General features: G+C 45.7%; 2 protein-coding genes across 2 annotated transcripts; both read right to left on the bottom strand.

Annotated features, from left to right (window-relative positions):
• Positions 1 to 2,036: 2,036 nt before the first annotated feature.
• ATAD3A (ATPase family AAA domain containing 3A) lies at positions 2,037 to 28,456 on the bottom strand. Its single transcript, XM_083876697.1, has 16 exons — positions 28,273 to 28,456; positions 27,435 to 27,511; positions 26,704 to 26,805; positions 25,205 to 25,264; positions 24,783 to 24,852; positions 23,818 to 23,983; positions 21,350 to 21,419; positions 19,211 to 19,366; positions 18,579 to 18,635; positions 17,541 to 17,666; positions 16,590 to 16,714; positions 14,297 to 14,348; positions 12,950 to 13,020; positions 10,554 to 10,721; positions 10,195 to 10,303; positions 2,037 to 2,434 (listed from the first exon to the last, which is right to left on the bottom strand). The coding sequence occupies exons 2-16, from the start codon at positions 27,477 to 27,479 to the stop codon at positions 2,255 to 2,257; spliced, it is 1,557 nt and encodes a 518-aa protein (XP_083732823.1). The 5' UTR covers positions 27,480 to 27,511; positions 28,273 to 28,456; the 3' UTR covers positions 2,037 to 2,254.
• A 2,005-nt stretch (positions 28,457 to 30,461) lies between these two features.
• On the bottom strand, positions 30,462 to 54,965 carry VWA1 (von Willebrand factor A domain containing 1). The gene is made up of 6 exons (XM_083876698.1): positions 53,783 to 54,965; positions 46,380 to 46,943; positions 37,915 to 38,193; positions 37,231 to 37,503; positions 33,709 to 33,978; positions 30,462 to 31,816 (listed from the first exon to the last, which is right to left on the bottom strand). Exons 1-6 carry the CDS (start codon positions 53,853 to 53,855, stop codon positions 31,776 to 31,778), a joined length of 1,500 nt encoding a protein of 499 aa, XP_083732824.1. The 5' UTR covers positions 53,856 to 54,965; the 3' UTR covers positions 30,462 to 31,775.
• Positions 54,966 to 71,247: the final 16,282 nt, after the last annotated feature.

Consider the following 71,247-nt stretch of genomic DNA (forward strand, 5'->3'; position numbering starts at 1 on the left):
CAGGAATTCCAGCAGGAGCTGGGTCAGTGCTGGATCCTCATTCCTGCTCTGGATCCTCCACACCCTGCACAAAAAGGGATTTCTCCAAAAGGGGATGGGGAGAACCTGCTCTGCCCAGAGCTGGGAAGGAGGATGAATTCCCTGAGGATTTCAGCCCCAAAGATGCTGCACAACTTTCCAGGAGCTGTGCAGGGACTTTGCTGCACCAGGCCTGCAGCACAAAGCTCATCCTGTCAGGATTTTTTTTTTTCTCCAGGACCAGTTCAGCATCCTGGAAATCCAACAATGCCCAAAAAGTTGGGCAGAGCAAGGTGCTCCCCCTGCTTCCATCAGGGGCCTGAATTCCATCTGCAGCACAAAGCTCATTCTGTCAGGATTTTTTTTTTTTCTCCAGGACCAGTTCAGCATCCTGGAAATCCAACAATGCCCAAAAAGTTGGGCAGAACATGGTGCTCCCCCTGCTTCCATCAGGGGCCTGAATTCCATCTGCAGCAGGAAAGCTCATCCTGTCAGGATTTTTTTTTTTTTTCTCCAGGACCAGTTCAGCCTCCTGGAAATCCAACAATGCCCCCAAAGCTGGGCAGAGCAAGGTGCTCCCCCTGCTTCCATCAGGGGCCTGAATTCCATCTGCAGCAGGAATCTCAGCAAAGAGCTGAGGCAGCAGCTCAGGGCCTCTCTCACAGCCCCTGGGAGCAGCAGGAACACAGAGCACAAGGACAAGGCAGAGCACCTTTCCCTCCCCCTGCGCTCCAGGGACAGGCCTGGGGAAGGGATTGAAGGGTTGTGGCACAGTTAGGGAGTGGAATCACAGCAGCAGAGCTCCCTCACATCATCCCTCAGCAGGGAGGTTGAGCAGTGCTCAGCTCTCATCTCCTGGGGCTTGACAGAAATAATTCCAGTAAAAACTGGGAAAACCTGGAATAGCTAATCCTGAGCTAATCCTGTCCTTCAGTCCAATTACACCTAGGATGAAAGGGAAAGGGATAAAAGTGGGGTTTGAGCTGATTTTAATCATCCTGAACATCAAATGTGTGGTTTGGTTGTGCAGAGATTCCCCCCCAGCCCACAGCAATGGCACCAGGTGAGTGGCAAAAGGCCAAACAAATGGGAATCTCACCAAAAGAGCAGCTCCTAAAGCTCCTCTTCACATTTTGCCAGGGGAAAATTCCAGGGAATTGTTGTGGGGGATTGCTGGCAGCCTGGGCAGGGAAGGTTTGCAGCCTCAGGAATTATTTCCTGGCCTCTCACAAGGACAGGGCTCTGCTCCTGAGCTCAGCAGCTCCTGTCAGGGAACAGCTCTGAGCTGAGCCAGCCCTGGGATGGCCAAAGTGGGGCTGGTGTCAGCTCCTGTGTGAGGAAAACAGCTCAGCAAGGTACTCAAGGGCACAGATGTAGGTCAGGCCAACGTGTAGCTACAGAAGAGGCCTCAGAGCAGAGCACAGAGTTCAAATCCAGTTCAAACGCAGAAAATAAACAATCAGGAGATTTTCTAACCTGTCTCTCACATGCACAGAAGAAGAACAAATGTCATCTCGTCAAGACAGGCTCGTGTTCAGGGCTTGACAATGGCACATTTTTTTCTCAGCTGTTCCAGAAATGCAGCAAGAAAAGTCGTGGTGCAAGAGCAGCTGGATGGCAGCAAACAAACCCCACTCATGCAGGATCTGTGTGCCCCAAAATTGGTTTACTTGGGGGGACAAAAATATGTGGGGCTGCTCTCAGTCCACCTGTGCTGACTCCAACTCCGTGAATCTCCCCCCAAATCCACTTTTGTAAGAAAAAAATTTCCTCTGAGACTCTGAGGGGCAACTCAAGTGATGCCATCCAGAGATATGAGCTGTGTCAGGGGCAGGATCTGGGCAAAATGGTGGCAAATGCTTCTGCTGGAGCACAAACCCTACAAATTTAAATGTATGGGAGTGTCAGGTTGGACAATCCCTGGGTCCCCACAGGCTCCTGGTGCTGGGAAACAACTCACAAGGATTTGGGGTTTGTGCCTCTCCAGCAGGACAGGCCATAGACACCAACACAGCCAGTGGTATTGCAGCAAGAGGTCCTTTAATTCAGTTCCTTCTGCCTTATTGAAACCACTTTGTTTTTCTGGTGCAGTTTGAAACCACGAGGCCCGAGGCAGCAGCACCAGCAGCAGCTCCTCCCTTCCCCAGGGCTGCTCTCCGCACCCGATCCCACCAAACCTTTGCCCAGGAGCCCCTCCCAAGCTTTTCCCTCCTCACTGGAGCCTCTCAGGCTTCTCTCACACGGCTGTCCCTTTGGGGAAAGGCAGCAGGGGGTTCCTGTCAGTCCCTTTGGTGGCTTCAGCCCCTTCTGTCTTCAGCCACTCCATCTTCTGCCGGTGCTGCTGCACCGCGTCGGCCACGCGGGCGTCGATCATGGCCTCGGTGAGCACCCCGTCCTCGGAGGCGTAGGCTGCTGCCTGTGGGGACAAGGACACCTCAGAGATGGCATTTCTGGCCTCAGGGGACAGCTCAGACTGCTCCCTGTCCCTGTTGTTGTCTTCTCCATGCAGGATTTCCCCCCATGGCACACTCTCTCAATGAGCGGCTCTGCTCATCTGGATTGCCTGGGAATTAAAGCCCTCTGTTTCTCACACTTGACTCATTTAAATTTCCTCTCCTGGCACCAGATGGACACGAAAGAACCACACTCACACTGTCTAGTTGTGAGAGCAGAAAAAAAAGAAAACTTATTTTTGGGATTAGGGTTTAAATAGTGTTTGGAACCTGATCAGCAATTGGGTCGTGAGGTTGACACTTCTCTGACTCTACTGGTCAAGTTACAAGTCCAGCAATTTGTCCTTCCCCCAGTTAGAAGTCCATCAGTTTGTCCTTCCCCCAGGAAAAAATGAACAGTTTTTCAAAACATCACTCTTTGTTTATGTTACATGAGTGAGAACCTGAGTCCAGAAATGCAAACCATCAGAAGGCTGAAAAAAAATCAGGGTGAGACTCTCCTGCTCTAAAAGAGCTGCACATATAAAGTGAAGAGAGGTGGGTGCAGGGGGGTGATGAAACAACTCCATCTGAAGCAACAGAAAATTGTTTGAACACTTGTTTGAATGTCAGTGCTGGGGGGAACACGGGCAATGTGGTGCCTCTAAAATGCTGTTTAATGTGCCCTGATCCTGCTTTCCTCCTGCATCACTCCTGTGCTGTCTCAGCTCCCCAAATGCCCACAGGACCTTCCCTTTCCTCCCCTCCCCAGCCCTGCTGGCAAACACTGGGAGCTGGGAGAGGCACAAACGTGCCCAGAGCTCCTTGGGGACAGGGCTGGCAGCTCCTGCCACCCTCATCCAACAGCCCACAGGGGGGACAGGCCTGTGAGGCAGCAGCAGAGGGATGTCCCCTGTGCTGCAGGGGACACACAGGACAGCTGGGGCTCAGCCTGGCCCTCCTGCAGATGCCAGCACAGCCTGGGAGCCAGGGAAGGATGCTTGTGCTGTCAGCTGCACCCATCTCCAAGGTAACAGAGCAGCCCCCGAGCTGCAGATTTCTAAATCTGGTTCCTCCCTCTGCAAGTGCTCCTGTGAGAGGCTCTGTGCTGTGCTCAGGGGGTGAGGGAGCTTGGGATGAGGGGTGGGAGCCCCCCATGGCTATTCTGGCCCTAAAAGCCACAAACTTTTACCCTGCAGCTCCCCAAAGTCATCCTGCAGCTCCCCACAGCCATCCTGGCTTTAGGATCTCCAAACTTGTATCCTGCAGCTCCCCATGGCCATCCTGGCCCTAAGAGCCCCAAACTTGTACCCTGCAGCTCCTCATGACCATCCTACAGCTACCCACAACTACCCTGGCCCTAAGAGCCCCAAACTTGTACCCTGCAGCTCCCCACAACCATCCTGCAGCTCTCCACAGTCATCCTGCAGCTCCCCATGGCCACCCTGCAGCTCCCCACAGCCACTCTGGCCCTAAGAGCCCCAAACTTGTACCCTGCAGCTCCCCACATTTATCCTGGCCCTAAGAGCCACAACTTGTACCCTGCAGCTCCCCACAACTATCCTGGTCCAAAGAGCCCCAAAACGTACCCTGCAGCTCCCCAGAGTCACCCTGCAGCTCTCCACAACTATCCTGGCTCTAAGAGCCCCAAACTTTTACCCTGCAGCTACCCACAGTCATCCTGCAGCTCCCCGTGGCCATTCTGCCCCTAAAAGCCTCATACTTGGACCCTACAGCTCCCCACAACCATCCTGCAGCTTCCCATGGCCATCCTGAAGTTCCCCACAACTATCCTGGCCCTAAGATCCCCAAATTTGTACCCTGCAGCTCCTCACAGCCATCCTGCAGCTCCCCACGGCCATCCTGCCCCTAGGATTCCCAAACTTGTACCCTACAGCTCCCCACAGCCACCCTGCAGCTTCTCATGGCCATCCTGAAGTTCCCCACAACTATCCTGGCCCTAAGAGCCCAAACTTGTACCCTGCAGCTCCTCACAGCCACCCCACAGCCACCCACGGCCATCCTGGCTCTAAGATCCCCAAACTTGTACCCTGCAGCTCCCCACAACCACCCTGGCCCTAAGAGCCCCCAAACTCATCCCCACATCCTGGACTGTCCCGTGCCAACCCTCCTGTCCCCTATAACAAGGAACACTAACTCTGATCTCACTGCAGTGTGACTCTGAGGCGTCACACACGGGCTCCCATCAATTACTGATGGTGCAAAAACATCGATCCCGGCAAGAAAACGAGGCTGGCAGTGAAAGCAGCACAGAAACAAACTCCAGAGTGACCCTTTTACACCTCCACACTGCCCAGAAATGCCCATGGGGGAGAGGACAAAGCCCAGGATGAGCTGTTGCTCTGCTGTCACCACACTGCTGCCTATTACCTCATTGCAGGAAGAATAATTATTTCCAGAAATGACCAAAAAGGTTGGTTTTTAGGCTCCCTAACCTATTTTCCAGCCTTTTTTTTTTTTTTTTTTTTTTTTTTTTGTGGGGGAACTGGTTAAACCACCTAAGGTGTCCTTGCACAAACCACCAGAGCTGGTTTTTTCTTGCAAGCAACATCAAATCCTTTCCCCCTGTGCAAATCCTTCCTCCAGGCAGCGCTGCCAAGTCAGGCTGGTGCTCCTGCTTCAAACCAGGAGTAAACACTGGCCTGGGGGAGGGAGAGCAGAGAAGGAGAAAGTCCTGGAAATAGAGAAATAGAGAATAAATAGAGAATTTTCTCTGCAATAAAGGCTCTTGTGCTGCTCTCACTGCCTGAGCAGGATCCTCAGCACTTGAGGCTGCCACTTCTGCTTCCAGAACCTGCCAAATATTCCCTCAGCACCTCTCCCAACCCCTCCAGTCCTCTCTGCAAAAAAGGACAACACTGGAAAGGTTTTATTCATACCTCCTTTTCAAATTTTTGATTTTTTATTGCAGGACTCTCAATGCAGCTCTGGTGGGGTGTTTTAAAATAATTAAAAAAGGGCTCTGCTTGGATTTTTGTGCTTGCAGAGCTCAGAGAGGGAAGGATGCCTTGCCTGCCCTCCTCCTCCCTGCCACTGCACAGCCCATCCAGCCCAGTGTGGAACCTCCTGCAAAGCTGTGCAGTTCATGCTCTGTTGATTTTCTCAATGACTTTCTATTTTTAGAAAGCCTTAGGCCCTCGCTGTCAAGAAAGCAAATGGGAGAAGCAGCTGCCCCTTCTGGGAGTAGCTTGCACACACACACACACACACACACACACACACAAAAATGGGACCAAGCTTCATTTATATTCATACCTCTGCCTCCTGCATGGACAGATTTTAACCCATTTTCTCCAGTGCAGCAATTCCTGTTTTATCCCCTCAAACCTAATTATGAAATAAATTTGTTTTGGTGGAGGATGGAACAGATGACAAGTCCAGCCTAAATGACCTCATGCTTCATTTCAGCCAAGACTCGTGGTTTGTTTATTTTAACCTGGCCAGACTCCTCTGTATCATTTCTATCCCATTTATAATGAATTTAGCCTGATTAAAAAAAAAAAAAAAAAAGCTTCACAAAAATACAACAGCTATTTTTAAAATATAAACAAGGTTCAGGGAGAAAAGGAAAAAAAAATAAAAAAAAGGCATTTATGTCAGTGGCATAAAAGGCAAGGAAATGACAGGAAGCTCACACTGGGACATAAAACTCCTGGGAATTCTCCTGAAATGCTGCCAAAACAATTTTCCAAGATTACAGCTCGGAATAGTGAAAGGTTGCTTTTTGGTTTTGACATTTTATCTTAAAGCACATCAGCCAGGTTTGAGTACAGCGCTGGGGAAGGGAGCACACGACTACAAACAGAGAGCTGAGGGGAATTTTTAAGGTGAAAATGCATCTCAGTCCACGCTGGAGCCATAAAGGGCAATGGAAAAGCACAAGGACAAAAGGGAATGGCTCAGTCTTCTGCAGAAGAGATTAAAATGGATTTCTAGCACGCACACTGTTAGCTGTGCCAGACAGCAATATTTTTCCCAGTGCTAGAGGTTACACTCTTGGCTTTTCTGCATCTTTTTTTTTTTTTTTTTTTCTTCTCCCTGTTGGTAAATTCAGGACAGACAGAGCCAGACTGAAACAGCAGCGGGCTAAAACTTCATGTAAATGACAGCCCAATCCATCTCCAATCCAGTTTATGGTGGAGTTAAGCCTCTGAAAGCTGCAGCTATAACTGAGATGGCTTTTTAAAGGCAATATTGGCAGGAAAATCCTCGTGGGAACTGCCTGCAAGGACACAGGACAGAGTGGCCACTGCTGCTGTCCCAGGGAAAAGCTGATCCTTGTGATGTTTTCACCTCCTAAAAAGCTTCAGGATTTCCCCAAACCATCTGTGGGATGCAGTTCTGGGAAGGGGAAGATGATCCCAGAGCTGCTGAGGATTCCAGAGGCTCCCCCAGCTCCCATCAGGGTCACACAAACACCTTTCTGTGCACAGGACCAAAGCTCAGGTGTGTATTCAGGGTGGGGTTTGAGCCCTGCAGGGCCCACAGATGGACCTGGAGGATCTTTGTGGGTTTTTCCCAGCCCAGGATATTCTGTAATCAGATTATTTCCCACCTTTGGCAGGCAGCACTTTGAATTAAAAGGGAATTAACTGACAAAAAAATTGATATATTGATATGAGATGTAAGAAATAGAGAATATCTCTGCTACATAAGCACCCTGCAGCTGCTCCATCCTGGTAAGGATTTGGGAAGCCTGAAATGGATTTTTTGGAGTCAGATCCTGGTTCCTGCAGCCCCTACCTTACCCCAAACACTGTAGCTATGCAGTTAACTGGTCTTGCCAAGCTATTTTTATCTCTGCTCAGCTCCCTGACCCAGTTCAGAGCTCAGCCATCCACAGGGGTGCACCAGCACCACGGGAAGGAGAGCAGGAATTTGAGGCAGGAAAACTGCCAGAAAGGCTTGAAAACTGCAGCCTTAAACCTTCCCTGAGAGTGCAGAGCAGTGGAGCAGCCACAAAGGAGTCACCAGTGCTAAAACAGAGCTTAAAATACCAACAGCACTCAGGATTTCAGTTGGGGGTGAGTAAAACACACCTGGCATGGAGAGAGGCTTTTCTCCAAAGCTGTTGAGGGGCTTCAAACAGGGAAAAAAAACCCCAAAGGCAGAGGGGACACGTCTTGCCAAGGGCAGTGGCCAGAGCTGGCAGAAACAGCAGCTCCACTGGGTCACAGCTCCAAATTCCTCATCCAAAAAATGGACCACAGGTCATGGGTTTTCACACTTTTATCAGTTTGGTCCATTTGGGGGTTAATTCTCCAATTAGAGCTTCAGGTAATGAAGGAATTTACCCCAAGTTTGCTGCCCCTAAATCACTTTTATTTCAATTTCTCAGGGCCGGTGTCCTTGATCCCCAGGCCTGGAGAGGAATTGTTGTGTCTGACCAAAATGTGAATCCAGCAGCTCACACTCAATATGGACTTTAGAGTTCTGCACTAAAGAACTGCAGGATTACAAATATATGAAAAATAGAAAAGCTGAAATCCTAAAACATCACAAGTGACTGAAAAATAACCCCCAGAGCATCACCAGCTCTGGCAGGCAGCTCCCAAGGCAATTCTTACCCTGGATTACCTTCATGTCCAGTCCCCGGGCTGCTCAGTGACCCCTGGGCACATCCCACTCCCCTTCCTGAGCAACGAGAAATGAGATAACTCTCATTTTTAACTCTCATTTTTAACCCTCATTTTTAACCCTCATTTTTAACCCTCATTTTTAACCCTCATTTTTAACCCTGATTAAGCTTCTCGCTGTATCCAACCAACTCAAATATTTCTCCCCACCCTCTCCTGTGTGTTTTTTTTAAAGCCTTTGAGTGTTTCACGAGAGCAGAGAGGAGCACAACTTCCTGCTGCAATCCCACATCAAACCTTGTTAAATAGTGCTGGCAGCACGAGGTACATTTTTAAGAAGCTGTCAAGGGAAAATTAGTCACCCCCACCTTTTTTATTCCCCTCCCTTCACCAGCACTTAAAGGATAAATGATAAAAGCTGAGGTCATTCCTGGGGAGTAATGACAAACTTGGTGATATGGGGTGATAAAAAGCAAAAGGATCATTTATCACAAGTCCTTATTACAGGAAATAGTTGGCAGCAAAGCCTTTCACATACATGGGGCAGATGACAGCACATATTTTGAAATATGATTCAATATCACAGAAATTATACAGGAAAATTAACCAGCAGTGTGCTACCAAGGAATAAAATAAGAATTAACAGCACTCCAGCTGGACCTCAGCTCATGACTACTGCAAATAAAATTAATTTATACTAGAAATTACATCCTTTATCAAAAGATAAATATTTCTGTCCTTTAAAAGAGGGAAAACCTTTAGTAGAAGGAATGAGATGTTTCCTAAGATGTTTGTGAGCTGCTAAACTAAATTAAAAATTTAAGAACTAAACAAAAAGCCACTTTGTTTTTACAATCCCTGAAAGGAAGGTGACATGAGTAGGTTACATGACACACAAACTGGAGCACATTCCTTCAGTTGATATTTCTAGGTTAGTTTATGGAAATACAAAAATCCAAGTAAGAAACTGGCAGCTGTGACAAAATAAGATGAAAACCTGATTCAAAAAAACCCAAAAAAACCAAAAAGAAACAACTAAAGCTTGCTGAGCATGTGGATAATTGTACTCCAAGTGACTGCAATTCTTGTTTTTATCTACGGGAGAAATATTTATTTTTTTTCAGTTCCAATTCCTGTTAGTTTTGTTCCTTTAATAGCTCAAGTTGTACTTTAAGGGTTTAGAAGAAAGAAGAGAAGGAGGATGGTTTAGTGCCCTAATGAGGGCAACAACACCAGGCACCTCCTTCTGCTGGGCTTCCTGAGCTGGACCTGAGTGTGGCCAGCATGGACTGCCCAAAGTCACTCCAAACTCACCTGATTTATTTAAATTTCATAAAGGATTCCCCATTAGGGATTATCCAAACTGCTCCTCTTTATGGGATGAGGAATTATAGGAATTATGGTGGTATTTCAACAATCACCCCAGATCCAGCAGTGCTCTGGTACCACCCCATGGACAAAACAGATTTTCACAGGGAAAGATGATCTGAGACTTCAGAATCAACACCTCAAACCTTCCAGGGAGGGAAAAGGGAAGGGGAAAAGGGAAGGGGAAAAGGGAAGGGGAAAAGGGAAGGGGAAAAGGGAAGGGGAAAAGGGAAGGGGAAAAGGGAAGGGGAAAAGGGAAGGGGAAAAGGGAAGGGGAAAAGGGAAGGGGAAAAGGGAAGGGGAAAAGGGAAGGGGAAAAGGGAAGGGGAAAAGGGAAGGGGAAAAGGGAAGGGGAAAAGGGAAGGGGAAAAGGGAAGGGGAAGGGAAGGGGAAGGGAAGGGGAAGGGAAGGGGAAAAGGGAAGGGGAAGGGAAGGGGAAGGGAAGGGGAAGGGAAGGGGAAGGGAAGGGGAAGGGAAGGGGAAGGGAAGGGGAAGGGAAGGGGAAGGGAAGGGGAAGGGAAGGGGAAGGGAAGGGGAAGGGAAGGGGAAGGGAAGGGGAAGGGAAGGGGAAGGGAAGGGGAAGGGAAGGGGAAGGGAAGGGGAAGGGAAGGGGAAGGGAAGGGGAAGGGAAGGGGAAGGGAAGGGGAAGGGAAGGGGAAGGGAAGGGGAAGGGAAGGGGAAGGGAAGGGGAAGGGAAGGGGAAGGGAAGGGGAAGGGAAGGGGAAGGGAAGGGGAAGGGAAGGGGAAGGGAAGGGGAAGGGAAGGGAAGGCCCACTCACCTGCCAGGCCACAGCGAGCTGGGAGATCTCCCGGCCGGACATGCCCTCGGTCAGCCTGGCAATCTCTGAGCACTTCTTGCCATAATCAAACTGGGCCAGCTTCAACCTCCTGAAAGGCAGAACAACCTTTTGGTTGATGTGCAGCCACACCACAGGAATTCCTACAGTTTCCTCTTTACATTACTGCCTCCTGAATTTTAAGTTCACAACAAATATCTGGGATGGCATCGCATCGAGAGGCATCTCCCAACTCTTGTTCAAAGTGGAGTTATAGGCAGAATTTACAGGAAAAGGGAACGAGGAAAAGCAAGAAAAGAAAGAGAACTCTCCAAGGTGGGAGAATTGTGAGGGGTACCCACTGTTTGCCCTCCGTGGCTGGTTTCAGGACGTGCTGGTCGAAATACATCCTGACGAGCCGCTCGCGCTCCTCCAGCTGGGGCAGGTCGAAGTTCACCATCTCATCTATCCTGTCATTGATGGCCCAGTCAAACTGCTCAGGCTGGTTGCTTGCTAAAACAAGCATAAACCTGGAATTAGGGAGAAAAAAAAAAAAAAAGAAGAAGGAGGAAAAAAAAAAAAAAAGATAGACTGACAAAGCTGTAAAAATAAAAATCGATGAACTAAGTCTGAACGTCGGGAGCTGCCGTGGTTGGGATTAAAAATGTTTCATCAGCTGGGAAAAAAAACTGGATTCCTTAGAAATGGCTTTCACAGCACTTCAAACACTGCACTAAAATGTGTTTTGGGCTGTTTAGAACAGTCTGATGGGTGCAGATCCACGATACAGATGTGCTGCTCCAGGTCTTGCTGCATTTTGGAGCTGGAAACCCTTTTTTTTTTTTTTTTCTTTTATTGCTTTGTAATGATGCTTCTTCCCCGTGCCAATACTTTAATGCTTTAATTGATGTCACCAGTTTAATAGTGCCTAATAATTTGAAATGGGCTTTTAAGCACAGCTATTGGAATATTGATGTTCTTGCTGTCTGGTTGAATCATTGGCTACAAGGGGCCGTGTTCTCTGCTGTCATTTCTGGAGATGACTTGGCCGAGACAAGACTTTTCTTTTGGCTTTTCCACCAACAAAAAACTTGCAGAAACACAAGTTGATATTCAGACAGCCAGCTATTCTAATAAGATGAATTTTGGTGAAGTTTAAAGGCAGTAATTCCCCAATCCTGGTGCCAATTCTTTGCTGAAGGAAGAGTCTCCTCAGGGTCTCACCAAAGCAGCCCCATTTACACGGCCCATTACACCCATTGCAGTGAGCTCCCTCCCACTCGTGGATGCAGCACTGCTCCTTGCCCAGAGCAGCAATAAGGCTGCTCAGAAGTAAAAAAGCAGTGTATGAATCACCAGGGCATGTTGAGTGTCCTCAAATAGCTCACAGTTGAAATCAGGGCTGAATTTGATGTGAGAGCTCATCGCAAACGAGAGCAGAGGAGAGGCAGAGTCATCCCCAGCACCCAAAAATCACCCCCAGAGCTCTTTCAAGGCAATTTAACATCAGGAGAAAGAAAGAACCATCCCCTGCCTGTCCCTGATCTGCAGGAGAAATATTTATTGTGTTTATTCTTGCAAATATCAGTTAATAATAATAATAATAATAATAATAATAATAATAATAATTATACTGAACACAGCTTTATAGAGCAAGTCCATGTATCATTTCAGAAAAGATTTGCTCTCCTCCCAAAGGGGGAAACCAAGGCTCTTGCAGGATCAACACTTTGCTTTCTAGCAATTTATTTCTTTTAGAAAAACACCTTTTTCCCAGGCACCTCTGGGACAGAGAAGATACACAAAAGCAATTATCAGTTCCAGCTGCATTGGTCCCAACAAGTTCAAGAGACCCCAAGGACAGAAAATGTCATGGAACAGTGACCTTCCAGGATATTTATTTCAATGTCATGAGGTTACTTAAAAAAGTCTTTTATTCCAACCTCACTGAGGGGGAGTTCATCATTAAAATCCTCACTTTCCCCACATAAAGCCAGAGATGACTTTTCTTGTTGGCTCAATTGTGAAAAAAGGAGAAGTTTTAACAACAGAGTAAAGTTCACACTCAAAAAAATAAAAATAAAAATCAAATATTATTTGAGAAAGGTGGAGGAAAGGTCACTTTTCTATTATGACAGCAAGGAAATGGATTTGGCTGAAGTTCTCATGGAGGTGACAAGGTGAGCAGGGCTGGGGGACAGTGACATTGTCACTTTGTCACCTCAGCAAGGAGGGAACAGCTCTGGGATCCCACGAGGAGCCAGATGGAAAGAAATGGAGTCAGAGGGAAAAAAATGGAGTCAGATGGGAACTCAACTGCCTCAAAGTTCCTGCCCAGGTCACTGGAGAGGAATGAGCATCACTAAAAGTGTTTTTTCCAGGGAACATGAAGCACCCAGCCAGGATGAACTCTGAATTTTTGTGGTAGTGATTTTCCTGGGCTCTTGTATAAATAATAACTTAACAAGAAAGAAAATATCAACATCAAGACACTCAAGATGTCCAAATACAACCCCAGTCTCAGGATAAAAAAAAAATAAAATTCTTCTGTTCTGATTTCCAAGTGCCAGGAAAAGTTGAAGGAGCACCAAACTCCATTCAGCACATAAACTGAAAGGAGAATATTCTATATTCTCTGCAGATTTTTTTTCAACCCCTCAGCAGCACAGATAATTCCCAACTTCTATTTGTACACCAGAGACTTTTTAAAGACTTTTTCCTCAACCCAAGGAAATAGCTGTAGAAAGTGGATACTCACTTGTTGCTGTGCTGCCCCGTTCTGTGCAGAAATGCATTTAAAGTTGCTCTGAGATCTTCACTGATTTTCTCCTGCAAAGAAGAAACCCAGAGGAGGATCAGCTGCAGAGGGACTGCAGGCAGGTCACAGCTTTAAGCAGCATTATGGACAAAGGGAATTCTGTTCAAAGGAACAGGGAATTTTGTTATTGCCAAGCACTTGCATTACAGCAGAATCCAAAGCTCTGAAAGACCACGGAGGGAAAAAAAAATCAATTTATATTTTTTATCTGAGATTTATCCACACTCATCCAGTGATTTGAGGTTTCAAACCCAATGCTCTGGCCACTGGCCCAGGTGGTTTTTCCTGTTATTTTATCTGGGAAGCCCAGTGTGATACTTACAGGAAAATAAGCAAAGGATTCACTCACACAATAAAAAAAAAACCTCCTGGAGAGCTCTTTAAATACACAACTGGGACTGGAGTAGCAGTTCCAGACTGGATGTACAATGTGGGGACTGACTTGGGAAACACAGATTATTCCTACAGGGGAAGATGCTGCTGTAACTTTGTCCATGTAGCAAAAAGCAGTTTTGCAATAATAAATATCTGTGGGGACAAAGGCCAAACCCTGCAAGGTACCAGCAAGAAAAACCTTTAAATATAAATCTCTTTCCTTCCTCTTTTCCTGCTGCAAAACCCCCAACAGGACAGGACCACTGATGCCTTTTCCTTGGTCTTAAAATTAAGACTGAAGGGATAAAGGGTTTTTATCCTGATATTTAATAAGGATTTTTATTTTTAGGAAATGTACATTCACGGGACAGCACACATACAATTGTATAGATTTTGTAAATTAGCATATTTAATAAAGATGTTTTAATAAGAGGTTTGAATGAATAGTGTGATATTTCTTTATTCTAAAGTATTTTCCCCTTAGATGGGTTTATAAATTTTAACTAAATTTTAGTTTATAGGATGTGTTTTAGAGGGGACTTCGATTTTTTAAGGCACTCTAAGTTTTTTTGGTCTTTAATGGCAAGGCTTTTAGGATGTTTGGGTTTTTTTGGCCTAACAGAATATTAGGACTATGTCAAGATATTAGATTAAGGAATTAAGGATACTGAGAATACACAAGAGATATTTAAAAGAAAAGACAAAAAATGATCACGGCATCACCACCCAACTTTCGCGGACAGGAATTCTCAGTTTGGAGACGCTCACTCCACTCCATAAAACGTTGATTTCTTGTCTCTGCCATCAGTTCAGCACTGAGGCACCTGCCAGCTTTGATTTTTTGGCAGATAACGGGTGCAGGAGGCTGCTGGCCGGCCCTGCAGCAGGAGCAGACACACACCAAGCACTTACTGTCGCCCTTTTCCGCAGGAACGCGTCCGCCTCGTCCACGAACAGCAGGAGGCTGCAAAAGGAAAACACTGCACACTAACAGGACACAGGTAAGTGTTTAAGAGGCTCAGCTGGCTCCAGCATCCTGTCCCACTGCCAGGCTCCCACAGCTGGAAAAAAACACCCAAAGGATTGCACAAGCAACATCATTTCCTGGGGCAGCGTTTCATCACTGACCTGCCCGTGGTGAGCGCCTGGCCCAGCCCAGCAGCTGAAAAATGGATTAAATGTCACACAATTCAGGCCAGAAATCTGCCCCCAAGCTTCTGGAGTTCTGTTTCTTGCTGTTCAGAAGCAGATTGAAGCTCATGTACCTTAGTCTTGCTTAAGCTCCTGTGGGTTTTTAAATCTAGATGGGAGTTTTCATAGGGACAGTCTGTAGTTTGTGGCTGGCAGGGCTGGATGTCACTGCCAAGCTGCAGTGGGTATTTGAAATTTGGACCTGCTGAAGTCTGAGAGGGCTATTGCAGCATTCCCTCGTCTTCAGAGAGGAGTGTGCAAGGGCACAACACAGAAATCTTGGTGACAGTGACACCTCTCTGCCATTTTTCCTCCTTATGCCACTCTGAAAAACCTCAAACCACAGTCCTCTCCTCATCCAGCTTTTGTTATTCTGTGAGCTTTTTCTTTTCCAAACCACAGCAGCACCAATGTAATGGTTTTACTACCTGTGGAGAAGTGAATTAATAAAGCCCATGAATTATTCACCAAAATAAATTCCCTCCTAACCCAAGGGCAGTGCTCTTCCCAAGGGACTGAGCCTGTAAAGATGTTTATCAATAACAGAACCAGGTTGCTCATAAAGCTGTCACAGCTTGTATTACCTCCTTGCCTGCCTTCAAAGCCAGCTGTCTTCCAGGAGATTTCAGGCCTATTAACATCTTCCACCCAGCCCCAAATTCTCCTAAATATTCTCTGCAGAGAAGTGTCTGTTGTCACAATTTCCCAGCTAATAAAGGCAACAGCTAAGATTGGTGGATATTCAGAATTAAAGATGCTTAAATACTTCAGTGCTGCTGGAAGGGAGAATATTGATTCTCTGGACACGTGTAAGCTTTGATCAGGAAGTGTAGGAAGCTGAAATGCACAGAAATTTTCAGCAGGGCAGAAAAATTCAGACCAAGGCAGTGCTGTAAAAGAATTCCTTAATGGAAGCATCCAGCTGAGTGTCCTCACATCTCTTCCAACTTCTCACTTAAATTCTAAGCCCACTTAAATTCTAATACCTTCCCTTCTATAGCTCTTCAGGATAGAAGTTTAAAAATTTAAATCCTCAGGACATTTCCCTGCTTTTTTTTTTTTTTTTTTTTCTTCTTTGTAAGGGGAAATAGAAAAGATTTAGGTGATGAATGAAGCAGGGATTAAAAGAGACACTGCAAGATAATGTCCATCTGAAGCAATCAGAGAACACATAAATCACTGGGCAGCCACTTTTAAAGATCTGAGATGAAACCAGCACAAAAACCCAAATTACACCCCCTGAAAGCTCAATATTGAATTTTACCATCCTGCTTGGACAAACAACTCCTCAGCTACCTGTGCACTGCAAAAATCCATTTACATTGGTAGGAGCAAATTAACTACACACTCCTAGAGAATCAGGGAGCCAAGATTCAGCCTCAGCGTGAGGATTCTTCTGCAGATAAAAATTTGCTTTTAAAGGTGATTGAAAAAGCCAAAGTTCTTTTTTGTGTTAGTGATTTTTACACCTCAGCATCGTTCTCCTTCTTATCTTCTTTTATTTCTTATAATTCACTCCTCCTGCTTGAGTCTCAAAAGCAAACAAGGAGCTGGATTTAAATACTATCAGTGTTTAAAATCTGAGCAGTTGCAACAGGGAACAGCCAGAGTGTGAACACCTGATTTGTACCAAATCTTCTAATTATTGTCAGGTCATTAATCACCCTGAAAGAAATTTGTCCCAGCTTTCAAGTGGGCAGGAAGTTTCCTCCTGCTTGGGGAGATCAGAAAATCAAGTTATGACTGATCTGGAAAAGTTCAGTAAAATTGAAGGTGTAAAAGGTGTAAAAAGGGTTTGAAAAAAAAAAAAGAAAAGTAAAGGTTTTAAGCTTTTTAAATATTACTAATTAACAAGGATTCACCCAGTCCAGGAAAACTCCAGGAGCTTCTGTTTGCTCAGTGTTACCTCCCTCAATAACAGCAACTGGAGGGCTGAACTGGGTTATGGTGAGGGGATTTTTTTTTTTTTTTGAGCAAAAACTCAAATTGAGGATTGAATAAAAGCTCAACTTACCCTCTCCTGCTGGTGTTGGCCCAGTCAAAGAGTTTGTGCATGGCTGTGACCCCTTCCCTGCCCATGGGGGCCACGTCCCCTCCTGTCATGATGGCATAATCCATGCCTGAGTGCACAGCTAATTTCTGGAATGAAACAAAAACCAGCAAATTAATCCCTTTCTTTCACTGCAAGGCCATGGAGGATGAGGAGGGAATTAAAGCAGTTCAGTCTGGTTATTTGCAGAGGGGAGGTATTGGCTTCTTTATGCTCTTTATCACTTAGTGGCAATTTTAATTTGTGAATTGTTTATTTTTTTTTTCATATCTGTCCATCTCTGTTGGCTTTAAAAACCCAAACTATGCTTTAGAAATCCAGTAGGTGCCATAGAAAGCTTTAGGTGCTATTTTCACAGAAAATTATTAAGTTTAATGTATTGATGGAGGGGAAAAAAATTCACTTGCATCAGTTTGTCAAATCTGCCACTGTTTAAAAGCTGATGAAACCTCAGATCTTGTGGACAGACAAGGAAAAAAAATCAAATTCTGACTCAAATCCATGTAAAAACCACCCTGGCAGTGCCTCTGCACATGGAGCCATGGCTGTCTCTGCTCTGGGACTGTAAAAACCCATTTAACCAAGGACATAAACCCAACAGACAGAGGTGGATATGAAGTGGCTGCTGCTGTGATTCCCACAAATCCCAGTTTGCCAAAGGCCTTTTCCAGATGGAAAAGCTCCTCTCAGCACCAGAATCCAAGTGGGTGCACTGATTCAGAGCTGAAGCAGGCAGGCTGCCCTTTCCCTCCCTCCCCAACAGAAACAAAAATGTTTATGCAACACTCCAGCAAACAGATTTCAGCCCAGAGAGGCTTCCCAAGCCCTGGAATTTTCAGAACACTTTGCAAAGTGCAGGTTGGCAGAATCTTGGCAGGGTTTGTTTATTTTTTATTTTTTATTTTTTTTTTTTACCTTGGCAAAGAGAGTTTTTCCAGTGCCAGGAGGACCATACATCAGAATATTCCTGTAGAGGCTTTTATTCTTTTTTGTATTTCTCGTGGCTATGGCAATGTCCCTCACACGTGCTTCCAACTGGGGCTGGAAAGGAAAAAGAGTTAAATATAAGGAACAGAAAATCCCAAAAAGAAGAGCTGCACCTACCAGGTTCCCAGATCAGTACCTGCAGGAAGGAGGCAGCACTCCAGGCTCAAGCTTTTAAGGTTTAACTTCAGCTGCTCATGACTCCACACCAAGGTCATTTCCTGTCCTATGTGAGGATTTACTCGATTTTCTGTCCACTTGGCTACAATTGTTTGGTAAGAAAAAGCAGCAGTGCAGGAAGCAGTGCAGTGACTACTCTAGGAACAGATAACACCTAAATGTTCACTTCCTAAGTCATGCTCTGGGACATATGGATATGTCAAAACATAAAGCAACTCTCTTTTGCAGTGCTAATTCCTTCTCAAGTCATAAACTCATATTTATATCACTACTGCATTTGGAGAGAGTTATTCCTGCAGGAGCATTTTCTCTCAGCAGCTTCAAGAAGTTTTTAAATTTGCCTGATAACCAGGAAATCAAATTCAGAAGCAAATATACAGAAGCAGCACTAATTAGCAAGTCAAGGATCAATCTCAGGGTGGGGAAATACACACAATATTTAAGATTTTTTTTTTTTTGGCCTAGAAGCAGGTCTGGGTTCAGTAATCCTTAACTTCAGATGGCACAAGTGGAATTCTTCATCTTAAAATGTTGACTACAGAGAGAAAACTGCACCAGAGCAAGGACTGAACTAAGACTTCCAACTGCTTTTCACAGAGGGGGAAAAAAGGTGAACAGGCTGCTTAATGCATGTCACACTGAACACAGGAGCTTATTTATGGTCTCAGTGTCCCAAGAGTGCTACGACTCCAAAACTGCTGGAATTACAGCTCTGGAAGTGAGTTAAAGCTCTTAATTAGAATCTCAAGTCATCCTTCACAGCCCAAGACAGGAAAACAGAGTACTCACACTGAGAACAACTCCTTCAAGGGCATCCTGAGCCTTGCTGGTGAGACGTTTACCAACCTTGAGAGGACAAATTCAGTTACTCACAGGTAGGAAAAAAACCCACGTTTTAACAACTCACTTGGACTAAAACATCTTATAGAATGCCAGGGGCTCAGCCCATCCATAACACTTCCAATATTCTGTTTATTCAAGACCCACTGACAACCCCAGCCTGAGTTTTGCTGAGTGTTAACACAGAAACAAAAATGAATTTTATGTTGATGGGATATTTCAGAGCCATTGTGCTCAGCCCATCCATTCTAATTCTATTTATTCAGTCCCACTGACAATCCCAGCCTGAGTTTTGCTGAGTGTTAACACAGAAACAAAACTGAATTTTATGTTGCTGGGATGTTTCAGAGCCAGTGGCCTCAGCCCATCCATTCTACCTATAATATTGTTTATTCAAGACCCAGTGACAATCCCAGCCTGAGTTTTGCTGAGTATTAACACACAAACAAAACTGAATTTTACCTTGATGTTTCAGAGCCAGTGGGCCCAGCCCATCCATTCTAATTCTATTTATTCAGACCCACTGACAACCCCAGCCTGAGTTTTTCTGAGTGTAACAAAGGAACAAAGCTGAGTTTTACCTTGATGGGGTGTTTGAGAGCCTCCAGCACAGTGATCCTGGAGGTTTCCCTCACCAGGGAGGGTTTTCCCAGCCGTGCCTCTATGTAACGCCCTGCCACAGCCGTGGCATTTTTGGCAGAATAAACCCCCACTGCCAGCAGGGTCAGGCCTGCCACCTGCAAAGAAAAAAAAAAGGAGGGAAAGATTAGCAAAAAAAAACTTGGCAAGGCAGTTCTTGCCTGTCCTGTGGTGGGGAATTAAGATTCAGGACAAACGCTGACCAGGAGGGGTTTATTTTTGGTAAGGTGTTTTATCCCTTGCTCAGACAGTCAAGGTCTCACACTCTCTGCTCACTGATTGCTCTTGCACAGCAAAAGGCAGAGGAAGCACAAGGGAAGCATTTAGTCCTGAATCCAAAACGTGTGGGGATGTCCAGATTTTTAACTCAATTGAGTAATGAAGATAAAACAGTCAGAATGTCCCTCACCACACTAGAAAATAAAAGTTGAATTTAAGAAGCCAAGGTAAAATGTGAATTGTGGCTGCCACCAAGGCAGGGCACAAAAAGGGAATATTTGCTAAAGGTGGCAGCTGTGCCAGCCCAAACACAACAGGGAATTAGGGATTCCAGAGGAGCAACAAAGCCAAAACCACCATGGGAATGGGAATTACCATCACTGCACTGGGCTGTTCTTTCAGCAACCCCACAAAAATGAGACATTCCCATCGATCTGCCAGTGAAGCAGAAAGATTCCAGACTTAGGAGTCAGCTTAAAGCTGATGCCAATAATTTCCATCAGAGAAAAAAAGAGCAAACCGCAGCAATTGCTTTTAAAATGAGCTGCCTTCTCCTGCAAGTACAGATCAGGGTCAAAAGCCTCAAGGACAACGAGGGTGGCACTGCTCAATAAAGCATGAGGCACCATCTGCTCGCTCTCACTCTGCTGAAAACCTGTGACATCACTTCTGCTCTGGGTGGAAACATGAAAATGATCAGAACTGTGAGTTCCAGGATGCCAAGAGTGAGGGATCTCCACGCCCAGTTCAGCTCAGACACAGAATACTGAAGGGATTTCACCTTTTTAGCAGCCTCTCTCTAAAAACAGTGCCATGATCTCATCGTGCTCTCTTAGATCCAGACTTAAATCCAGCACAGAGCAAAGCTCCCTCTGCCTGGATGGGCCTGATGCCATTTTCTCAGACTTTTGGACTTCACTGATGTTCATGTCACAAGAGAAACAAAGCTTTAAAACCTCGTGAGTTCTTATATCAAACAAGAACCCAACTGCCAAATCTAAAAATCAGTCTGATTACAGGGCCTGTCTGTTTGTCATAAAGTATCAAGCAAAGGAATGGGTCTCTGATCAGTTAACAAAGTAAATTAACCAAAAATTTTGAAGTAGAACTTTTGAGGTTCTGCTTGGCTGGGAAAAGGTAGAGAAAAAGCAGGATTTAAAATAAGACAGAGCTGAAAACTCAGGCTTCATTTACAAGAATCTTAAAATAACTGACTAGTTCTTACCTTATAGTAATTTCAAAGCAACAGAAAATATGAGTTCCAGCTGTGTTGTCCCCTTTCCAAAAATATACTTACCTTTTTTTTTTTTTTTTAATCTAAATGTCCCAAATTCACAAGAGAAGAGCATGTCAGAAGCAAAAAATGACCATATAATGCAGGAAACTGGTATCTGGGTCAAATGAATGCACAGCTCAAAGCATTGAACTACAAAAGGCTCTGAATGCTGCAGACACCCCAGGTACAGATGACAAAAGGAGCCACTAAAAGCTTCTCTTGTTCTCCCCAGTGCTCTCAGGCAAAGGATGTTTTGTATCAGCCTGAGTGTATAAAATCAGAGGGTGGAGCAGATGGTGCTGAGTGATTTAAAGCAAAATTTCTATTTTAAGCAGCCGCGCTACCAAAAATGTATTTTCACTGCTGTTTTTTTGTAAGTATTACACTGAGAAACAACTTTATGTCCCCAAGATCTCATCACCAAGCTTTTTTGTCCTGTGAAAAGATGCTGCTCTGGCTTTTAATCAATTTATTTCAGTTCTGTAAGTGCTCTCTAGGCTACATCAAAATTAGATCTAAAGCTGTGACACAATCAGGAGTTTAACACACATTTTCTGGAAGTTACTGACAGATATCCCGACCTTACCGTGGCTGTGACTTTATCCCAGTCTGTTACAAAAGCACGGAATCCTTCCCCAAAGAGCATCCCAGCTGTCCTGTGGCAAGCAAACAGCAAGGAAAGCAAGAGAGAAAGGCATTTCAAAGATTGAATTGATAAATTTTAAAGGCTTTCAGGTTGTATTAAAGTTGATAATCTTCTTCAGAATGAGTCAAAGCTAAGGGCTCACCTCAGAATTGGAACATGAACAAGTACGGAAAATAAATATTTATAGTCATCTGATGCTATACCTGACCTGGGAATAAGTCCAAAAAAGCATCTGGCTTTAAGATGGTATAAATTTATTTCTTTAATGTATTATTTATGCTGAATTGTAGGTATTTAACTCTAAAGCTTTTTTTTTTCTCAAAATACCTAAAATTAACCAACTCCAAACCTAAAACACTCATCCCTGTGGAGCCAAACTGCTTTACACCTTTGTGGTGGATGTTCTGAAAGAACTGAGGGGAACTGAAAGAACTGAGGGGGTTCTCAGAGTTACTGAGTTGCAGGATTTGGCTTGAAATAATCTGTGAGAAAAATTTTATCACTGTGAATGTCCCTGGGTGCCCTTCAGGTGACAATGTAGTGAGACAAGTGAGAGAGTTCACACCAGGGTGCACAACACTGAAATTCCTCAGAGGAACAAACCCCAGGTTCTCCCACACCCTGGGACACACTTGGAGCAGCACCAGGCTGAAATTTCTCAGAGTAAATCCTGGTTTTTCCAACATGCTGGGACACACGTGGAGAAGCACCAGAGGAACAAACCCCAGGTTCTCCCACACACTGAGACAACACACTTGGAGAAGCACCAGGCTGAAATTCCTCAGAGAACAAACTTCAGGTTCTCCCATGTGCTGGGACACACTTGGAGCAGCACCAGGCTGAAATTCCTCAGAGGAATAAATCCTGGCTTTTTCCACATGCTGGGACACACGTGGAGAAGCACCAGAGGAACAAACCCCAGGTTCTCCCACACCCTGGGACACACTTGGAGAAGCACCAGGCTGAAATACCTTGGAGGAATAAACTCCAGGTTCTCCCACGTGTTGGGGGGGACACTCGGAGAAGCACAACACTGAAAATCCTGAGAGGAATTAATCCCAGGTTCTCCCACACTCTGGGACAACACATTTGGAGAAGCACCAGGCTGAAACTCCTCAGAGAACAAATTCCAGGTTCTCTCACTTATGGGGATACACTTGGAGAAGCACCAGGATCAAATTCCTCAGAGAACAAACCCCAAGTTCTCCCATAGGCCAGGACACACTTGGAGAAGCATCAGAGGAACAAACCCCAGGTTGTCCCACATGTGGGGACACACTTGGAGAAGCACAACACTGAAGTTCCTCAGAGGAATAAACCCCAGGTTCTCCCACATGTAAGGATACACTTGGAGAAGCACCAGGCTGAAATACCTTGGAGGAATAAACTCCAGGTTCTCCCACGTGTTGGGGGGGACACTCGGAGAAGCACAACACTGAAAATCCTGAGAGGAATTAATCCCAGGTTTTCCCACACTCTGGGACACACTTGGAGAAGCACCAGAGGAATAAACCCCAGGTTCTCCCACACACTGGGACAACACACTTGGAGAAGCACCAGGCTGAAATTCTTCAGAGAACAAACCCCAGGTTCTCCAACATGTGGGAACACAGTTGGAGAAACAGCAGGATAAAATTCCTCAGAGGAATAAACCCCAGGTTCTCCCACATGTGGAGATCCATTTGGAGAAGCACCAGAGGAATAAGCTCCAGGTTCTACCACACACTGAGACAACACACTTGGAAAAGCTGAAATTCCAGGCTGAAATTCCTTAGAGAACAAACCCCAGGTTTTCCCACATGTGGGGACACACTTGGAGAAGCACCAGAAGAACAAGCTCCAGGTTCTACCACACACTGAGACAACACATTTGGAGAAGCACTAGGCTGAAACTCCTCAGAGAACGAACTCCAGGTTCTCTCACTTATGGGGATACACTTGGAGAAGCACCAGGATCAAATTCCTCAGAGGAACAAACCCCAGATTCTCCCATGTGCTGGGCCACAGGTATAGAAGCTGCAGGCAGATATTCCTCAGTGGAATAAACCCTGGCTTTTCCAACATGCTGGGACTTGGAGAAGCATCAGAGGAACAAACCCCAGGTTCTCCCACACGCTGAGACAACACACTTGGAGAAGCACCAAAGGAACAAACCCCAGGTTCCCTCATGTGCTGGGACACATGTGGAGAAGCACCAGAGGAACAAACCCCAGGTTCTCCCATGTGCTGGGACACAGGTGTAGAAGCTCCAGGCGGATACTCCTCAGAGGAACAAACCCCATGTTCTCCCACACACCGCGACACACTCAGAGAACCACCAGGCGGACCCTCCTCAGAAGAACAAACCCCAGCTTTTCCCCCATGCTGCCCCAGAGCTGCAGAACCCTCAAGCCCTCCCCTGCACCCACTTGAGGGACTCGAGCACGGTCTGGCGGTGCTCGGCGGCCTTGAGGCGGATCTGCTCGCGGATGATGTCGGCGTTCTCGCGCTCGGCCTTGGCGCGCGCCCGCGCCTCCGCCTCCACCCGCAGCATCTCGTTCTTGTGCCTCAGCTCCATCTCCTTCTCCACAGTAGCTTGGGTTAAAAAAAAATAAAAAAAAAAAGATAGCAGAGAGGTTAAGTTTTTGAGTGGTTTAATGCCAGGGAGCAGGAAAAGCTCAGGGAAGTTGTTGTGAAGAGAAGTAAAAAATGGAGCTGCTGGTTCTGAGCAGGATTTTGGAAGTTTTTGTTATTTCAAATATAGAATTGTGTGGAAGGAGAAATCCAAGAATAAAATAAGCCAAAAGCCTACAGGGTTTCATCACTGAGCTGTTTTGTACTACACTTCCCTCACTGGGTGACAGAACAGCTGTGCACATCTGTGCTCAGAGCAAACCAGCCTTCCCAACCCTTTCAGTCCAACACAAATTGCCTCAACATTTCTGAGACTTGCACCCCAGTGGAGCTCTGCAAACCCAGGAGTTCTGCCAATTCCCAACAATAAAAAAGAAACTAAGCAAGTTTCACGCTGCAGCTTTTTTATTTTCTGCAGGAAACTGAATGGAGATGAGGTGACACAGATTCAACCACTCCTTTCAGATGTTTTGTTCTTCTCCCCTCCTCAAAATTTGTTTTATTTTAGGTTGTTCCAGTGTGAAATCAGAATTTCAGTTATTCTACCAGGAGATGCTGAGAGTTTATTGGGAAATCCAGGAGTGACAAGGCAGATGTTTAGGAGTGCAGCCCTTTCTAAAACTAATCTTTGAAGGAATTGGTAACTTTATCCCTGCTGGGATTTACCTGTCCTTGCCAATCTGACATCAAACACAGCACAAAGATCAGCACAAGGACTCCACGTGGCCTCACACCCTCAGCAGCTGAACCAAACACTCACCTCGCCTCATGGCCTCCTGCTTCTGCACAGATTCCTCCTGCTTCCTCAGATTTTCCTCATTGGCAAGTTGCTACAGGGAGAGATGACAGCAGAAGAGATGCTGATGTTGTAAGAACTCCATCACACATAAATTTAAGTGCTGCAAATATTTCCAAGAAGCTGCTGCTCAGCTTGAAGTGCTTTTTCCTCTCCCCATCTCTCAGATTTATCCTCCTAATTCCAAACTGTTGCTTTGCCCTAATGCCCAGCCTTTGATGTGCCAGTCCAGCACTGCTGATATTGAGCAGATAATACAAATAAACTGTGTCCAGCATCAGCCACCTGGCCAGCAGGACAGGGCACAGCTTCAGAGCATCTCCTGGATTTATTTAAGAAGGCTCCCAGCCCATTCCCAGCTGGATCAGAGCAGGAATCCATCCTACCTGCTGTCTCATCTGCTCGTCGTAGCGCTGCCGTGCCAGTTTGTCCTGGTACTGGGCTCTCTTCAAAAAACAAAACAGAATACACAGATTAGGCAGCTAAAAAACAGCCTGGTCCTCAGGGAAATGAGGTTTAGGGGGAAAAAAACAAGTAAAACAGGAAAATCTGCATAAACAAAAAAATTATCCTGGATTTGAATGTGAGCGAGGCAAAATATCCTCAGTCAGCACCAAAAATTCTCTTGAGCTGAGAAATCTCGACAGAGATTTAGAAATCTCTACAGTCTGACTTCATTTTTAAGGGATCACAGATGTCAAAACAAAGAGCAAGTGTTTCTTGGCCCAGAAAAGGAGACTTCAGTGGGAAAAAACAAGGTTTTCATGTTCTAAACCACGTTATCTGGACTGGTGACTGCAAGCAATAGAATTGTCAGGATGTGCTGATGGGCTCTGGTTTTGATAAAGATTTCCTTGTTCCTCATTAATTCCTCTTATCAATTTTCCACTGGAACTCCAAATAAACCCAAATTTTCTCCACTGAACTAGAAATGGGCTGAGGATCCACATCCACCAGCAGGGAGGACTCTTTATCAGGGAGGTGACATCATTCTCTATTCCAAACACAGGGACAGCAGAACAGAATTGGGAATTATCTCCTCAGCAACACTAAAACACCATGGAATAAACCAAGACTGAGCTGACTGTGATTTGAAATAACCCTGGGACTTCAAATGGTGTCCTGTGAGCTGCAGGAGGTGAAGAACCAACCCCTGGGAGGAGCTGAATGTGCAGCTGCTTCCTGGGCCAGCCCCGCTCAAAGTCCAAACTCTGCCAGGGTAAAAGCACCATGTGCCAAATAAACAGTTCCAGCAAACTTCCCAAGCTGGATAATCCACCTGAATGAATCAATTCCCTCATCTCAGAGGAAGAAATCACCGTGATTTAGCTTTTAACATAAAAGGCCAGCCTTTATTTCCCCTGTTTCAGGATTATTGGCACATCAGTGACTCAAGCGACAACAAACCAACATTGCTCACAACTACTCAGAGTTGCATCACTTCTCCTCTTAAAATATTTTTCCTGTTTAATTCAGAAGAAATAGGGTTTCAAGCTATTTTAAACTGATATCAAAATAACTTCAGAGCCATTTCACTGGGCTAACACACAGAGTTGATAAACCAGTATTCATCAACACTCTCCTGAAAAACTCTTTAGGAAAATCCTAAAAAAACACAAAATGAGAGAAAGTGCTACCTTTGGATGTTCAAGAATTTGGGAACTAAAGTCCAAAAGGATTAAAAATCCAGCTCAATATTATAAATCCAGGACAGAACAGCCTGTGAACACCCCCAGACCTCTGGCTGCCCACAACCCCCTCGTCCCAAAAATGGATAATTAATTAAAGGGATAATGAAAGGGATAATTAATGCATCATTGCCTTTTCTATAAGGGAAGATACAAACAAGGTCTCCCCTGACTTGGCTTCCCCCTCATTCCCTTACTGCTTGATGCTGTTTGGTTTCTTCATTGAGTGTTTTCCTTCTCTCTTCTGCCTGCACCCGGATCTGCTCATTCTTCAGCTGTTCTATGGCAGCCTCGTATTCCTGGGGGAATAATCAGAGAATTTAATCACCAGAAATTAGCAGAACATCCTGGAGAGGAGTTTTACTGACAATTATATCCCAAGAATCCCTCCTGTAATTCTTGTAATCCCTCTTGCAGGAGTGGTGCCCTTAATTATTGACACAAGAAACTTAAATTATTGACACAAGAAACTTAAATTGTGACAATAAAACGATTTTAAGAAATATTGTAATTAATCATTTTGGGATTAAACACAAATTTAAAAATCATATCCAAGAGATCAACCAACACCCAGACAATGCCCAAATTCCTTGATAAGAGAAACAGAAATCTGTCCTTCACCCAACTACAGAAAACCCTTGTCATTCCCCAAAACCAGCAGTGACATTCCAGCAGTTACAAACCCACTCAGGACATGCAAGTTTTAATCAAAGCCACAAAATATGTGTCAGAATAGGCCAAATTGGCTCAAACTTTACCTTCCAGAATGACTATTTTTTTTTCCCCTAAAGACAAATAACTACAATTTGCTGAAGCTGAACAGAAAGGAAAAACTTATCATCCTTTGCAGAGGAAACATTTTAATTTTTGCCTCTCCCAAACCTGGCAGCTGCTTGAGGAGTTCCAACAGTGAGGAATTCCAACACACCTTCAGTTTGGCTTGCTGTTCCAGCTGCAAGGTCTGCTCCTGCATCTGGGCAAGGCTCAGAGCATCTTTTGCATGGCCTGGAAAATGGGAAGAGATTATGGACAGTGAGAAAAGTCTTTTCTCAGCAAAAAAGATGCTCAGAGCGTTCAACCCATTCTCTTCCAGCTGTGCCTGCCTGGAGCACAGCAGAGCTAATAATTTATTCGACCCTCCAGGGAATAAATTATTATTTAAGTTATTAATAATTTCAATTATTATGAAACTTCTCAGTACACCTGTGGGAAAGATCCAACCAAGGGCAGGCTGGAGAAATCTGGGATAGTGGAAGGTCCCTGCCCATGGTGGGGTGGCACTTTAAGGTCTTTTCCAACCCAAACCATTCAGGGAATCGGGATGTTATAAAGGTGCTCTGGTGTCTCTCAAACCCTGCAGGAAGCACTCAGAGCTCACTGAGTGGACATGCTGACCCCAGGAGAGCAGGGAGGAGCCAGAGGCTGCCCGGCTCAGGCGGGACCCGATGGGATACGAGGTTTGGCAGCAGGGCTGAGGCTGAAGGGCCCCAAGAGCCTCCCCTGCCGCAACAGGCTCATCCCAGAGCACAGCACAGCTGTCTGCGTCCAGCCAGACCTGCAATATCCCCACCGAGGGACACCCCACACCCTCTCCGCTCTCTGCTCCAGCCAGTTCCTCACATCCAGCTGGAATTTCCCGGATTCTTGCCCTTCCCTCGCCTCCCACAGCAGGGCCTCACGGAGCAGAGCCCTCTCCTTGCTCCCACACCGCCTTTCCCCACACCTCCACCCCCTGAGGCGCTCTCCAGCCCCATCCCCTCACTGACGGGACGCGTCCAGCTCCCTCGCCGCCTTCGCCGCCCGCTCCAGGCCCGTGGGGTCGAAGTTGCTCCATTTGTCCTTGGGCGTCTGACGGTCGCCGGCGCCACTTCCACTGCCACCACCGGGTGTGGGAGGCAGGGAGAGACCTGCCCCACTACCCGCGCCTGTCCCGGTGCCCGGCGGTGCCGCGTCCCCGCCGCCGCCCGGGGCGGCCCCGCGGTTCAGCCCGAACAGCCACGACATGAGGGCGGCGGCGGCGGCGGCTCCACGCGGGAGACGCGCGCATGCACCGGAGGGCGGGCCGCTTTCCCATTGGTCAGCGGGAGCGCCGCGCCGCGCTCTGATTGGCGAAGACGCGCCGCGTGTGGGGTTTGATTGGTTGAGGGAGGAGGGAGGGGCGGGAGGGTTGTGTGTTGGGGGGGGGGACGGAGAGCCGGGAGGGACAAATGGGGCGGGAGGCGCTTCCGCGTAGCAACGGGAGTGAGGGGCGTTGCTAAGGGCCCGTGAGGAGGGCACGGCCTTGGGGTTATCCCGGGAAATCTGCGGGGTTTGGGGTTATCCCGGGAAATCTGCGGGGGTTTGGGGTTATCCCGGGTTATCCCGGGAAATCCGCGGGGTTTGGGGTTATCCCGGGAAATCTGAGGGGTTTGGGGTTATCCTGGGTTTCCCTGGAAATCTGCTCGGGGTTATCCTGGATTTGTCTGGAAATCTGCTCGGGGTTATTCCGGGTTTCCCTGGAAATCTGCTCCCTGGAATGGCAGAGAGGATGGGAAAGCAGAAAGGGGAGCACAGAGGAACCCATTGCTGTGGTGATCTGGGATAAAGAGCAAGATTTCCTTGGAAATCAGCTCCTAATCCAACATTTTGGAATGGGAAAGATGAGCCAGAAGCCTCCAGAAAAGGGGAGATCTGTGGTTATCTGGGATTTCCCTTGAAATTTGGCTCCTGATCCAGCATTTTGGCCTGGGAAAGGTGATGGAAAAGTGGGGGGGAAAAAAAGGGGACCAGAGAGAAACCCATTTCTGTGGTTTCCTGGGATAAAGAGCAGGATTTCCCATGGAAATCAGATCCTAATCCAACTGCTTGGATTGGGAAAGGTGATAGGAAAGGCTTTAGAGATGGGAAATGCTGTGGAAGTCAGGAACAGGTGGAATCCTCCAGCCTGAAATGGTGTAAAAAATGCAGAACACACCTGGGCCATGCCCAGCCCTCAGCAGCAGGCTGGGAACGTCTCAAATATTTCATTTTCTTCTCTAAATGTTTATGTTTTTTCCCAAATGCACACTTAAAATCACAGAATTATTGAATATCTTGAGCTGGAAGGGACCCACAAGGATCAGAGTCCTCACAGGGCCAGTATAGACCAGTATATTTCTATTTTTACATTTCCAACACTTTTTTTTTGGATTTTTTTCTGTGGGTTTTTGTTGTTGTTGTTGTTGTTGTTGTTGTTGTTGTTGTGGGGTTTTTTGGTGGGGTTTTTTTTGTGTGTGTCTTTTTTATGGGTTTGTTTGTTTGTTTGTTTTGGGTTTTTTGTTTGGTTTTTTTGGGGGGGGTTTATTGGTTTTTTTTGTTTTGGTTTTTTGTGTGTTTTTTGTTTGTTTTTTGTTGGTTTTTTTTGGGGGGGGGTTTGTTTTGTTTTGTTTTGTTTTGTTTTGTTTTGTTTTGTTTTGTTTTGTTTTGAGGGATGGGGGTAAAGTTTTGTGCAAACCAGACTATGCAGGCATGGGTAGAACACGCACTCCCCAGTCATTTAAATAATGGTTTAATTGGTGATCTCAGAAGCTTTTCCCAACTTTTATGATTCTGTGAATCCCAGAAACCCCACAATTCTCACAGATTTGCCATCAAGCACAAAGGAACCATCCAGTAGCTCTTGTACTTATATTTAATTGTCTTTCAAAAAGGATTGTGTTACAACTGGGGAAGGGGATGACACGTTAATGTATTAATGAACTATGCGGGGAGTTGTGCAAACTTAAATTTTCTGTCCTACAGCAAGAACAAACAAAATCATCTCGTTGCACGAGCAGTTCCAGGGGCTTTGGCACCCCTTCAGCACTGAGATTAATCAGTCACAAATGCACATTCCGAAGGAGGACTCAAATCACACAAAAATCCCTTTATAGAGTTAATGAGTGACTCTCCTCCCTCCCATCCCTCTCTCCTGAATGAGGCAGCCCAAGGAAAATGCTCCAGAAACGTGCAGATGAAGGACTCAGCTCAAAGTCAGGGATTAAAGTTCCTCTCAGCTCCAAAAGGAGCTGTTTTAGGCTGTTTTAAGAAAGGTTTGTGAGGCTGCATGGGGCTCTCCAACAAACAGCACGGCTTTGAAAACAAGTTCCACATGTAGGACAAATAAGCAATAAATTTAAAACAGAGCAAGAATTACTGAAGGAGGGTGTTCCCACTCATGCTGGGCTTTAGCAGAGAAGTATCTACATTTCTTTACAGCCCTAAGCCCTGAACTTTGAAACCATTAGCTTGGTCACTAGGTATTTATAATTAATTTGTCTTTTTTTTTTTTTTTCTTTTTTTTTTTTTTTTTTTTTTTTTTTTTTTTTTTCTTTTTTTTTTTTTTTTTTTTTTCTTTTTTCCAGCTGCCCTTTTCAGAGTGGCTTAGTGACAGCGAGTTCAAGCCTGGGGCCAAAGGGAAAAAAAATCAGATTTATTCTTCTCCCTTAAAACCCCCTGATTTTTAAGTGTAGCACAAGCTTAGCACTGGGTGGAAGCTGAAGACAAGAGACCAGAGATGTGCTCTGTGTGTTCAGAGAGCAGAGGAATGATAGTGCTGGAGATTTATTGCCTGTAATTAGTCACAGAACAGACTAATTAATCTCCATGAGGACAGCAGGACTCCCATTTGGTGAGAAGGGGCTGGCAGGAATGGCAGAGCAATGCAGTGATGATCCAGGCAGGACCACAGAAACAAAAATAAGTGCTTTAGGTGGTCTTGTCTGGCTTTTCTGGACTCTCAGCTGGTCCTTGAGGGCTGAGAGCTCTGCAGGGACCTGCTGGGGAAGCACATTCCCAGGATTTTGTGTTTCCTGCTCTCTCACACTCCAGGTTTCCTGGCTGTTGGCAGCAGGAATGGATTTGGCCACGTGGAATCTTTCTCTGAGCGCCCTGGATGAGCAGCCAGAGCTCTGAACAGTCCAGCCCTGAACATGCTCATAAGCTGCAAAAAAATAAATCTGGCTCGACCTTTAATAAATAGAGAACAGGCAGCAAGCAGGCAAATAGTGAGGCTCCACCACTTTTGCCTTCTGTTTGTTATTTGTCAGGCGTGTTTATATGAAACGGGTACAGATTTGGCTTTTTTTTTCAGTCAGATTGGTTCTTCCATCCTTTAAGCCTTGGGAGAACTTGGCTGGGGACAGGCTTTGGGCTGGACACCTCAAGGGACAGCTCAGGCTGGGAGAGGAGGAGTTTTCCTCCCCTGACTCCTCCTTTTTTTTTGTCCAAGTCCTTGTCCAAGCTGTGCTGGGAATCAGCTGGCTCCACTCTGTCACACTCTCTGCCTGTGCCTGTATCCTTGGGCTTCTGTAGCTGCAAGAACACAAGGAATAGAAATGTCAGCTTTAGCCACCCACATCTGAGCCACAGATCTCACCCCTGGGGGCATTTTTATTCTCACTCCAGCCTCTTGCTGGGAAAAAGGGGCTTCTGTTGAGTAGCTTCTGTTTAGTTTTACTCCATCCTATCCTTTAGTGCCCATGACAGAAAGTGGCTTCTGGGCAGAAAAAAAAAGTGTTGTGTCTTTAAAACTGCCTTTAATTGTTACCTGTCCCCTGCCATTTTAGGAAGTGAAGGGCAAGCAAAGCTTCAAATGACTTTTAAACAGCACTTCCAATGCCTGTGCCAGCTTTTTGCAGTTTTCCCACCCCTGTTATCCCAAAGTAGCTCCAGGACTGTCTGCACTGGACGCTTTTCTCTCCTGCCTGCAATAAACTCCACTAGGAGGAGTCTTCCTCCTAAAAACAGGGGAAAGAGCCCAACTTTGCTGGGTCCCTGTGGCAAAGCAAGGCCGGTGATGAGCACAGAACACCCCAGCCCCAGGGGCTCCTCTGGACCCTCGGTGATGGGCACAGAACACCCCAGCCCCAGGGGCTCCTCTGGACCCTCGGTGATGGGCACAGAACACCCCAGCCCCAGGGGCTCCTCTGGACCCTCGGTGATGGGCACAGAACATCCCAGCCCTGGGCGATGCCTGAAGTTTGAGCTTTTATGTATTTCAGGTTCTGTGGTGCCCAGGGGTGAGTTCTGAGCTCACAGTCAGTGTCACTCAGCTCTGCACACAGCAGGGACACAAAACAAATCCTTTTCCTGCTGGAGATCAAGGACAACTTTCAGGCCCAAAAGCACAAACAAGGGTGGGCTGGAGGGAGGAACAAGAAGGATGAGACCTCACAACCTGAAGCTGTAATTGGACAATTAAACCCCAATATGCAAATGGACCAAAACTTATAAAAATGTAAGATCTCGAGACTGGTCAGCTTTTGTGAACATTCTTATCCACCTTGGGTGTAGCCCTGGCTGGGCTCTTGTCCTGCCCAAGGTGGACCTTAAAGGCCTTTCAATAGATCTCTACTTTATTCTCTAGCTCTGGTCAGTCTCTGTCCCAATTCAGCCTTCCCAAGGCATCATGGGGGCTCCTCTGTGACCCTGGGCACACCTGCCTGAGGATCCCACCTCACCTGGCCAAGGATTCCAGCTCACCTGGCTGAGGATGCACAGCTCACCTGGCTGAGAATCCACAGCTCACCTGTCTGAGATTTCCAACCCACCTTGCCGAGGATGCACAGCTCACCTTGCCAAGGATCCCAGCTCACCTGGCTGAGATTTCCCAGCCCACCTGGCTGAGGATCCCAGCTCACCTGCCTGAGATTCCCAGCTCACCTGGCTGAGATTTCCAGTTCACCTGCCTGAGGATCCCAGCTCACCTGCCTGAGATTCTCAGCTCACCTGCCTGAGATTCCCAGCCCGCTTTGCCAAGGATCCCACCTCACCTGCCTGAGGATCCCAGCTCACCTGGCCAAGGATTCCCACCTCACCTGCCCGAGGATTTCCAGCTCACCTGGCTGAGGATCCCAGCTCACCTTTCCGAGGATTCCCAGCTCACCTGCCTGAGGATTCCCAGCTCACCTTGCTGAGATTTCCAGCTCACCTTGCCCAGGATCTCAGCTCACCTTGCTGAAGATCCCAGCTCACCTTTCCAAGGATCCCAGCTCACCTGCCTGAGGATCCCACCTCCCCTTTCTGAGCATCCCACCTCCCCTTTCTGAGTATCCCCAGCTCACCTGCCTGAGGTTCCCACCTCCCCTTTCTGAGCATCCCACCTCCCCTTTCTGAGTATCCCCATCTCACCTGCCTGAGGACCCCACCTCCCCTTTCCCAGGACCCCACCTCCCCTTTCCCAGGTCCCGAGCCCCCCACCTCACCTGGCTGTCGGCGCAAGGTGCGGCAGAGGCTCCTGCCTGGCTCTCGGCCGTACAGGGGCTGCACACACACCTGTCCGGCGGTGCCCGGGGGCAGGTGGGTGAGCAGCACGCTCTGCACCCCCGGGGACACGCTCAGCACCGAGGGGGGCCCGCTGTGCCGCCGGCAGCGCACCCGGTAACCCAAGACATCACCATCTGCAGAGTCCCAGGACACCTTCAGGCTGTCAGGACCCGCCTCCTCAAAGCGCAGGTGCCTCACCTGGGAGCTCTCTGTGTGGAGAAAGGATCCTTGTTACTTTGCTTATTTTATCTCCTAATTGTCTTAATTTTTTTATTAAATCTGTCTCTTAAAATTTGAATTAAAAAGCAAGGAGAATCAATAGAGTCATGGACAAACATCCTCTGACTAATTAGACAGTGGCGTTATAAATGCATATTATAAAGTTGGCTTTTTGCAAATATTAGAATGGATACTTGTTGAGGGTTAGGTTTGTTAGAAATGTATATTATAAAACTAGCTTTTTGCAAGATGTGTGCTATATAATTAATAGCGTTGTGGTAAGGATATAGGATATAGGATATAAGGGGTTTTTTCTGCTTTTAGTAAAGAAAATTAGGTATAGTGGTAGCAGTTGATATACTAATTGCTTAAACTGTCTGTTTGGTCAGGGTAACATCAGTGAACATGTAAAGAAGACTCTGCTATTGATACACCAACCATCAGCATCTCCCATCTGAAGAAAGCACAGACCAAGGCCCAAACTGGAGGTGATAATGAAGACACAGCCACAAAACACAAATGCTCTAAAAAGGCAGACCCAAGGAGGGACCATGCAAAACAGTTCCTGGAATATGGAAACTGGTTTATGGAAAAATATGAATATTCACAAACTGATACACTAAAAAGGGTATTTAATGAGTGTCTCTGATATAGCAAAGTGTGGACTTGGCTGAGTGTCCAGGTCACCCGGCTGTACTTTGCTTTTTTATCTCCTAATTGTCTTAATTTTTTATTAAATCTATATCTTAAAATTTACCGAGAAAGTGAACGTTGTTTTTCACAGCGGTGAACCGAGGAGAATCAATAGAGTCATGGACAAACACCCTCTGACTAATTAGACAGTTATAAATGTGTATTATAAAGTTGGCTTTTTGCAAATATTAGAATGGATACTTGTTGAGGATTAGGTTTGATATAAATGTATATTATATACATTTATGTATATTATATACATTATATGTATATGTATATTATATGTACATTATATAAGTGTATTATAAAGTTGGCTTCTTGCAAGATGTGTGCTATTATATGATTAATAATGTTGTGGTGAGTATATAGGATATATCGTATAGGAGGGACCATGCAAAACAGTTCCTGGAATATGGAAACTGGTTTATGGAAAAAATATGAATATTCAACAAACTGATGCAATACAAAGGGTATTTAACAAATGTCTCTGATATAGCAGAGTGTGGACTTGGCTGAGTGTCCAACCCACTCCAGCCAGCCGTACTTTGCTTTTTTATCTCCTAATTGTCTTCATTTCTTTATTAAATCTATCTCTTAAAAATTACCAAGAAAGCGAACCTCATTTTTCACAGCAGCAAACCAAGGGAAATCGAGAGAGTCATGGACAAACACCCTCTGACCAATTAAAGTTAGACAGTGGCGTTATAAATGCATATTATAAAGTTGGCTTTTAGCAAATATTAGAATGGATACTTGTTGAGGGTTAGGTTTGTTATAAATGTGTATTATAAAATTGGCTTTTCACAAATATTAGAATAAGTACTTGTTGGGGGTTAGGTTTGTTCCTTTTTTATTTTAAAGAATTTTTTCCCCAGAAAGACTATTCTAGAAATTGTACTGACCTAGAGTTCTAAGTTTTGTCTTTATAATGTTGTCTGTGAGAAAGAAAAGAAGCTGTTCGGGGGGAGGGAAGTGTTTTGAAGGTTTCATTTGGATTCTAATTTTCTTCTTTTAGTGTGTGTTAATAAACTATCTTTATACCTTTTAAGTTTGAGCCTGCTTTGCTTTTCTCCTAATCCTATCTCACAGTAAAATAGACACTCAGAGCACTACACTAAGTTTGAGAAATTAGAAAATTAGAAATTAGAAAATGTAATACCATTACAACCTTTACAACAAATGTAAAGCCATTACAACAAGGCTTTTTAAAAGTTTTCTAGCCAATAACAAATTGTTAAGAGCTTACAGGCACCTGCATAAACCAATCATTAAAACTACACCTGTACCTTACATTTAACAATAGGTGCTTTTTTCATGGTTTTTTTTCCTACTCAGGAACTTTTTATACTCTTTTATAAACAAAGCACAGAGTCTTGTTATTAAACTTTTCTATTATCTTGCTGAACATATTTTTTCTACTTGCTGAGGCCTAACTCTACTCAATCTTATTGTTCCATGTCCTTATTTTTTGTATCTTTTTAACTCTGGGCCCTGCTGTGAGAGTTTTCTGCTTTTTCTATTTCCCCTGAGGTGGAGAGATAAAATCACTCTACATCTCCCCATTGAAAGAGTTCAGACTAATTGCTGAACTTTAACTTTGCCCTGGCAGCAGCATAAAATCCCTTTTTTCACTCTGTCACCTCCCACACCCTCAGCTCCTCACTCTTGAGTCCTGATAAGAGCCAGACTTTGCCTCCTGCAATTTCTTCACAGGTATTCCTTCAGAGCAGGAATTTCTGCTCATTAACTTCATCAACTTCTGGTGCCCAATCACCCCAAGGGACAGGCACAGAGGAGTCAGGAGGGAAAAGCACTTTTCCTCCTTTTTTAGGGAGATTTCTGGACCACCAGCAGCTGGGCCATGTCCCATTAACAGCTGTCACTGTGTGATTTTCTTTCATCCCTTACACATTTTCTACATCCCAATGGCACATCCAGAGCTGTTCATGTGTCCTGACAGGTAAAAAAATTATTAAAGAAAGGCCTCATAAAATCAGGCTTGCTCTGCTGAATTGCCTGAGTCAGCCTGTCACTTATTCTAAGTAATTTGCAGGTTCTGGGTATGAGAATTCATTAACACAACAACCTGTTATTGGGTTGATAAACAAATGCACCTGCAATAACAGGGGATTTGTCCCATGAGAATCAGTAAAGAAAAAACATGTAAAAATTCAAGAATAGAGAGGTTGGATGGACAAGTAGAATTTGATGGACAAGCAGAATTTGATGGACAATAGAGTAATTGGCAAGAAAGCTGTTAGACAATTAAAGCTGCACACGAGGCCTGTAAAAACTGTGTAAAATAAGTGGTGAAAATAAAAACTAATAAAAAAATAAAATAAAAAAATAAAAATAAAATTTAAAAATATAAAAAATAAAATATAAAAAATAAAATTGGCTTTTCCCACATGAAAAGATAACTGAGTCTTGGCTAACACATTACACCACTCACACACCTCTCCCCTGTGTCCCACCCCAAGGACTGAATCCTCTGGCTTCACCTGGAGCCAGGTGACCCCTCTGGGGACACGCCTTGTCCCCTGGCTCACCTTCCTGGGTGCAGGCCTTGGCTGACAGGGATTTCTCCTTCCCAGACCTGTAGATTGCAGTGACTGTCACCAGGTAGGTGCTGTTGGGTGCCAGGTGCTCCAGCACGGTGCTGTTTTGCCTCCCATCCACCTCCAGCACCTTGGCTGAGTTCCCTGGGAGTGGCCCGTACAGGACCTGGTAGGTGGCCACGCTGTCCAGCACAGGAGCCCAGCTCACCTGGAAGCTGTGAGGTCCAGATTCTGAGATCAGGATCTGAACTGGGCTGATTTCCTCTGGAAAGAGATGTGGGTGAGGATTTAATGAGCGTTACTGACCTGCACAATGTTTGGTGTGGGATTAAAAATCAACCCAGCCAGCAGATGTTGATACTCGTCACACAGCTCAGCCCAAAGAAAAACCAAAAAAGGTTTTTCTACAACTCAGCCAGGACTGTTCTTGCATGCAGAAAATTAATATTGTGCACAAGCCCACCTTGACTTTGCCACCCCTGCCCAGGTTTTCAGTTTGCCCCCTTTTTTCAGGCTGCTCCCCCAGCATAAATCTGAGTTATTTTCTGCACAGAGAGAGAGATTTCCCTTAGGTCATCCCAGCACCCTCCATCTCCACCCCCAGCCCCAGGCAGGACACAGGGATCACCTCCTTGTCCCCAGGGAGAGGCTGTGCCCAAGCCATGCCCATTTTACCTGCCAGTGTTGTCACCCTTGTGGTCTGGGGGGGGAAGTAGTGCACGTTGGATTCAGGAATCAGAGCCACCTCATAAGTGGTTTCTGGTGCCAGGTCGCTGAGCACGAGGCTGGTGTGAGCCCCAGACACCTGCAGGGTTCTCTTCCTGGCTGGCTCAGCCCTTGGGGCATATTCCAGGCTGTAGTAGCCAGTCTCCTGGGACAGCAGCTGGGGCCACGCCAGGCGGAAGCTGCTGGAGGTGACATCGGTGGCGTGGAGCCTGTTGGCTCTGATGACATCTGCAAGAGGGACAGTGGCCAAAAATCACTGCTGGCATCAGCCCCCAGGGCATGGGACACCTGTGTCACCCTGATTTTTCAGCCTCCTGATGTTTTCATTCTCAGATTGAAGAGTTCTCATGCATTGTGACAAAAACAAAGACTGGTGTTCTGTAAATACATTCCTTCCATGGGGAAGGATGAGTTAATGGGCTGCTGGTTTGACCAGTGGGGTCTGAGAGGTTGTTGGGAAAGATGGGACAGGAAGGGCTTGTGGATATGATTGCTTGGTAAGAAATACTGGAGATGTAAAACCTGTGAGTGAAATAGAAATGAAGGCTGAGCTTTGAGATGTGATCATGGCAGGCAGGAAGATGGTGATGAGCTGTTGAGGGATAGAAAACAAAAGGACCCAAAGATGCAGCCCCTCTCCACCCTGCCAAGGCATCAGGGAAAAAGTAGATAAGAAAAGTAGTCTTTAGAGTTTAGAATATAGGATATATGGCAATATAGTAGTTCTCACAGGATGCATGCAAAATTTGTAGGTTTTGTATCTCGCACTGGTTGGTCACTGTAAATTAGAATATTCAACACGAAAGGAGATAGAATGGATTGTAACAAGGTCCTCGCTCTCTTACTCTTACCACTCTTACCCCTCTTAGCTCTCTGAGCTCTTTTACCTCCCTTACTCCTGCTATCTCCCTCACCTCACACCCTTTCTCTTTCTCCCTCTCTCTTTGGGGTTCCCTCCAGTCCAGGCTGGTGGCTGAAGGCAAACCCTCTTTACCCATGACTCTTGCAATAAACCCATGTTTTTCTAGAATATCTCAGCTCTGCAGAGTTCCCTCTCCCTGCCATCCATGGGTGCTCCTACAGACAGTGGCCAGGAATCATCATCAGCCCCCAGGGCATGGGACACCTGCGTAGCCCTGATTTTTCAGCCTCCTGATGTTTTCATTCTCAGACTGAAGAGTTCTCACGCTTTGTGACAAAAACAAAGACTGGTGTTTTGTAAATACATTCCTTCCAGGGGGGAGGATGAATTAATGGACTGCTGGTTTGACCAGTGGGGTCTGAGGAGTGTCAACCTCTTTCCCCCAATCACTGGTCAAAGTCTAAACTCTAAACCCTAAATGTAAAAATAAAGTCTTTCTTTTTTCTCTCTCTCAACTTGACAAATAAGTATAATTCTTTTTGTATCCTCTTGCAAACACACCCGCAGCCCCAGCCCTTCTGGCAGCACCACTGATAGCTGGAGTCACTGAGGTGTGGAAATCACCAAACCATTTCCATTCTTAATTTCCAGGCAAATGTTTTAGCACAGTCCCTTTTTTATTTTTTTTTTCCCCAAATTATTTCTGGAACCAACCAAATTATTTCTGGAACCAACCAAATATAAGGCACTAAATTGTTTTGTTTGCATCCAACTCTGCAAATTTGAATCTTTTTCAATTCTCTTAAAAATTCTCTTTTACATCCCTCCCTAAGAATAGGAAGACAGGTTTTCTTCTCTGTGGCCAACTGCAACTAAAAATCCAATGGCTTTGTGCTTTGTTTGAGATTCTAAATCGTAATGTGAGGTCCACCAGGGTTGTGCCAACAGCTCTACAATACCAATGATTCCCACACTTTTTACATTGACACATGAACTCCTGTACATTTGTATATGAATTGTACATGAGTTTATGTGAATTTATGCAGGAATTGTACATAAATTCCTGTACATGAATTCCTGTACGTTTGTACATGAGTTGTCCATCAATTTCTATACATTTGTACATTAATTGTACATCAATTGCTGTACATGAACTCCTGTACATTTATACATGAATTGCACATGAATTCCTGTACATTTGTACATGAATTGTACATAAATTTCTATGCATTTGTACATTAATTGTACATGAATTTCTGTACATTAATTCCTGTATATTAATTCCTGTATATTTGTACATAAATCCCTGTACATGAATTCCTGTACATTTCTACATTAATTGTACATTAATTCCTCTATATTTATACATGAATTCCTGTACATTTATACATGAATTGTACATGAATTCCTGTATATTTGTACATGAATTATACATGAATTCCTGCACATTTGTACATTAATTGTACATGAACTCCTGTACATTTGTACATAAATTGTACTTGAACTCCTGTAGATTTGTACAGGAATTGTACATGAATTTCTGTACATTAATTCCTGTATATTAATTCCTGTACATTTGTACGTGAATTGTACATTAATTCCTTTACATTTATACATGAATTCCTGTACCTTTATATGTGAATTGTACATGAACTCCTGTACATTTGTACACGAATTCCTGTACATTTGTACATTAATTGTACATGAACTCCTGTACATTTGTATATTAATTTTACATGTATTCCTGTACATTTGTACATGAATTGTACATAAATTCCTGCACCTGAAACAACCCAGAGTGTGCAGAACTCCTTTTCTCCCTGCTCTCTGCCAGTGCCCAGTGCCCAGTAAGAAGTGGCAGCAAGTGTGCAGTGCCCAGCCCTGCTGAGCCAGCTGGAGTCCCCCCAGCTGAGGTCACTGAGCCCTCACAGAGCTCCCTTGTTCGGTGACATTCAACACTCAGAGCCCTCTTGTGCCACCTCACCTCTCCCTGCCCCTGCACAGAGCCTTCTCCTCAGGGCTGGTGGTACCTTTGTGCTCCAGACCCCAAATGCCAGGCACAAAACACCTCCTGTACCTCCCCCAGCTCCCTCTGCCACTTGACCCTTCTGACGTGTGTCCCTTTCCATTTTGGGCAGGATTCCACTGTTTTCTGCTCTCCCAGAGGGGCAGGAACACACAGGACTTTGTTTGTAGCTCCAGGGAAGGGACACGGGAAGACGTGGAGATGCTCTTCTGTTTTTAGAGGATTTGAGATTCTAAATCATAACATGAGGTACACCAGGCTTGTGCCAACAGAGCTCTGTGATACCAATGATTCCCACACTTTTTACACTGGCACACGAATTCCTGTACATTTATATATGAATTTATATACATTTATACAGGAATTGTATATGAATTCCTGTACAGGAATTCCTGTACATTTGTATATGAATTATACTTGAATTTAGGTACATTTATACAGGAATTGTACATGAATTCCTGTACATTTGTATATGAATTGTATATGAATTTCTGGACATTTATACAGGAATTGCACATGAATTCCTGTATATGAACTCATGTACATTTGTATATGAATTGTATATGAATTTACGTACATTTATACAGGAATTGTATATTAATTCCTGTACATGAATTCCTGTACATTTGTATATGAATTTATGTACATTTATATAGGAATTGTATATGAATTCCTGTAGATGAATTCCTGTACATTTGTATATGAATTGTATATGAATTTATGTACATTTATACAGGAATTGTATATGAATTCCTGTAGATGAATTCCTGTACATTTGTACATGAATTGTATATGAATTTCTGTACATTTATACAGGAATTGTATATGAACTACTGTACATTTGTATATGAATTGTATATGAATTCCTGTACATGAATTCCTGTATATTTGTATATGAATTTTATATGAATTTATGTACATTTATACAGGAATTGTATATAAATTCCTGTACATGAATTCCTGTACATTTGTATATGAATTGTATATGAATTTCTGGACATTTATACAGGAATTGCACATGAATTCCTGTATATGAACTCCTATACATTTGTACGTGAGTTGTACATCAATTTCTATACATTTCTACAGTAATTGTACATTAATTCCTGTACATTAATTCCTGTATATTAATTCCTGTACATTAATTCCTGTACATAAGAGCGCCCTGAGCTTAAAAATCCTTATAAAACAACATTCCAAAGCACTCTAAGTAGTTCTCACTGGCTCCCCATTGCACAGAGGCACAAAATTCCCCCAAAACCTGCAAAATGGGGTTGCTTTGCCCTCCCAGATTTGTCTTGTAGCTGGGAGAGGATCAGCTCTCCTCCTCCTCTGAGCTGCTCAGAGGCCCTGCCAGCTAAATAAAACAGGCTCAGATTTTCCTCTGAGCTGTTCCCAGGCAGGCAGGAACATTTCCCTGCTCCGTGCTCTGCCCATTCCCATCCCACCCCATCATTCCACCCACTGGGAGGCAGGATCAGGAGTGCTGGGGCACTCACTGCACCCTTCTGTGAGCCCCACAAACACCAGGGGCCAAGCCACGAAGGAACAGGGAGCACAGGAAAGGGCCTCAGCCCTGCCAAAAGTCCTGCCAAAAGCTCAGGGAATGGAAAGAAGTGAGCTTGGAGGCAGGGGCACTGTGAAATAAAGGGGGCAGATCAAAGGACAGGGGGCAGGAAACAGCTCTGCCCCTTGTTGGCAGACCCCAGATGCCTTCAGCATGTAAAGAGGGAAATAAAGCACAGAAAATAAATGTCCTCAGTGTTTTTCTCACTCCCTTTTTTCCAGAGGGAAGGAGCAGCAAGTTAATATCCTGTGCTGGACCCAGGCAGAGCCAGCCTAGTGACACTCACACAGCTGGTGACACATTTTCCCTCCCCTCCTGCCTCTTGGGGACTCCAAACCCACTCTGCTCCACTCTGCATCCCCGTGAGCCCTGCAGGGATCAGGATCAGACTCTCAGAAATGCTGCTGCTTTCATGGTGAGGGTGAGAAATGCAGCCAGGCAGGAGAACCTGTCCTGATCTGGGCCTGTGGTTGCCCCTACCTGTCCTGATCTGGGTCTGTGGTTGCCCCTACCTGTCCTGATCTGGGCCTGTGGTTGCCCCTACCTGTCCTGATCTGGGTCTGTGGTTGCCCCTACCTGTCCTGATCTGGGTCTGTGGTTGCCCCTACCTGTCCTGATCTGGGTCTGTGGTTGCCCCTACCTGTCCTGATCTGGGTCTCTGAGAAGCTGCAGTTGGGATTTGGGATAAAAAATTTCTGTGTCCTGGGATAAATAATTTCTGTGTCCTGGGTCTATTTCCCTGCTGTGATATGGGTGGGGAAAAGTTCTGGTTCTGGGAAAGGGAGACAACACTTTTCCATCTCCAGGGTGGACATTGAGGGTCTGAAATCACTCCCTGTGCTCACCTGCCTGGACCCAGAGCCAGGTGAGACCAGCAGAGCCTCCCCTGCAGCAGGAATTACCCAGGAGCTGGTTTTGGGTCAGGAATGAGCACATTGGGGCCCTGCTGGGCATGCAGAATCCTGCAGAGCTGGGCTGCCAAACCTGGGAAAGAGTCAACAGCCTCATCTTGAGTGGGCTGAGCGCAGAGCAAGTGGCTGCAGGCACAGGAGCTGCTGTCACCACAGAGGAATTCTCTGCTTTCACAACACTGGGGGGTCCTTCCCAAGAAGGAAAGCACCAAATGCCACAGTCTGGGCATATCTGAGATGCACCAGAAGGAGCCTGAGCTCCTCCAGAGCCTGAGAAGCCTCTGGGAAGGGCGGAGGTGCCTGCCAGGAGCCAGCTGTGCCACAGCCAGCCTGGCTGGGAGCTGCGTTCTGCAAAACTCCTCCCTGTGCCAAGGAAAAAAAAAAACCAAAAAAAACCAGGCAGTGGACACACCCAGCCATCCACAGCCCCTGTTCTGCACCTCTGCACAGAACAGCAGCAGCACTGGGGATGTTTCAGCTCCAGCACATCTCAGGAGTCTCTCCCTGGGGAGATTTTTGGCTCCTCAGCCCATCCCTGTGTTGGGATAAATGTGGAGCAAATATTCCAGCAGGAATATCCCATTCCTGGGGAGGAGGTGGAAGGAGGAGAGCAGCTCTTGACAAAGCTTGTCTGTGCCTCTACAAAAGCCTCCACTGTTGGGTTTTTTTTGGTTTTTAACAGTAGCAGGAGATGAAGATAAGAGAGCAGTGATAATTAAACCAGTCTGGGCCATTCCACAGTTGGAAAAGCTTAATTCCTGCCAGCCCAGGAGGGGGGCTGCCTCCTCCAGGTAGGGAACAGGGGACTCAAGAGGCTTTATTAAGGTGAAAATGGCTTTATTAAGGTGAACAAAGCCACTTAAGTGGCTTTATTAAGGTGAAATCAGATGATGAGACAAATCCCTGGCACTTTCCAACCCCTGGATTCATGTGGGGATCTCACCTTCCATTAAAACCCCAGCCCAGCAGGTTTTAGCCCTCCTGGATGCTGCTCTCAGGCACAGCAGTTGTGACCTGTGCAGGTTTTATGATCTCCTGTGCCACAGATTTCTGATTTTTGGGATGCTGGTTTTGTATAACCTGGGTTCAGGGTGCAGCAGAAAATAAATAAGCACTGAAAGGAAATACCTGGAGGTCTGTGGGGTGGCTGTTGGGGCTGCCCAGTTCTCACATGGGAGAGAATTGGGTGTTTGGGGGAGAACACAGTCCCTCAGGGTGATTTTTTAAAATTATTTTGTTAAATTGGAATCAGGAAGGAATTGCTCCACACAGAGGATTCTGTGGAAAGGGTTACTGGGGCACCAAAACCAGCTCCAGCCCACCTCACACAGCAGAAATCAAATAAGGAATGAAATCAGGATTTTCAATGGAAAAAGAACCTCCAGAAAAATTTGTGTCAAGTCTGCAAAGTCACAGCAACTCCCCTCAGCATTCCAGACAAATCCAGAGACATCTGGGAGGCTGAGACAAGCCCCAGGGGCAGCTGGCAGTGCCCTCTCCTCCCAAAGCCTGTCCTGAGGCTCTGAGCCTGGAATTTCACCTCCTGGATGCTCTAAAAACCTGGAGTGGTGAAAACTCCGAGCTGATCCCTGTTCCCTCTCCCAGCAGCCACTAAAACCCTGTGAGGAGCAGAGAGGTGGCACCTGGCCCTGCTGAGCCCAGCCAGGCAGGGCTGGGCTGTTCTTTACATCCTGGCCCATGGATCTGGCAGATGTGGGGCTTGTTAGGGCAGGGGATTTATGGAACAAAAAACATTCCTTTCCTATAGGCTCAGTGCTGACAGCAGGCACCGTCCTGAATTGTGTTTTGTGAGAGAAACAACTGCAGGAGTTTGGGGTCTCAGCCCTTGATGATGTATTTGGTATTTTGTAAAAGAAAAAACTGCAGGGGTTGGAGGTCTCAGCCCTTGATGATGTATTTGGTATTTTGTAAAAGAAACAAGTGCAAGAATTGGAGGTCTCAGCCCTTTATGGTGTATTGAGTATTTTGTAAAAGAAACAATTTCAGGAGTTGGAGGTCTCAGCCCTGGATGGTGTATTTAATATTTTGTAAAAGAAACAACTGCAGGAGTTGGGGGTCTCAGCCCTTGATGGTTTATTTAATATTTTGTAAAAGAAACAATTTCAGGGGTTGGAGGTCTCAGCCCTTGATGGTGTACTGGGTATTTTGTAAAATAAACAATTGCAGAAATTGGGGATCTCAGCCCCTGATGGTGTATTGAGCATTTTTTAAGAGAAACAACTGCAGGAGTTGGAGGTCTCAGCCCTGGATGATGTATTAAGTATTTTTTAAGAGAAACAACTGAAGGAATTGGGGGTCTCAGCCCTGGTTGGTGCATTTAGAATTTGTAAAAGAAACAAGTGCAAGAATTGGATGTCTCAGCCCTTTATGGTGTATTTAGTATTTTGTAGGAGAAACAATTTCAGGAGTTGGAGGTCTCAACCCTTGATGGTTTATTTAGTATTTTGTAGGAGAAACAATTTCAGGAGTTTGGGGTCTCAGCCCTCAATGGTGTATTTAGGGAGTCAGATCTATCCTAGACAAGAGTTGGAGGGAGCTGACAGCACCAAATCCTTGCCAGGGACACACACATCTCATTTTGGATGTGTTCAACACCTTTGTGCTGCTCCATCAGCTGACACAGAGGCAGAAAACATTTGAGAGAATAACAAAAAACAAAAAACAAAACACAAAAAACAAACAAACAAACAAACAAAAAAAATCATCCTGAGCATGAAAATCAATTCAAGGCTGAGAAAAAGTGCCCACAATCAGCAGCTTCTTGCTGAGGTGAAATAATTCGTGTTTGGGAAGCCTTTGGTTAACAGCCTGTGCAGGTGTGGGCATTTTTGTGCAGATGCCTGACCTGCATGACTCATCTCAAAGACTTGTGGGGTTTTAAGGAATTCAGATATTTCCCTGAACTCCTCACAAACACAAGTTCATCTCACTGTGGGGAATTTGCCAGAAACACTGGCTCTAACTGAAAAGATAAAAAAGATATAACTGCCCACCCTCAACTCCCAGTGCTCCCCACGCCCAGCCTACCTAGGATGCCATCCCTGAGCTCCTTGGTGATGATGGGCAGGTCATCCACGTCCACAAAGTGCAGGTGTTTGTCCGAGGGCTGGCTGGCGGCCGCCGACAGCTCCAGGAAATTCCCGCGGCCGGTGCTGACGATGAACACGGTCACCCCCATGTCCTTCAGCAGCTGCATGGGCTCCGAGATGTCATCGGTGGAGAAGCCATCTGTCACCCACACCAGCACCTTGGGCACGTCTGGCCTGGCCCCAGCCTCGCCACTGAAGAGTTTTTCCTTGGCGTAGGACAGCGCTTGGCCGGTGTTGGTGTCACCCATCAGCTGCCGCGTGTCCCCGATGGCTTTTCTCAGGCTGGCGCTGCTCAGGTGCTGGTCAAAGGGGAACTCCATGGTGGGCGTGGTGCTGATGTGGATGATGCTGGTCTGGACGTCCCTGGGGCTGAAGGTGAAAGGCTGCAAAAGGTCCCACATGAATTCCTTGACCTTGGAGAACTCATAGTGGGAGACGCTGGCGGAGCTGTCCAGCAGGAAGAGGAGGTCGCCCTCGGAGTTGGAGATGGATGGTTGGGGACCTGGCGGGGCAGAGAGGAGGAGCAGCGTTAGTGGAGTGGTGTGAGCCCCAAACCTGCACAGGCACCTGTCCTGGGCTGTGGTGTGGGATGTGCACAAAGTATTTATTCCATCACCATCTTCATGAACTGTTAAACCAGGTGGGGCAGTGTTTTCCTAATCCCCCTTTCCTTTGGGCTCTTCTGCCCATGACCCACAGGTAATTCCCTCCAGGAGCTCTCTCTGTTTAATGGGGCACCAAGGACACACTTCATGACTCCTCATCCCATTGGGAGATGCCCTGCCCAGAGTGAGGAGCCAAAGTGAGATGCTCTGCCCAGGGGGAGGAGGCAATGTGAGATGCTCCACCCAGATGTGGCTGCCCCTGGATCCCTGGAAGTGTCTAAGGCCAGGCTGAACAGAGCTTGGAGCAACCTGGGATAGTGGAAGGTGTCCCTGCCCATGGCAGGAGGTGGGATGGGGTGGGATGGGATGGGATTTGAGGTCCCTGGTGTCCCTGACCATGGCAGGGGGTGGGATGGGATGGGATTTGAGGTCCGTGATGTCCCTGACCATGGCAGGAGGTGGGATGGGGTGGGATGGAATGGGATTTGAGGTCCCTGGTGTCCCTGCCCGTGGCAGGAGGTGGGATGAGATGGGATTTGAGGTCCCTCCCAACCCCAGCCATTCCCTGGTTCTGTGCCCAGGCTGGACAGACCTGCACCCCAGCTGGATCCCAGCCAGCTCTGTGAGAGCCAGCACAGCTCACCCCGTGCCACAAACACTGCCCTGCAGTTCCCTGCAGCTCGGAGCTGGACAGAAAACCAAAATGAAATCCAGGAATCACCACAACAGCCAGCAGGGCTGAACTGTGACCCCACAGGTCCCTGCTGCTGGATCCCAGAACTCCCAGTGGCATTCCAGCAGGGCTTTGTGCAGCTCCTGGCAAACCACAGCTCTGAGCTCTCCCCTCTGCTGGAAGGAGCACAAGCCACTGGTTTGGCTGGCAGGATACAGGGAGAGATCTTGGCAGCACAGGGCTGTTCTTCCCCTCTGCTCCTCACGGCTTTGGGAAGCGTCTCTCTCTTCCCAAATGTTGCAAGGAGCAGCTGGAAAAGCGTCAGGCCCTGGCAGGGCAGGGATCAATGGCCAAAGGACGATCCTGCAGCAGTAAACAACAGGGTTATGTGCACAAGCACTGGGAGGGGAGCTGGGAATTCACCCCGAGGGAGCAGAAATCCCACTGCTGCCACAGCTACCTGTGTGGGGAAGAGCTGGGTGAGCACTGGCGAGAAACCCCAAAAGGGCAAAGGGGAGTCAAATCCTTGTCTTTTTGGGTGAAATCCCAAAAGAGCAAAGGGGAATCACATTTGTGTCTTGTTGTGTGAAACCCCAAAAGGACAGACAGGAATCACAGCTGTGTCCTGTTGTGTGAGACCCCAAAAGAGCAAAGGGGAGTCACAGCCGTGTCCTGTTGTGTGAAATCCCAAAAGGACAGACAGGAATCACAGCCGTGTCCTTTTGTGTGAAACCCCAAAAGAACAGAGGGGAGTCACAGCCGTGTCCTTTTGTGTGAAACCCCAAAAGAACAGAGGGGAGTCACAGCCGTGTCCTGTTGTGTGAAACTCCAAAAGGACAGACAGGAATCACAGCCGTGTCCTGTTGTGTGAGACCCCAAAAGAGCAAAGGGGAGTCACAGCCGTGTCCTGTTGTGTGAGACCCCAAAAGGACAGACAGGAGTCACATCCATATCCTGTTGCATGAGACCCCAAAAAAACAAAGGGGACTCACAGTCATGTCCTTTTGTCTGTACCCCGCAGCCCTGGGGCACCAAGAGAGCCAGGCATCACATTCACAATCCCTTAAACGCTGGTTTTCCCCATCACTAATGGGTTTTTTTCCATTACTCATTGCTGTGTGAATTAGGAAGAGTCCCAGTGTGACACCCCAGGGTTCTGCCTTGGTTGACAACAAATGGTTAACAAAACCAGCAGATAAACCCACCGGTGGGCAGGGTGTGTTTTGGGGCTAAAGAAACCCTCTGTGGGTCAAGCAGAAGGTTCCTCCTTCCTCCAAACACCATCCCACCTGTAACACTCGGTCCTGCATGAGATGGGAACAAATTCCTCCTATTCAGCAGAAAGAATCCATTAAAAATAAAAATAAAATCTCCCTCCATGAGGAGCGTGGCAAGGCTCAGAAAACCAGACACTGCATGGCCCCTCCCTGCAGGTCCAGCCTTTCAATTCCCTCATCCTTCCTCCTGCTCCTTGTCCTGCATCCAGGACAAACATGCCATCCGTGCCAGAGGTGGGGCTGCCGAGGTTTGTTACCAGCAAATCCCGGCTTACGCAAGAGGCTGCTGCTCTCAGGCACTTCCCTCCCTTTAGACACCTTGGCCGGCAGCCAGGTGAGGATTCCTCACTTTTCAGGGGGGGTTTTGGAGGGAAAGGGGCATCCCTGAGCATTCCCTTGACTCCTTATATCCCACCATATCCCATCATATCCCCCCATATCCCATATCCCTACATATCCCATCATATCCCTTCATATCCCACCATATCCCATATCCCCCCATATCCCCTCATATCCTACCATATCCCTTCATATCCCCCCATATCCCCCCATATCCCATATCTCCTCATATCCCACCATATCCCCACATATCCCCCCATATCCCATCATATCCCATATCCCCTCATATCCCACCATATCCCCACATATCCCCCCATATCCCCCCATATCCCATATCTCCTCATATCCCACCATATCCCCTCATATTCCATCATATCCCCCCATATCCCACCATATCCCATATCCCACCATATCCCATCATATCGTCCCATATCCCCCCATATCCCATATCCCCACATATCCCACCATATCCCACAATATCCCATCATATCCCCTCATATCCCCTCATATCCCATATCCCTACATATCCCATCGTATCCCATCATATCCCCCCATATCCCCTCATATCCCACCATATCCCATATCCCCTCATATCCCATCATATCCCTCCATATCCCCCATAACCCCTCATGTCAGAGGACATCTGTAGATCTCATCTCTGCTCTCTGTTTGAGCCCAGGGAGTGACATGGGACACCCAGCAGGGTCCTGTCCCCTCCCCACGTCCTGCCTGGTCACTTCACCGCGCTCAGAAAAGTTTTAAAAAGCTCAATATGAGGTAGCAGAATATCACTATGGAAACACAACGCTGGCCTCGCTGGCTTTTTCCAAGCAGGAAAAACATCTGGCCAGACTTTTCCCAGCGATGCTGACAGGAGACATCCGCTGACGGAGCTCCCCACGCTCTCAGCTGGGGAGATTTGCACGGCCTTGGAGCTCGTGGGGCTTGATTACAGCCAGGAAGGATCATGTCCTGTCTGGGTTAACTGCCTTTGACATCCCACGTTTGTCTTCTCTCACTGCTTGGCCACGCAAAGGAAAGTTGTGCTGTAGGAGGGGGAAGTGAGGAACACGGGCTGAGCTTCCCTCTGGCCCCTCTGGATCACAGTGAGAGGCAGGAGGAGGAAGGCACCACCTCTCTCTGGCAGAGAATTCTCCCTCTGAGCCACCCAGGAGGGATTTTACACTCCAAACCACACCAGAGATCCCCATGGGAGATGAGGAGGTCACTTGGGTGGTGGAGTGCTGACGTCCACCAAGAACAAAATTCTTGTGTGGTTAAAAGGCTTTGGAGGTTCCAGCTCATCCCTGGCACAGAGTTCAGGCTGGGAAATGGCCCTTCAGGCAAATCCCAGCAGCAGGAGGGGAGCTGTGCTGCCATGTCTCATGATTTTTCCATGAGTTTCACTCTCTCTGCTGTTTTATCAGCAGTTCTGGGGTCAGGGAGTGCAGGGTGCCCCACAAAGTGTGCATGGATGAGCCATGTCTTTGCTTTTCACTCACAACAGCAACATCACCATCATTTTCTGCTGATGCCAGCCCAGGAAATGACAATCAGATTCCATTTATCCAAGCCCAAACCATCAAAAGGCTGAGCTTTACATGGATGCAGCTGAGATCTGAATCTGGACCCAAAGAGGGAAGGGAACTGGTCATGTTCTGCCTTGACTTCATGCAGGAATCCAAAATCCATTGTCCAGAACAATCCAGGACCCACTGTCCAGAATAATCCAAAACTCATTATCCAGAATAATCCAGGACCCACTGTCCAGACCAATCCAGTACCCATTGTCCAGAACAATCCTGGTCCAGAAAAATCCAGGACCCGCAGTCCAGAACAATCCAAAACTCCTTGTCCAGAACAACCCAAAACTCCTTGTCCACAATGATCCATCACCCATTTTCCAGAACAATCCATTCATTCCTGAGCCTGTGGAAGCACCAGTGCCCACCCAGCAGCTTCTTCACTTTTCCCACTGCAGCTGAGAGTGAAGCCACAGTCACTCACACTCAGATCCCAAGGAAATGGGGTTTTGGCCACACATCCCAAAGTGTTCCTGTCCCTGTGACTGTGGCACAGCATCACAGCCCCTGCCAGGAGCTGTGTCAGGCTGGGATGGGCATTCCCTCTCAGGGGGAGAGGCCAAAGGCAGCTCAAACATCACTGTCAGAGCTCATCTCTAACACAGCTCACCATTACCAGAGCTCATCTCTGACACAGCTCACCATTACCAGAGCTCATCTCTGACACAGCTCACCATCACCAGAGCTCATCTCTGACACAGCTCACCATTACCAGAGCTCATCTCTAACACAGCTCACCATTACCAGAGCTCATCTCTGACACAGCTCACCATCACCAGAGCTCATCTCTAACACAGCTCACCATTACCAGAGCTCATCTCTGACACAGCTCACCATTACCAGAGCTCATCTCTGATACAGCTCCCCACTGTCAGAGCTCATCTCTGACACAGCTCAGCATTACCAGAGCTCATCTCTGACACAGCTCACCATTACCAGAGCTCATCTCTGACACAGCTCACCATTACCAGAGCTCATCTCTGACACAGCTCACCATTACCAGAGCTCATCTCTAACACAGCTCAGCATCACCAGAGCTCATCTCTGACACAGCTCACCATCACCAGAGCTCATCTCTGACACAGCTCAGCACTAACACACACTCTCTGCCTCTGGAGCAGGGCACAACCCCTCTGGAATGCCTTGTGGAATGCCATGGTTGGTTTGTCACACACCCTGAAGGTCTGAGCATTGTTCAGAGCCTGGGTTGGGACAGTGCCACAGGGCTGGGACAGTGCCACAGGGATGGGACAGTGCCACACGGGGTTGGGACAATGCCACATGGGGCTGGGACAATGCCACAGGGCTGGGACAGTGCCACACGGGGTTGGGACAATGCCACATGGGGCTGGGACAATGCCACAGGGCAGGGACAGTGCCACACGGGCTGGGACAATGCCACAGGGTTGGGACAATGCCACACGGGCTGGGACAATGCCACACAGGGCAGGGACAATGCCACACGCTGCCAGGGCAGCAGGATGGCAGGAGAATGGGAATTGCTGCTGTCTGGACTTGGAGAGCTGGGACAGCGCCAGGAGCTGCTGCAGCATTCCTGCCCCAGCTGGGACACCGAGGGACAGGACCCAGCTGGGACAGAGGGACAGAACCAGAACCCTCTGAAGGATCTGAGCCCCAGCTGGGACACTCAGGGACAGACCCAGCACCCTCTGAAGGATCTGAGCCCCAGGTGGAACACTGAGGGACAGAACCAACACCCTGAGAGGGATCTGAGCCCCAGCTGGGACACTGAGGGACAAAACCAACAGCCTCTGAGAGATCTGAGAGCCACACCTGGGACAATCAGGAACAGAGCCCAGGCTGGGACACTGAGGGACAGAACCAACACCCTCAGAAGGATCTGAGGCTCAACTGGGACACTGAGGGACAAAATGAGCACCTTGAGAGGGAACTGAGCCCCAGCTGGGACACTGGGGGACAGACCCTCTGCCTGAGGAGCTCCTGGCCAGGCAGACACGACATTCCCTCTGTTCCCCACCTTGGTGCAGTAAAAACCAAACAAACCATCCCTGCAGCCACAGAACCTTCCCCAGGACAACAGGAATGGCAGCGGCTGAGGCCCCAGGGTGTGGGATGAGCCCCCAGGGTGTGGGATGAGCCCCCAGGGTGTGGGATGAGGCACCAGGGTGTGGGATGAGCCCCCAGGGTGTGGGATGAGGAGCCCCCAGGGTGTGGGATGAGGAGCCCCCAGGGTGTGGGATGAGGAGCCCCCAGGGTGTGGGATGAGGCACCAGGGTGTGGGATGAGCCCCCAGGGTGTGGGATGAGGAGCCCCCAGGGTGTGGGATGAGGAGCCCCCAGGGTGTGGGATGAGCCCCCAGGGTGTGGGATGAGCCCCCAGGGTGTGGGATGAGCCCCTGCCCACCCATCCCCTGCAGTCCCTTTCCCCTGCAGTCCCTCAGCACTGACCCTTTATCATTTTCCATGGGTAGCACCCAAGAGAAAAAGCATTTTAAAGCGGAGCTGTAAGGATTGAATTACAGAGATCAGGGAGGGAACAGAGCGTTAATCACTGCCTGCCTTCTCTCCATGCCCACAGCGAGGACTTTTCCATAGGATCACCCTTAACTCTGCACATTTCTGCCACAATCTCCTCTTCCCCATTGAAAAACAAACACCACAAAAATCACTTTATAAGCAACAAACGCAATTCTTATTTCTAAAACACCTAAAGCAGCACGGTGAGGCTCAGTTTTTATCCTGAAAAGGCTTTTGCGAGGAGTAAAATGGGGTAAAAACAGAGCAGGAGCAGCTCTGGCTGTGCAGACACTCACCTGGCTCAGCAGGAGGCATTAAATGGGATAAAAACAGAGCAGGAGCAGCTCTGGCTGTGCAGACACTCACCTGGCTCAGGTGTGTCCCGTCCTGCAGCAATCCACAGGCACAGCCCCAGGGAAAGCAGCGCCTGGGCCAGCATTGAGCCTGGTGATGGTTAAATCCCGTTAAAAGCAGCTGCTGGGCTCTGTGCAGGCAGAGCAAACCCCTGGGCTCAGTCATGGTCCGGATCCAGCCCCTCTGCCCATCCTGGAGATCTCCTCGCTGTGCACAGAATTTCACTGGGTTGTGTTTCCAGCTCTGCTCCTGCTCCTGGAGGCGATTTTTCCTTCCTCCCCTCCCCTGTGCCCAGCGCCTTTTAAAGCTGTAAATCCATCCTGACAGGAGAGGCTGGAGGAGAGGCTCAGGCAGCGCCCCAGGAGCGGGGATTGGGTCTGAGAGCAGCTGGGCTTGCGCTTGAAAAATAGATCCCTATAGAGAAAAAAAAAAAAAAAAAAAAATTGGCCTTGAGAGGTGCTGGCAGCAGGCCAGGTACTGGAGGAAAAAAAAAATAAAAGAAGGGAAAGAAAAGTTGTCAGAAATCCAAAGTTCTCTTCTCTGGAAGGAGCTAGGAAAAGGAAAAAATAAAAAAAAAAAGGGAAAGAAAAGTGAGAAATCCAAAGTTCTCCTCTCTGGAAGGAGCTAGAAAAAAAAAGAAAAAAAAAAAGAAAAAAAAAAAGGGAAAGAAAAGAGAAAAGTTGTGAGAAATCCAAAGCTCTCCTCTCTGGAAGGAGCTAGAAAAAGGAGAAAAAAAAAAAAAGAAAGGGAAAGAAAAGTTGCGAGAAATCCAAAGCTCTCCTCTCTGGAAGGAGCTAGAAAAAGGAGAAAAAAAAAAAAAAGGGAAAGAAAAGTTGCGAGAAATCCAAAGCTCTCCCCTCTGGAAGGAGCTAGAAAAAGGGGAAAGAAAAGAAAGAAAAAAAAAAAAAAAGAAAAAAAAAAAAAAAAAAGAGGTTTGTAAAGGAAAGAAAGAGTAAAAAAGGCTGGGGCTGCCCTGCCCTGGGAATATTGGCTAATCTTCTGGGAGGAGCATTCCACAGGTCTTGGCGCTGCCCAGTGGGGCCCTCCCACAGCCTGGGGGACACTGAGGACACTGGGGACACTGACTGGGGACACTGGGGAGGGGCTGCTGGAGCCACCAGGACATGCAGAGCTTGGGGGAAGGAGCCCAAGCTGCCCAGGTGGGAAAAGGCAGGGAGAAATTTTGGGAATTGCAGCTGGCACAGGAACAGCCAATTCCACAGGCTGGGGGACACTGAGGACATGGGGGACACTGGGGGACACTGGGGAACACTGGGGGACACTGGGGACACTGGGGATACTGGGGAACACTGGGGACACTGGGGACACTGGGGGACACTGGGGACACTGGGGACACTGGGGACATTGGGGACACTGGGGACATTGGGGGATACTGGGGACACTGGGGACATTGGGGACACTGGGGGACACTGAGGGATACTGGGGACACTGGGGACATTGGGGACACTGGGGATACTCACACCTTGGGGGAAGGAGCTGCTGCCCAGGTGGGGACAGGGGAAGGAAAAATCCTGGGAATTGCAGCTGGCACAGGAACAGCCCAGGGATCACCTCTCTCAGACTCAAGTCTGGGATCCTGAGGCAAAGACAGAGAAATTTGTGATAAATCCCTCACTGGGTGAGAGCAGGAGAACAAACACTGAAGGTGCTGAGGCTCAGCCTCTCTGTGCCCCTGTGTGCACCAACACCAAGAAGACAACCCCAATCCCCTTCCCCAGGGCTGCCCTGCTCTCCTCACTCCTGCATTTGCCTCCCACTCATCAGGTGAGGTGACAACAATTCCCTTTCCCTTCCCACTGCTGGTTTTTCCATGTGCTGCCTCTGGACAGGTCCAAGGTGTTCCCAGCAGAGGGAAAAGCTGGAAAATTACATCCAGTTGTGAAAAGATCCTTCAATTCTCATCTCCTTTCAGCAGACCAGGCTGAAAAGCAGAAGCAAAGAAGGGATGTGTGGAAATTTCTGGGATTTCAGACACTGGTGAGCAATATTTCCTCCAATTTTATTCTCTCTCCCCTGGGAATTGTAAAAAAAAAACAAAACAACCTCACCAGGAGTTAAGGGCCAAGGAGTGATCAGGGTGGAAAAAAGCTGTGTCCAAACTTATTGACAAAAATGGAAAATCAGGCTGAAGATCCAATTAAAAACCCATGGATTGAGACAGCTGAGGGCAGTTGTTTGTGTTCCCCTCCCAGTTTGGGGCCTGATGTATCCCAGGGGAGCTGAGAGCACCAGGGTGTTCCAGCACTCAGCCTCACCCAGGGCTCCATCCAGGCTGGGATCAGCTTTATCCCGGGTGTTTAGGGGAATGGGATATCCCTGCTCTCACTCTGACATCCCCTCCCAGGTGGCACCTCCATCCTGGGCAGGGAAGCTGCAGGCTCAGGTGGGAAATATTCCCTCATATCCCATCATATCCCCTTATATTCCACCATATCCCACCATATCCCTCATATCCCATATCCCCTCATACCCCATCATATCCCCCCGTATCCCACCATAACCCACCATATCCCCTCGTATTCCACCACATCCCACCATATCCCCCCATATCCCATAATATCCCTCATATCCCATTATATCCCATTATATCCCCCCATATCTCCTCATATCCCATATCCCATTATATCCCATTATATCCCCCCATATCCCACCATATCCCCCCATATCCCACCATATCCCACTATATCCCCCATATCCCATTATATCCCATTATATCCCATTATGTCTCATTATATTCCATTACATCCCACCTCATCCCCTCATATCCCTCATATCCCATTATATCCCCCCATATCCCCCCATATCCCATCATATCCCACCCTTCTCTCCTCCTGCCCCATCCCCAGACCCATTCAGAGCCCTCAATTAAAGCTGCTGGATAAATGGAATTGATTTCCTTCCATTACTCACTTCCCAAGGAAGTGTTGCTCATCTCAGAATAATTCCCTGTTTGTTTTTTTTTTTTATTTTAATTTTTTGCCAGTTTATCTCAGTGGATGCAGTTCACACCCTGCAGCCTGGAGCCAGCCTTTATCTCCCTCTAAGTCCTGCAGGGGTAGGTGCAAGCAGGAAAAAACAGCCTGGAAAATAATTAGATGTTACAGGGTTTGGGTTTATTTTTAAACCTGACAGGAATTGGTAAATCCTGTTTCCAGTAAAGCTGGTGCCTGTGCTCGTGCTGATTCTTTCCTGGATGTCACTCCAGGAAAGCCAGAGGTGTCACTGCAGATTTGCTGCTGGTTAAATCTCAGCTCTTTATTCTAAATAATAATAATAATAATAATAATAATAATAATAATAATAATTTTTAAAAATAGTAATATTATATCTATATAATAGTGCTATAATAGCTATTGTATTTATATAAATATATTAAATATATTTATATGTTTGTTCTATTATTTATATATAAAAAGTATATAAGTATATATAATATATAATATATAATATATAATAGATAATAGATAATATATAATAGATAATGTAGAATGTAGAAGTATATTATATAGTATGTATTATATCTAATATCTAATGTATTATTTACAATATACAATATAAAATATATATAATATAAAATATAAAATAAAAACCAAAATATAATATATAATATATAATATATAATATATAATATATAATATATATTATATTATATTATATTATACATTATATATTATATATTATATTTAGATTAATATAATATTATATTATATTATATAACATGATATATGTAATATGTTATGCATTATATAATATACATTTGTATATTTATATTATAATTTTTATATTATATATAATATATTTTATTTATATATTTTAGATAAATAAAATATTTTATTATTTATTATTTATATATTTTAATGAATATATATATATTTATTATTTCTTCTCAGCCTCAGCTCCCCATCACTTCAGAGCTCCCCATTCTCCACCTCCCGTAGATTTGGCCAAAATTCCTTTGGGGTGATCCCCTTCACCCCATGCCAAACTACAAAAACAATGAATAGGAAAAACCCCCAAATAAATCCACCAGCCACCAACCTACCACATTTTGATCCTGATGCTGCTGGGGCTCAGGTATTTCCTCAAGCCCTCAGAGCCTGGGGAGGTTTTTGCTGCAGCTTCTGTGACCTTCTGGGCATGTAAACAATCCCCAACAATCTGAAGAGATGCAACATCCTCTTGTCTGGGACAAATTCCTGCAGCTGGAACAAACAGGATTTTGGGACACACAGGCGGGTTTGTTTGGAGGGGGGAATCTATATATGGAAATTTGGAAATTCCCCCTTTGGAAAAGGAGGCAGAGCAGCTTTAGGGGAGGGTGAGGAGGGTGAAAACTTCCCCTGGAGCTGCAGGGAGGGGTTGTGCAGCCCCAGCACAGGTGAGGAGTCTCCAGGAATCCTTGAAAACTTCCCCTGGAGCTGCAGGGAGTGGTTGTGCAGCCCCAGCACAGGTGAGGAGTCACCAGGAATCCTTGAAAACTTCCCCTGGAGCTGCAACAGGGAAGGGTTGTGCAGCCCCAGCACAGGTGAGGAGTCACCAGGAATCCTCCTGGACAGAGTTTGGGATGCTGAGACCAACAGAAGCACCAACATCACTCACATTTTCCCCCCCAAAATAACCAGGAGCAGTTCACCCACTGTGCCACATTTAATTTCTGCTCACGGCTTCAACTCCCTGACCCCAGAAATGCCAGTGAGACTCCCAGCCCGGGGTCAGGCCCTGGGTTTGTCACTTCTCAGTTACCACAGAGTCATGTAGGGCTCAGCCCTGGAGTCATCTCTTATTTTTGTTTGACTTGGAAGACAAACTACAAAAATAGATGTGTTTACTCGCAGCATTGGGCAGTTTTATGTTTCTCAGAAGATGAGCAGGGCTGGGGATGACTCCTCAGTGAGGTAAGGCCTGGCTGATAGAGGAGCTCTTTTCTCCCAAAGATCCCTAAAAAAGCCACTTGTGGGGTGAGGAGCAGCAGCCTGAGCTCTGAGCCCTGAATTCTGGGGAGCTCAAACCCAGAGGTTTCATTTTTCTCCTTGTTCTTGACTGGAATTGCAGTGATTCCACAGCTGGAGCAGCCAAAAAAATACTGATCTCAAAAAAACCAGGCAGGACACATCTGAGAAACAGTGACCCCAAAAACTAGGTAGGGCAGAGGTGTAGGAACACTGACCCAAAAAAACAGACAGGACACAGACTCTGGACCACTGAACCCCCAAAAAACCAGGCAGGACATAGAATGGAACACTGACCCCAAAAAACCAGGCAGGACACAGGTGTAGGAGCACTGACACCACTAAAAGAGGCAGGACACACCTGAGAAACAGTGACCCCCCCAGAAAAAAACCAGGCAGAACAAAACTCGGGAACATTGACCCCCCAAAAATACAGACAAGACACAGGTTTAGGAACACTGACCCCAAAAACCAGGCAGGACAAGACTCTGGAAAACTGACCCCCAAAAAAACAGGCAGGACAGAGGTTTGACCCTAAAAAAACAGGCAGGACACAGACTCTGGACCACTGAACCCCCAAAAAACCAGGCAGGACACAGACTCTGGAACAGTGACCCCAAAAAACCAGGCAGGACACAGACTCTGGAACACTGAACCCCCAAAAAACCAGACAGGACACAGGTTTAGGAACACTGACCCCAAAAAACCAGGCAGGACACAGACTCTGGAACAGTGACCCCAAAAAACCAGGCAGGACACAGTTGTAGGAGCACTGACACCACTAAAAGAGGCAGGACACACCTGAGAAACAGTGACCTCCCCCCCCCAAAAAAAAAACCAGGCAGAACAAGACTCTGGAACACTGACCCCCCCAAAAAAAACAGGCAGGACACAGGTTTAGGAACACTGACCCCAAAAAACCAGGCAGGACACAGGTGTAGGAGCACTGACACCACTAAAAGAGGCAGGACACACCTGAGAAACAGTGACCCCCCCAAAAAAACAGGCAGAACAAAACTCGGGAACATTGACCCCCCAAAAATACAGACAGGACACAGGTTTAGGAACACTGACCCCAAAAATCAGGCAAGACAGACTCTGGAAAACTGACCCCCAAAAAAACAGGCAGGACAGAGGTTTGACCCTAAAAAAACAGGCAGGACACAGACTCTGGACCACTGAACCCCCAAAAAACCAGGCAGGACACAGACTCTGGAACAGTGACCCCAAAAAACCAGGCAGGACACAGACTCTGGAATACTGACCCCCCAAAAAACCAGGCAGGACATACCTGAGAAACACTGAACCCCCAAAAAAACTGGGCAGGACACAGCCTCTGGAAAACTGACCCCCAAAAAACCAGACAGGACACAGGTTTAGGAACACTGACCCCCCCAAAAATCCAGGCAGGGCACAGCCCAGCCATCCTGAAGTGTCCAAAACTCCCCCAAATCCCACAGTCAGTGCAACCCCAACCCCAACCCCAACAGCAGAATAGGAGGACACAGGGGAATTTCTGTAGCCTGAGGCTTTGCCAGACCCGTGTTCCCAATCCCTGTTTGCAGTACCAGAACTGCCTAAATAAATAAAGAAGATTTTCCATGTAAAGATCTGGTCCCATAGTGCCAGGAACTGCACAGGAGTGAGGACACACATTCAGGGTGGATTCTGAATGTCCTGAGCAGAAATTCCCTGGGTCTTTAGGACCAGCAGCTCTTCCCAAAGGCTGCAAGACTTGGGTTGAAAGCTCTAGAGGGAGGAGAGGCTGATTTAGATCCCAGATCCCAAAAGCCTGGCTGAACCAACTTTTCCATAATTCCTTGGATTTAGCTGGGCACGACTTTGATGGCTCTGAGCAAACCTTTCATGTTTCTCCATGAGAACCTCCAAGATTTTAAATCCCTGCCTCATTTCCTTCACGAGACAGGATTTAACTGCTTTTTTTCTTTTTTTTTTTTCTTTTTTTTTTTTCCCCCAGCTGGACCTCACTTTTCTTGCCAGGAACCCAAACAGCTCCGAAAATTGGACTCACTTCTAAGCAGCACAAGCAAGGTCTGGATGAAGAGGTCAATTTTTAGCCAAAGGCTGAAATTCTTTGGAGTGGATCATTTTCCTTATTGCTTGACTCCTTTGCCCTACCTCCATCCTGTCAGGAAAGCCCAAAGCGCTTGGAAAAGCCAAGTTGAGGAGAATCTCCTTTGGACTGGGTTTCCTGAGGAATTTCCGCCTATGGAAGGAGCTGCTGCTTCCCCTTCTCAGCCTTGAGAACTCCCAGCCTCTCTCAAGAGCTAGAATCTCTTACATTTGTCCATCTGGGAGAGAAAAAAAAAATATAAAACAAATTTGGAGCATCCTGAAGGGATGCAGAGGAGACTCCAGCCTCTCTTAAGAGCTAAAATCTCCTACATTTGTCCATTTGGGAGAGAAAACAAAAAGAAACCCCAATTTGGAGCATCCTGCAGGGATGCAGAAGAGACTCCAGCCTCTCTCAAGAGCTAAAATCTCCTACATTTGTCCATCTGGGACAGAACAAAAACAAATCCCAATTTGGAGCATCCTGCAGGGATGCAGAAGACACTCCAGCCTCTCTCAAGAGCTAAAATCTCCTACATTTGTCCATCTGGGACAGAACAAAAAAAATTCCTAATTTGGAGCATCCTGAAGGGATGCAGAGGAGACTCCAGCCTCTCTCAAGAGCTAAAATCTCCTGTATTTATCCATCTGGGAGAAAAAACCAAAACCAACCCAAATTTGGAGCATCCTGCAGGGATGCAGAGGAGACTCCAGCCTCTCTCAAGAGCTGCCATCTCCTATATTTGTCCATCTGGGAGATAAAACCGAAAAACAACCCCAATTTGGAGCATCCTGCAGGGATGCAGAAGAGACTCCAGCCTCTCTCAAGAGCTAAAATCTCCTGCATTTGTCCATCTGGGAGAGAGGACAAATAAAAACCCAACAATTTGGAGCATCCTGCAGGGATGCAGAGGAGACTCCAGCATTTGCAGAGCTTTGTTTGTGTGCAGGGAGGAACCAGCACAGAAACAACCAAAGCAGGGGAAGATCAGATTCCCTCCCCATGGCATCTGTGTCTCTTCCTTCACCTTCTGCCCCCGATTTCTTTGAATCCCTGCAGTGATTTGGGTGGTTTTGGAGCTCCATGCCATGCTCATGGTGCTGGAGGGCTGAGTTAATTCCATCATGGCTTTTATTTGGCTGTTCCGCCCATCTCTGGCTCCTCTTTCTGGCCATCAGGACATTATTCCCCTTTTCCCTGGGTGGCCAGGGGCAGAGCAGAGCTGTGTTTTGGGTGTGCTCTATTTTTAGTGGATTGTGTAAATCCCTCCGGGCTCTGAGCGTGGTGGGAGGGGGAAAGCAGCAGGGACAGTGATGGATGGGGCTCTGAGCACCCCTCAGAACCCAAACCCAGCCAGGAGAGCAGAGTGGGGCTGGGATTTGCCATCAGGAGAAGCTCCTGGCCCTCCCTGGAAGTGCAGCTGCAGCAGAGCTGGCCAAGAGCTGGCTGCTCTCAGCCTGGAATTCTGAATGAGGCTGATTTTCCATCAGCCTCAACACCCAGGTGACAGCTCCAGCCTCTGCAGCCTTTTCCTTCTTCCTCAGCATTTCAGCTTTTCTGTTTTTGGGGTTTTTTTCTCATGTGTTTGTAATCATGTAATTCTTTAGTGCAGAACTCTAAACTCCATGTACAGTGTGAGCTGCTGGATTCACATTTTGGTCAGACACAACAATTCCTCTCCAGGCCTGGGGATCAAGGACACCTCACTGCCTCAGGCCCTGAGAAATTGAAATAAAAGTGATTTAAGGGCAGCAAACTTGGGGTAAATTCCTTCATTACCTGAAGCTGGAATTGGAGAATTAACCCCCCAATCTGCAAATGGATCAAACTGATAAAAGTGTGAAAACCTGTAACCCCCTGGTCCATTTTTGGGTGAGCTTCACCTGCCCTAAATGTACCTGAAGGCCCCTCAATAAATATAACTTATTCAATAAATACAACTGCTTTTTATTCTCCTAATTTTTTCTGGCCTCTGGTTTTAGGTAACCCCAAAAAAGCATCACTGGGAGCAGAAAAGCTTCACTTTAGGATAAATCCAATCCTAAAGGTGACACACTGGGGTGGAAAAGGTCCAGCATCACTGTGGCTGCAGCAAAAGTGCAAATTGACCAGCCTGGGACACAAATTTCCATTTATTTCCCTGCTCCAGGCTGCCAGAATGGCTCCAACCCTCAGATCCTGCACTCAGATCCTGCTGCTCACTGTTCATTTTCAGGGTTTATACCAGAGCTGACTCTAAGGCAGGATTTGCTGAAGGGGTGAGGATTTACTGAGGATTTGCATGTTGGGCTTTTCCCCCTCCCCTCTCCCAGTGAGAAATCACAAATATGTGAGCAGGAACAAAGCTGGGAGCACAAAAAACAATCACCCTTTTTGTGTGGAGCAGTGTGGGCAGCTGGGGAGGGAGTGGGAGGGCAGGGAATGAAACTCCCTGTGCTCTCAGCAGGGTTTGGGCAGCCCGGCTGACCTTGGAACACTCGGGAGTTGTTTATTGTTGTCCCTCCCATGATGGTTTAGGAGCAAAGAGGGGATCAACTCTGAGTCAGCTCTTCCTTCAAGGCACTAATTCTTCATTTTTCCACCAGTTCAGCGAGTTCTGGAGGTGCAGGTGCCTGGTGGGGAAAGGATTTGGAGCACAGACAATCACCAGGGAATCCATCCTGGGGGGAAAATCCTGCCTGGGCCAGATCCTGGAACACTTGGGAGTTGTTTGTTGTTATCCCTCCCATGGTGGTTTAGGGACAAGAAGGGATCAACTCTGAGTCAGCTCTTCTTTCAAGGCACCAATTCTTCATTTTTCCACCAGCTCAGTGAGTTCTGGAGGTGCAGGTGCCTGGTGGGGACAGGATTTGGAGCACAATCACCAGGGAATCCATCCTGGGGGGAAATCCTGCCTGGGCCAGATCCTGGAACACTTGGGAGTTGTTTGTTGTCCCTCCCATGATAGTTTAGGAGCAAAGAGGGGATCAACTCTGAGTCAGCTCTTCATTCAAGGCATTAATTCTTCATTTTTCCACCAGTTCAGCGAGTTCTGGAGCTGCAGGTGCCTTGTGGAGACAGGATTTGGAGCACAGGGAATCCGTCCTGGGGGGAAATCCTGCCTGGGCCAGATCCTGGAACACTTGGGAGTTGTTGTTGTCCCTCCCATGGTGGTTTAGGAGCAAAGAGGGGATCAGCTCTGAGTCAGCTCTTCTTTCAAGGCATTAATTCTTCATTTTTCCACCAGCTCAGTGAGTTCTGGAGGTGCAGGTGCCTGGTGGGGCCAGGATTTGGAGCACAGACAATCACCAGGGAATCCATCCTGGGGGGAAATCCTGCCTGGGCATCAGCAGAGTGGAGAATAAAGGACAAAACCCCACTCCTTACCCCATCACAACAACCCCACAGAGTTTTGTGCTTTATTCCCATAAGGGAATCTAGTTGCTATTAATTTTTATTCCCATAAGGGAATCTAGCTGCTATTTATTTTTGTGCTTTATTCCCATAAGGGAATCTAGTTGCTATTTATTTTTGTGATTTTTTTTCCCATAAGGGAATCTAGTTGCTATTAATTTTTTGTGATTTTTTTTTTCCCATAAGGGAATCTAGGTGCTAATTATTTTTGTGCTTTATTCCCATAAGGGAATCTAGCTGCTATTAATTTTTGTGATTTTTTTTTCCCATAAGGGAATCTGGCTCCTGGAACCCCTGGGCAAGGAGAATTTTAGGGTTTCTGTGTTCTGTTTTCTTGATCTTCAAGAAAACATTGCATTTGAGCTGAGGCATGAAAAAGGTTTCCAAAACTGAGTGACAGCACTGGGATTGTGGGTGTGGAGTTGAATAGAAATGTGTGATATCACAGGGTAGAAAAACTTAGATTTTAAGGTTTTAATATATGATAATATATATAAATTAAGATGGAGGATTTGGGGTGTTGGCTGAGTCCTTTTTCATCTTCTTCTTCATGGGTTTGGGTGGTGTTCTGTAATTGGATTAAAAATTCACATTGTGGGCAATGGGTGGTTGGTTATTGGGTTAAAAATAAAAATAATTTAGGTGTCATTTCATAATTAGACAGTTTGGGCTTAACAGACCTTGGAAAGAGACAGAGAGAGAAATTTTTCACTTTTTTAGCCAGAACTCTCAGCTTGTGAGACTCTAACGTGGATAAGAATTAATAAACTTATCTGAGTGTGAACACAAAAACTGCATCTCCCCAGCATTTCATCCCAAGTCTAACAGAAGAAAATAATAAAACAGAATAAAATAATTAAAAAAAAAAAAAAAGAAGGGAAGCAGAGGACTCTGACATCCATCCCTTGCCAGCCTCAATCCTCCCACGTCATTGGGGAATTGCTGCCAGGGGAGGCAAAAAAAAAGAGGTTTTTCTGCAAAAACACCCAAACAATTCCCGTCTTTTTAGGGGGATAAGAGACTTTTGTTCCAGTGCTGGGTGCTGTAATTCCTGAGCGATGAAAGAATGACCAGAGCACAAATAATTCCTCATTTCTGCTGGATAGAAATGTTCTCTCTGCCCTCCATCCTTCTACAGGGGCTCAGGATCCTTTTTTTGGGGTTTAATTTGGTTGTTTTTTATTTGAGATTTTAAAGTTGGTGGTTTGTGTGGGCATGAAGGGACTGATTTTATTTTATTTTATTTTATTGTATTGTATTTTATTTTATTTTATTTTACTTTATTTTATTTTACTTTATTTTATTTTATTTTATTTTATTTTATTTTATTTTATTTTATTTTTGAAGGATTTAGAGTTTGTCGCTTGATTTTTGTGTTTTTGTGTTTTGTGTTGAGTTTGGTGTGAGAATGATGAGGAGTTTTAAGGTTTTTTTGGTTCTTCGTGTTGTTTATTAGTTTTTATTTTAATTTTTTTTGTGTTTAGTTAAGGTGTTTATAGTAGTTTGGATATGAGGTGATTTTTTTATTTTTTTTGTTTAGTTAAGATGTTTTTAGCAGTTTGGACACGAGGTGACTTCTCTTTTGTGATGGGAGGTTACTGCTTTTTATACAGATAACTGTGTATCTATTGTTTACAATTTTATGTATTATTTTCTTTTATTTAATAAAAATTAAATCATTTTTATTATTAAATAAAACCCAGTGAGGAATTGAGGGCTCTGGAAATCTGCCCCTGCAGCAAATTCCTGAAGAAAAGCCCTAAAAAATCCACCCTCAAAATGGGATGGGTCACTAAAGCTTGTGAAAAACAGAGTTTAATTTTTTGGTAAATTTTAATAAATTGGTTTAATAATAATAATAATAATAATAATATACAATTAGGAAACAGATTAAGCAAAAAGGAAGAATGGCTGGGTGATTTGTCATTTAGTTAAGTCTCTAACTTACTATTTTAGAGGTTTTCTTTAAATACATTTTTTATTGTATCAATTTGTTGAATATTCCTATTTTTTTATAAACTAATTTTTATATTTCAGGAACAGTTTTGCGTGGTTTTTCTTTGGGTTTGCTTTTTTAGAGTATGTGTGGGGTTTTTTGGTGTGTTTTTATTATTATTTCTAGCTTGGTTTATGCTTTTTTCAGATGGTAGAGATGCTGATAGTTGGTGTATCAATAATAGGGGTTTTTTTAAAGGTTTTTGGATGTTATTTTGGTCAAACAGACACCTTAATATTAATATTATTATATAATAGATAATATAATATAATATAATATAATATAATATATAATTAATATAATATAATATAATATAATATAATATATACACAATATATTATATATCATATATGATATATAATATATCATATATCATATATTATACAACATATAATATATAATACATAATATATATATTATATTGTAGATTATATATTGTAGATTATATATTGTAGATTATATTAATATAAATATGCAGATGGTTGCTGTATCAATAAGAGGAGGTTTTTTTACATGTTTATTAAATGATATTTTTGCCAAACAGACACTATAATATATAATACATAATATATAATATATTATATACTATATATTTTATATTTTACATTATATTATATATTATATATTATATATTATATATTATATATTATATATTATAGATATTATATATTATATATTATATATTATATATTATATATTATAGATATTATATATTATATATTATATATTATATATTATATATTATATATTATATATTATATATTATATATATTTGGCCACACCAAACTGGGCAGGAATGGTGGGAACACCTGGAACATGATGGATAAAAATACCGGAGAGGAAAATAAGCAAAATTGGTGCAGAACAAAACTGTGAAACTTTAAAAGATACTCAAGATGTCTTATTTCTAAAAAAAAAAAACTAAACTTTGCGAATTAAATCAGCATATTTTAACAAAACTTAGGGTAATTTTTAAATTAAATAACTGGATACAGAGACATTTTGGCAAAAAAATAATGTTAAATTGTATTAATTCATGTAATAAAACTTACATGTAATAGAACTTTAAATTAATAGGATATAGACCTAATATAATTTAAACTTAAGAAAAAACTGGAAGCAAGATAAACTTAACAAGGTTTAAACTTAACAGAACTTAAAACAACATAATTTAAACTGAGCAACATTTAAAACTGAGCAACATTTAAACTGAGCAATATTTAAACTGAGCAATATTTAAACTGAATCACACTTAAATTTAATAGAAATTAATCTTAATAGAATTAACATTAACAGAATTAACAGAATTAACAGAATTAACAGAATTTAATATTTGCCTGCAGTCCCTCAGCCTGTCCATGTCACTGCTTCCATCATCAGTGTAGATTCCCAAAATTTCTCTCCTTTCAGAATTCCTAAAAATCTCCAAAATAAGGGTGGAATTCTGTTTTTTTTTTTTTTCTTTTAAAAACACCCAACTCCTGCAGGCTTTGTCAGCAAAAACACACAATTTTTTCAAACATCTGTCCCTGCCCAAAAACCAACATTTTTCCAGAGCTGCAGATCAAAAAAATCAGATTTTTTTTTTTAGCACAGAGGATTCCTGGAATCATCTTTTGTTACAGTTGATAATTAATCAGGAGTGACAAGGCTTTTTCCTGTAAACTCTGGAAGGAGAAGGGAAACTGGACAATGAGCCAGGTTGTGTATCCTGCAGAATTCCCAAATCCTGGACAGAAATACAAAACCCTTTTTGCCCCATGCTGGACCAGAATAAGACACAAAAAGGGTCACAAAGCCCAAAATATTTTTAATTTCTTTTTGTGACCCATCCAGACATGGGAGGAACTCCAACAGTGACCTCATGGAAATGTCCTGGTGCCAGAAAAACTCTTGGCCAGGTTTTGGGAGGGAATTTTCCTCGTTCTCCAGGATGTTCATGGGGTTTTTCTGAGCTGCAGGACTTGACAGGGAGATGCTGCATCTGGTTTGGGAGAGAAACTGTGCTGGGATGCAATTCCATCAGCCAGGGGTTGTTTTCCTTTCTCCTTCAAGGCTTTCCTGGGATAAAAAATGGGATTTGTTGGTCTCCTGTTTCCCCTTTTCTTCAAGGCTTCCCTGGGACAAAAAAAAAAAAAAAAAAAAAAAAAAAAAAAAAAAAAAAGAAGGGGATTTGTTGGTCTCCTGTTTTCTCCTTTCCTTCAGGGCTTTACTGGGAAAAAAATGGGATTGGTCTCCTGTTTTCTCCTTTCTGTCAAGGTTCTCCTGGGACAAAAAAAAAAATGGGATTTATTGATCACCTGTTTTCCCCTCTCCTGGGACAAAAAAAATGGGATTTGTTGACCTCCTGTTTTCCCCTTTTTTCAAGGCTTTCCTGGACAAATAATGGGATTTATTGGTCTCCTGTTTTCCCCTTTCCTTCAAGGCTTTACTGGACAAAAATAGGATTTGTTGATCTCCTGTTTTCTTCTTTCCTTCAAGGTTTTCCTGGGACAAAAAAAAATGGGATTTGTTGATCACCTGTTTTCTCCTTTCCTTAAGACTTTTCTGGGATGAAAAATGGGATTTCTTGGTTTCCTGTTTTCTCCTCTCTTTCAAGGCTTTACTGGACAAAAAATGGGATTTCTTGGTCTCACAGGGAATAACAAACCCTGACCCCAAAACAGGAGAAAACCCCAAAAATCTCCCCACAGGCTTTGCCTGCCCCATTGAAATCACAAAAAAGAGGTGAAAGGATTTATTGGATCAAATAAATTGATAAAATTTGATAAAAATATTGGATCAAATAAATTGGTGAAAGGATCAAAGCAAACACCAAAAATCCCCATTGAACAAAGGGCCTTTCATGGGAGTTCCACCCACAGGACCTGTGCAATCCCAAGGAAAACTGATTTTTAAAATTTTTTTTCCAGGTGTTGACAGGAATGGTCTGGCCCAGGTAGGCAGAGCCACACCCGGGTGGGGAGAACAAACCAGAAAAAAAATGAGATTGTTGTTCACACCCTTCTCCAGCTGAATGACACCTTTGATTTCAGCCAGACAAAAGGAGTTTTTTATTTTCTCCCTTCTCCCTCTGTTTCTGTGTGAGATGGATTATAGAATCATGAACCAAACAAAGAAATCAGGAGGCTGAATGACCCTTTCCTTATAAAATTCTAAATTTCCCTATAAAATTTCCCTGAACTAAAATCCTCCAGTGCTCTGAAGAATTCACTGATTTCCTCTCTGTGCTTCATTTTTTAAATTTTTTTTTTTCTCTCTGGATTTCTGAGTATCTGGAGGCCCAGCTGTGCCTAGAAAGAGTAAAACAAATGATTTTTCCTGGTGCATCTGGCTCAAATAAAACATGTCCAGCAGCAGGTGAAGGACAGCTGGGGCTTGAGAGAAAAAAGTCTCTTTGTCACAACATCTGTCCCCAAAAAATGACACAATCCAGGGGTGGAGACCTCTGATGGGAAAGGGGAACCAGCTCCAAGAAGAAATAGGAGCTCTCCAAGAGTTTGGTTGGATTTTTTCTCTCCTTGCTGTGCCCTGGTGGGGTAAAGCTCAAATTCCTGGCAGGAGAGTCAGGCCCTGCAGAGCTGAGCTCATTGCAGGGCAGGGATGAGGAGTTTTGGGGTTTTTTTTTTTGGTTTTTTTTTTTTTTTTTTTTTTTTCCAGATGGACTCAGCAAACACTTGCTCCTCTCAGGACAGGGATGAGTTTTATTTCCCAGATGGATCCAGCAAACACTTGCTCCTCTCAGGACAAGGATGAGTTTTATTTCCCAGATGGATCCAGCAAACACTTGCTCCTCTCAGGACAGGGATGACTTTTTTCCCTCAGATGGATCCAACAAACACTTGCTCCTCTCAGGGCAAGGATAAGGAGTTTTATTTTCCCAGATGGATCCAGAAAACATTTTTCTCCTCTCAGGACGGGGATGAAGAGTTTTGTTTCCCAGATGGATTCAACAAGCATTTTGCTCCTCTCAGGACAGGGATGAAGAGTTTTTTTTTTTTCCCAGACGGATCCAGAAAACACTTGTTCCTCTCAGGACAGGGATGAGTTTTGTTTCCCAGATGGATCCAGCAAACACTTTCTCCTTTCAGGACAGAGATGACAAGTTTTGCTTCCCAGGTGGATCCAGCAAACATTTTTCTCCTCCCAGGACAGGGATGAGGAGTTTAATTTTCCCAGATGGATCTAACAAACACTTGCTCCTTTTAGGAGCAGGGATGACTTTTTTTCCTCAGATGGATCCAGAAAACACTTGCTCCTCTCAATGCAGAGATGGGGAGGTCTTTTCCTCAGATGGATTCAACAAACATTTTTCTCCTCTCAGGACAGAGATGAGAGGTTTAATTTTCCCAGAGGGATTCAACAAACACTTGCTCCTCTCAGGGCAGGGATGAAGATAGATTTTGTTTCCCAGATGGATCCAGAAAACACTTGTTCCTTTCAGGACAGGGATGGGGATGAGTTTTATTTCCCAGATGGATCCAGAAAACACTTGCTCCTCTCAGGACAGGGTTGAGGATGGATTTTGTTTCCCAGATGGATCCAGCAAACACTGGGACAGGGATGAGTTTTATTTCCCAGATGGATCCAGCAAACACTGGGACAGGGATGAGTTTTATTTCCCAGATGGATCCAGCAAACACTTGCTCCTCTCAGGGCAGGGATGAGTAGTTTTATTTTCCCAGATGAATCCAGAAAACATTTGCTCCTCTCAGGACAGGGATGAGAAGTTGTTTTGTTTTTTTTTTTCCCAGATGGATTCAACAAACACTTTTCTCCTCTCAGGACAGAGATGAGGAGTTTTGTTTCCCAGATGGATCCAGCAAACATTTTCTCCTCTCAAACCCTGAGGTCTCTGTTTTCCCCTCAGCAGCAGCTGCTCCAGGGAGACTCAGGAATCCAGAAAGGTAGGACAGCCCATGGGAGGGCTGGTGGCCAGCACAGCTCACACACACACCAAAAAGGAATTTTTTTTCCCCAAATAAGCTGAGCAGAGCCCCAACCTCAGCACCACAGCAGGAGCTGGGACAGCCCTGCCTGGTGA

This window comes from Zosterops lateralis, assembly GCF_965231275.1.
Source record: "Zosterops lateralis genome assembly, chromosome: 22".
NCBI lineage: Eukaryota > Metazoa > Chordata > Aves > Passeriformes > Zosteropidae > Zosterops > Zosterops lateralis.

What these genes read in the sequence shown, in the direction of transcription:
- ATAD3A (XM_083876697.1), bottom strand. Translation starts at nt 27,479, where the DNA reads ATGCAGGAGCAGACCTTGCAGCTGGAACAGCAAGCCAAACTGAAG. An exon ending in TTGAAGGAGTTGTTCTCAGT is followed by an intron (nt 17,667 to 18,578) that starts GTGAGTACTCTG and finishes TTTCCTTTCCAG; the next exon opens with CCCCAGTTGGAAGCACGTGT. An exon ending in AGCTCGCTGTGGCCTGGCAG is followed by an intron (nt 2,435 to 10,194) that starts GTGAGTGGGCCT and finishes TTGTCCCCACAG; the next exon opens with GCAGCAGCCTACGCCTCCGA.
- VWA1 (XM_083876698.1), bottom strand. Translation starts at nt 53,855, where the DNA reads ATGCTGGCCCAGGCGCTGCTTTCCCTGGGGCTGTGCCTGTGGATTGCT. An exon ending in CAAGGCCTGCACCCAGGAAG is followed by an intron (nt 33,979 to 37,230) that starts GTGAGCCAGGGG and finishes TTCTCCACACAG; the next exon opens with AGAGCTCCCAGGTGAGGCAC. An exon ending in CACCTTGCGCCGACAGCCAG is followed by an intron (nt 31,817 to 33,708) that starts GTGAGGTGGGGG and finishes GTGTTCTTGCAG; the next exon opens with CTACAGAAGCCCAAGGATAC.